This window comes from Salvelinus fontinalis, chromosome 2, assembly GCF_029448725.1.
Source record: "Salvelinus fontinalis isolate EN_2023a chromosome 2, ASM2944872v1, whole genome shotgun sequence".
NCBI classification, from domain to species: Eukaryota; Metazoa; Chordata; class Actinopteri; order Salmoniformes; family Salmonidae; genus Salvelinus; species Salvelinus fontinalis.
The window spans coordinates 93,139,587-93,211,675 of NC_074666.1; the positions used below are offsets into that span (position 1 = coordinate 93,139,587).

General features: G+C 46.4%; 1 protein-coding gene across 1 annotated transcript; it reads left to right on the plus strand.

Moving 5' to 3' along the window:
• Positions 1–24,619: 24,619 nt before the first annotated feature.
• Positions 24,620–54,492, plus strand: LOC129831952 (meteorin-like protein). Its single transcript, XM_055895605.1, has 4 exons — positions 24,620–25,013; positions 33,262–33,674; positions 52,951–53,010; positions 53,537–54,492. Exons 1-4 carry the CDS (start codon positions 24,718–24,720, stop codon positions 53,854–53,856), a joined length of 1,089 nt encoding a protein of 362 aa, XP_055751580.1. The 5' UTR covers positions 24,620–24,717; the 3' UTR covers positions 53,857–54,492.
• Positions 54,493–72,089: the final 17,597 nt, after the last annotated feature.

Here is a 72,089-nt window from a genome sequence, read left to right on the forward strand (position 1 = left end):
GCTGCAGTAACTATATGTAGTACTAATCACTGTAAAGCTGCAGTATCTCTGTAGTACTAATCACTGTAAAGCTGCAGTAACTCTGTAGTACTAATCCCTGTAAAGCTGCAGTAACTCTGTAGTACTAATCCCTGTAAAGCTGCAGTAACTCTGTAGTACTAATCCCTGTAAAGCTGCAGTAACTCTGTAGTACTAATCCCTGTAAAGCTGCAGTAACTCTGTAGTACTAATCCCTGTAAAGCTGCAGTAACTCTGTAGTACGAATCACTGTAAAGCTGCAGTAACTCTATGTAGTACTAATTACTGTAAAGTTGTACTAACTCTATGTGTAGTACTAATCACTGTAAAGCTGCAGTAACTCTGTATTACTAATCACTGTAAAGCTGTATTAACTATGTAGTACTAATCACTGTAAAGCTGTATTAACTCTATGTAGTACTAATCACTGTAAAGCTGCAGTAACCCTGTAGTACTAATCACTGTAAAGCTGTATTAACTCTGTAGTACGAATCACTGTAAAGCTGTATTAACTCTATGTAGTACTAATCACTGTAAAGCTGAAGTAACTCTATGTAGTACTAATCACTGTAAAGCTGAAGTAACTCTATGTAGTACTAATCACTGTAAAGCTGCCTTAACTCTATGTAGTACTAATCCCTGTAAAGCTGTATTAACTCTATGTAGTACTAATCACTGTAAAGCTGCAGTAACTCTGTAGTACTAATCACTGTAAAGTTGTACTAACTCTGTGTGTAGTACTAATCACTGTAAAGCTGCAGTAACTCTGTAGTACTAATCACTGTAAAGCTGTAGTAACTCTGTAGTACTAATCACTGTAAAGCTGCAGTAACTCTGTATTACTAATCACTGTAAAGCTGTAGTAACTCTGTAGTACTAATCACTGTAAAGCTGCAGTAACTCTGTATTACTAATCACTGTAAAGCTGTAGTAACTCTGTAGTACTAATCACTGTAACGCTGTATTAACTCTATGTAATACTAATCACTGTAAAGCTGTATTAACTCTATGTAGCACTAATCACTGTAAAGCTGCAGTAACTATATGTAGTACTAATCACTGTAAAGCTGCAGTAACTCTGTAGTACTAATCACTGTAAAGCTGTAGTAACTCTGTAGTACTAATCACTGTAAAGCTGCAGTAACTCTGTATTACTAATCACTGTTAAACTGTAGTAACTCTGTAGTACTAATCACTGTAAAGCTGCAGTAACTCTGTAGTACTAATCACTGTAAAGCTGCAGTAACTCTGTAGTACTAATCCCTGTAAAGCTGTAGTAACTCTGTAGTACTAATCTCTGTAAAGCTGTATTAACTCTATGTAATACTAATCACTGTAAAGCTGCAGTAACCACGTAGTACGAATCACTGTAAAGCTGCAGTAACTCTATGTAGTACTAATCACTGTAAAACTGTATTAACTCTATGTTGTACTAATCACTGTAAAGCTGCAGTAACTCTATGTAGTACTAATCCCTGTAAAGCTGTAGTAACTCTGTAGGACTAATCACTGTAAAGCTGCAGTAACTCTATGTCAATCAAGTTTATTTTATATAGCCCTTTGTACATCAGCTAATATCTCGAAGTGCTGTACAGAAACCTAGCCTAAAACCCCAAAACAGCAAGCAATGCAGGTGTAGAAGCTCAGTGGCTAGGAAAAACTCCCTAGAAAGGCCAAAACCTAGGAAGAAACCTAGAGAGGAGCCAGGCTATGAGGGGTGGCCAGTCCTCTTCTGGCTGTGCCGGGTGGAGATTATAACAGAACATGGCCAAGATGTTCAAAATGTTCATAAATGACAAGCATGGTCAATAATAAATCAGGAATAAATGTCAGTTGGCTTTTCATAGCCGATCATTAAGAGTTGAAAACAGCAGGTCTGGGACAGGTAGGGGTTGCATAACTGCAGGCAGAACAGTTGAAACTGGAACAGCAGCAAGACCAGGTGGACTGGGGACAGCAAGGAGTCATCATGCCCGGTAGTCCTGACGTATGGTCCTAGGGCTCAGGTCCTCCGAGAGAGAGAAAGAAAGAGAGAAGGAGAGAATTAGAGAGAGCATACTTAAATTCACACAGGACACTGGATAAGACAGGAGAAGTACTCCAGATATAACCAACTGGCCCTAGCCCCCCGACACATAACCTACTGCAGCATAAATACTGGAGGCTGAGACAGGAGCGGTCAGGAGACACTGTGGCCCCATCCGATGATACCCCCGGACAGGGCCAAACAGGAAGGATATAACCCCACCCACTTTGCCAAAGCACAGCCCCCGCACCACTAGAGGGATATCTTCAGCCACCAACTTACAATCCTGAGACAAGGCCGAGTATAGCCCACAAAGATCTCCACCACAGCACAAACCAAGGGGGGGCGCCAACCCAGACAGGAAGATCACGTCAGTAACTCAACCCACTCAAGTGACGCACCCCTCCTAGGGACGGCATGAAAGAGCACCAGTAAGCCAGTGACTCAGCCCCTGTAATATATTTAGAGGTAGAGAATCCCAGTGGAGGGGAACCGGCCAGGCAGAGACAGCAAGGGCGGTTCGTTGCTCCAGAGCCTTTCCATTCACCTTCACACTCCTGGGCCAGACTACACTCAATCATATGACCTACTGAAGAGATAAGTCTTCAGTAAAGACTTAAAGGTTGAGACCGAGTCTGAGTCTCTCACGTGGGTAGGCAGACCATTCCATAAAAATGGAGATCTATAGGAGAAAGCCCTGCCTCCAGCTGTTTGCTTAGAAATTCTAGGGACAATTAGGAGGCCTGCGTCTTGTGACCGTAGCGTACGTGTAGGTATGTACGGCAGGACCAACTCGGAAAGATAGGTAGGAGCAAGCCCATGTAACGCTTTATAGGTTAACAGTAAAACCTTGAAATCAGCCCTTGCCTTAACAGGAAGCCAGTGTAGGGAAGCTAGCACTGGAGTAATATGATCAAATTTCTTGGTTCTAGTCAGGATTCTAGCAGCCGTATTTAGCACTAACTGAAGTTTTTTTAGTGCTTTATCCGGGTAGCCGGAAAGTAGAGCATTGCAGTAGTCTAGCTTAGAAGTAACAAATACATGGATTAATTTTTCTGCATCATTTTTGGACAGAACATTTCTGATTTTTGCAATGTTACGTAGATGGAAAAAAGCTGTCCTTGAAACAGTCTTGATATGTTTGTCAAAAGAGAGATCGGGGTCAAGAGTAACGCCGAGGTCCTTCACAGTTTTATTTGAGACGACTTTACAACCATCAAGATTAATTGTCAGATTTAACAGAAGATCTCTTTGTTTCTTGGGACCTAGAACAAGCATCTCTGTTTTGTCCGAGTTTAAAAGTAGAACGTTTTCAGCCATCCACTTCCTTATGTCTGAAACACAGGCTTCTAGCGAGGGCAATTTTGGGGCTTCACCATGTTTCATTGAAATGTACAGCTGTGTGTCATCCGCATAGCAGTGAAAGTTAACATTATGTTTTCGAATAACATCCCCAAGAGGTAAAATATATAGTGAAAACAATAGTGGTCCTAAAACGGAACTTTGAGGAACACCGAAATGTACAGTTGATTTGTCAGAGGACAAACCATTCACAGAGACAAACTGATATCTTTCCGACAGATAAGATCTAAACCAGGCCAGAACTTGTCCATGTAGACCAATTTGGGTTTCCAGTCTCCAAAAGAATGTGGTGATCGATGGTGTGGTGATGTGGTGATCGGTGTGGTAAATGTGGTGATCGATTAGTATGTAATACTAATCCCTGTAAAGCTGCAGTAACTCTGTAGTACTAATCACTGTAAAGCTGCAGTAACTCTGTAGTACTAATCCCTGTAAAGCTGCAGTAACTCTGTAGGACTAATCACTGTAAAGCTGTAGTAACTCTATGTAGTACTAATCACTGTAAAGCTACAGTATCTCTATGTAATACTAATCACTGTAAAGCTGCAGTAACTCTGTAGTACTAATCACTGTAAAGCTGCAGTAACACTGTGTAGTACTAATCACTGTAAAGCTGTATTAACTCTATGTAGTACTAATCCCTGTAAATCTGCAGTAACTCTGCAGTACTAATCACTGTAAAGCTGCAGTAACTCTGTAGTACTAATCACTGTAAAGCTGCAGTAACTCTGTAGGACTAATCACTGTAAAGCTGCAGTAACTCTGTAGTACTCATCACTGTAAAGCTGCAGTAACTCTGTAGTACTAATCACTGTAAAGCTGCAGTAACTCTGCAGTACTAATCACTGTAAAGCTGCAGTAACTCTGTAGTACTCATCACTGTAAAGCTGCAGTAACTCTGCAGTACTAATCACTGTAAAGCTGCAGTAACTCTGTAGTACTCATCACTGTAAAGCTGCAGTAACTTGCCAATGCACCATGAGTGGTGGTTGAATGACTGTACCCTAACTCTGCTAGCCTCAGTCCTCCCCGCCAGTCCTAAACCCTCTCATACTGACATCTGAAGGCAGATCACAGAAGCCCAGTTGAATTCCCTTTTATTGCTTTGCTTTCTCTAAGCCTAAGTCTCCACCTGCTAGGGTGAGTGGCCTGTCAGAAAGACTCTGACCCAAAACCTCCTGGGAGTCTTAGAGCTGTAGATCCTGTAGATGTATACGGGCCGCTGGGGGGTGGGGGGGGGGTGTGTGTGTGTGTGTGTGTGTGTGTGTGTGTGTGTGTCTGTGTGTGTCTGTGTCTGTGTCTGTGTCTGTGTCTGTGTGTGTGTGTGTGTGTGTGTGTGTGTGTGAGTGTCTGTGAGTGTCTGTGAGTGTCTGTGAGTGTCTGTGAGTGTGTGTGTGTGTGTGTGTGTGTGTGTGTGTGTGTGTGTGTGTGTGTGTGTGTGTGTGTGTGTGTGTGTGTGTGTGTGTGTGTGTGTGTGTGTGTGTGTGTGAGTGAGTGTTTGTGTGTGTGTGTGTGTGTGAGAGAGATCAGGCCCGGGCGAGGCAGGGCTGCAGGGTCAGCTTGAAGGCATTAAGGCCTGATGCAGTATGGATGTCTGCTAGTCACTCTTCTAGTGAGGCCTCCACAACCTCTGACCTCCAACCGACACGCATCTACAGTACGTACATGATACAGTACATACATCACAAACACACACATACAACACACACACACACACACACACACACACACACACACACACACACACACACACACACACACACACACACACACACACACACACACACACACACACACACACACACACTGTCACGTTCCTGACCTGTTTTTCCTTTTTCTTGTGTTTATTTAGTTGGTCAGGGCGTGAGTTGGGGTGGGTTGTCGAGGTGTTATTTTCTTGTTGGGTTGTTTGTGTTCGGCCGGGTATGATTCTCAATCAGAGACAGCTGTCAATCGTTGTCCCTGATTGAGAATCATACTTAGGCAGCCTGTGTTTCATGTGGTGGCTGTGGGTGGTTGTATCGCGTGTCTGCATTCGTGCCACACGGGACTGTTTGTCGATTGTTTCATGGTGTTCTTTTGTTTCGTGTTCAGTTTCGATTCAATAAATAATCATGGACACTAATCACTCCGCATATTGGTCTGATCCTTCTCGCCTCTCCTCCTCGTCTGAGGAGAAGGATTACGACGATCGTTACACACACACACACACACTGGCAAACGGACAGCATTTAAACACATTCAGTACACAGATTTCAACATGGCTGGAACAAGACGATAGCTTTGTCTCGTCAGGATTGCATGGACTTCTGAGAATTTCAGAGGGATTTAACAGCTGCTGCATTCTCCAAATATGTCACTTTCCCCCTCACATATTGTCTCACTGCTGGGCTGAGTGGATGCCTTACTGCCTCAGATATAAACCATAGAGCAAGGCCCACTGCTGGGCTGAGTACCAGTCTCTTTAGCTAACATTCCACTCCTTGCCACTCCTTGTCATTGTCCAGTGTTTGGGTTTGTGTTTGTGTTTGTGTTTGTGTTTGTGTTTGTGTCTGTGTCTGTGTCTGTGTCTGTGTGTGTGTGTGTGTGTGTGTGTGTGTGTGTGTGTGTGTGTGTGTGCGTGCGTGCGTGCGTGCGTGCGTGCGTGCGTGCGTACGTGCGTGCGTGCGTGCGTGCGTGCGTGTCTGTGTCTGTGTCTGTGTGTCTGTGTGTGTGTCTGTGTGTGTGCCGGAATGTACTGTATGCTAGTTACCGGTGGTTAGAATTCCATCTGAGCAACGTCATAACTTTGACATGTTGTCATGACTGAGCAGTACAAGGTGTCAGGAGGGATATAATACCATACCTTTCATTAGAGATGCCTGGCACTTACACACATACCCTTTTTACATGATCCTGGCCAACTGAGTTTATAGAGCATCTCAGATCAGGAATGCTGATCTAGGATCAGGTCCCCCAGTCCAGTCAACACAATGGAAAAGGCACAACTGATCTAAAAGGCAAAACATTAAGATAATAATATTAATAATAACAATCAGGTAAAAGGCTAATAAAAGTGACCACTCCAACTCAGAGACGCTTGGTACAGTGAATATGGCCCCTGGCCCGTAATGTGCTGGCCCAGATGATATCTTTCACATTGGCTTTTTCTGCACAGAACCAGCAACTAGAGTGGATGCATTAGCAGGTCGGCTCGGCTTGGCTCAGGTCAGCACTGTATCGGCTCGGCTCAGGTCAGCATCGGCTCGGCTCGGCTCGGCTCGGCTCGGCTCAGCTCAGCTCAGGTCAGCACTGTATCGGCTCGGCTCAGGTCAGCATCGGCTCGGCTCGGCTCGGCTCGGCTCGGCTCAGCTCAGGTCAGCACTGTATCGGCTCGGCTCAGGTCAGCATCGGCTCGGCTCGGCTCAGGTCAGCATCGGCTCGGCTCGGCTCGGCTCAGCTCAGCACTGTATCGGCTCGGCTCAGGTCAGCATCGGCTCGGCTCGGCTCAGCTCAGGTCAGCATCGGCTCGGCTCAAGTCAGCACTGTATCGGCTCGGCTCGGCTCGGCTCAGCTCAGCATCGGCTCGGCTCAGGTCAGCACTGTATCGGCTCGGCTCGGCTCAGGTCAGCACTGTATCGGCTCGGCTCGGCTCAGGTCAGCATCGGCTCGGCTCGGCTCGGCTCAGGTCAGCACTGTATCGGCTCGGCTCGGCTCAGCTCAGGTCAGCACAGCATCGGCTCGGCTCGGCTCAGCTCAGTAGTGTGAAAGGGTATTACACTGAACAAAAATGTAAACACAACCTGCAACAATTTCAAAGACTTTACTGAGTTACAGTTCATATGAGGAAATCCGTCAATTCAAAGAAATTCATTGGGCCCTAATCTATGGATTTCACATGACTGGGAATACAGACATGCATCTGTTGGTCACAGATACCTTAAAAAAAAAAGTAGGGGCGTGGATCAGAAAACCAGTCAGTATCTGGTGTGACCACCATTTGCCTCATACAGTGCCACCACACATGGCGGCGGCATATGGTAGAGAAATGAACATTCAATTATCTGGTAAAAGCTCTGGTGGACATTCCTGCAGGCAGCATGCCAAATGCACACTCCCTCAAAACGTAAGACATTTGTGCACATTTTAGAGTGACCTTTTATTATCCCAAGCACAAGGTGCACCTGTGTAATTGATCATGCTATTTAATCACCTTCTTGATATGCCACACCTGTCAGGCGGATGGGTTATCTTGGCAAAGGAAAAATGCTCACTAACAGGGATGTTAACAAATTTGTGCAAAAAATGTAAGAGAAATACACATTTTTTGCGTATGGAAAATGTCTGGCATATTTTATTTCAGCTCATGAAACATGGGACCAACACTTCACATGTTGTGCTTATATTTTTGTTCAGTGTAGAGAGACAGACTGACCGTGTTCTTGTTTATCTAGAGGAATGTGATAAATGGTGGTAGCTGCATTCTGGCCAGCTGTTTCTTACAGACGGACTGACAGGCTGTGAGGTCATGGAGGAGAGCTGAGGTTGTTGACAGGTGGCTTCCCTGTCTGCCTGTCTGCCTGCCTGTCTGCCTGTCTGTCTGTCTGTCTGTCTGCCTGCCTGCCTGCCTGCCTGCCTCCCTGTCTGCCTCCCTGTCTGTCTGTTTGTCTGCCCTCCTCCCTCCCTCCCTGTCTGTCTGCATGCCTGCCTGCCTGCCTGTCTGCCTGTTTGTCTGCCCTCCTCCCTCCCTCCCTGTCTGTCTGCCTGCCTGTCTGCCTGCCTGCCTGTCTGTCTGCCCTCCTCCCTCCCTCCCTGTCTGTCTGCCTGCCTGTCTGCCTGCCTGCCTGTCTGTCTGCCCTCCTCCCTCCCTCCCTGCCTGTCTGTCTGTTTGTCTGCCCTCCTCCCTCCCTCCCTCCTGCATCCCTCCATCCCTCCCTGTGATATCAGTCTTGCTCTATCTTATGATTGCATTCCAGAACACACACACATGCACGTACACACGAAAGCACACACAAACTATCTTCTATCTTCTGAGTGCCACATACCACAGAGTTATTGACATGCTTGAGGATTCCAGTCTATCTGTCAGAGATAAGACTTAATGAAACTATGGACTTACTCTGGAGATAAAGCAGACTGTTATGTGTTACAGGAGTTAGCCTACAGCAATACACCTGTTGTTGTTCATCAACCTGGGGGGTGAGAGTAGAATAGAATAGAGTAGAGTACAATATAGTACAGTAGAGTAGAGCAGAATAGAGTAGGGTACAGTAGAGTAGGGTACAGTAGAGTAGAGTAGAATAGAGCAGAGTACAATATATTATAGTAGAGTAGAGCAGAATAGAGTAGGGTACAGTAGAGTACAGTAGAATAGAGTAGAGTAGAGTAGGGTACAGTAGAGTAGAGTAGAATAGAGTAGAGTAGAGTACAATATAATACAGTAGAGTAGAGCAGAATAGAGTAGGGTACAGTAGAGTACAGTAGAATAGAGTAGAGTAGAGTAGGGTACAGTAGAGTACAGTAGAATAGAGTAGAGTAGAGTAGGGTACAGTAGAGTAAAGTAGAATAGAGTAGAGTAGAGTAGGGTACAGTAGAGTAGAGTAGCATAGAGTAGAGTAGAGTAGAATAGAGTAGAGTACAGTACAGTAGAGTAGAGTAGAATAAATTAGAGTACAGTACAGTACAGTAGAGTAGAGTAGAATAAATTAGAGCACAGTACAGTATAGTAGACTATAATAGAGTAGAGTACAGTAGAGTACAGTAGAGTATGGTAGAGTATAGTAGAGTAGAGTACATTAGAGTAGAGTAGAGTCCAGTTCAGTAGAGTAGAGTAGAGTATGGTAGAGTATAGTAGAGTAGAGTACATTAGAGTAGAGTATAATAGAGTAGAGTAGAGTCCAGTACAGTAGAGTAGAGTGCGGTAGAGTACAGTAGAGTATGGTACAGTAGATTAGATTAGAGTGGAATATAGTAGAGTGGGGTACAGTAGAGTAGAGTAGAGTAGAGTAGAATACATTAGAGTACAGTACAGTAGAGTAGAGTAGAGTAGAATAGAGTAGAGTGCAGTACAGTACAATACAGTAGAGTAGAATAGAGTAGAGTAGGGTACAGTAGAGTACAGTATAGTACAGTAGAGTACAGTAGAGTACAGTAGAGTAGATCAGAGTAGAGTACCGTAGATTAGAGCAGAACAGAGTAGAGTAGGGTACAGTAGAGTACAGTAGATTAGAGTACATTAGAGCAGAATAGAGTAGAGTACAGTAGTGTAGAGTACAGTATAGTACAGTAGAATAGAGTACAGTAGAGTACAGTAGAATAGAGTACAGTAGAGTACAGTAGAGTACAGTAGAGTAGAGTACAATAGAGTAGAATAAAGCAGAGTACAGTAGAGTGCAGTAGAGTAGAGTACAGTAGTGTAGAGTAGAGTACAGTAGAGTGCAGTAGAGTAGAGTACAGTAGTGTAGAGTAGAGTAGAGTAGAGTACAGTAGAGTAGAGTAGAGTACAATAGAGTACAGTAGAATAGAGTACAGTAGAGTACAGTAGAATAGAGTACAGTAGAATAGAGTACAGTAGAGTACAGTAGAATAGAGTACAGTAGATTACAGTAGAATAGAGTACAGTAGAATATAGTACAGTAGAGTAGAGTACAGTAGAGTACAGTAGAGTACAGTAGAGTACAGTAGAATAGAGTACAGTAGAGTACAGTAGAGTAGAGTACAATAGAGTAGAATAAAGTAGAGTAGAATACAATAGAGTAGAATAGAGTAGAGTACAGTAGAGTGCAGTAGAGTAGAGTAGAGTAGAGTAGAGTAGAGTAGAGTACAGTAGAGTACAGTAGAGTAGAGTAGAGTAGAGTAGAGTAGAGTACAGTAGAGTACAGTAGAGTAGAGTAGAGTAGAGTAGAGTACAGTAGTGTAGAGTACAGTAGTGTAGAGTAGAGTAGAGTACAGTAGAGTAGAGTAGAGTAGAGTAGAGTAGAGTAGAGTAGAGTAGAGTAGAGTAGAGTACAGTAGAGTACAGTAGAGTAGAGTAGAGTACAGTAGAGTACAGTAGTGTAGAGTACAGTAGTGTAGAGTAGAGTAGAGTACAGTAGTGTAGAGTAGAGTACAGTAGTGTAGAGTACAGTAGAGTACAGTAGAGTAGAGTACAGTAGAGTAGAGTACAGTAGAGTAGAGTAGAGTACAGTAGAGTACAGTAGAGTAGAGTAGAGTAGAGTAGAGTAGAGTAGAGTACAGTAGAGTAGAGTACAGTAGAGTAGAGTAGAGTACAGTAGAGTAGAGTAGAGTAGAGTAGAGTAGAGTACAGTACAGTAAAACAGGATATTGTGTATATACAGTGTATAGTGTATCTGTTCTTTGTGGTCCTGGGGGGTTTAGAAGAGAGAAGATGTAGAAAGTACAGGAAGATTCAACTCATAGAATGACATGCAAAAAAAATCTCATCTCACTACCAGTCCTGATCTGGGTAAGGGGTATGGATACTTGTTGAAGGCACTGTATATCTGCTGAGAGCCCTATTGATTAATAGGGCTCGGATCCCGCTAGCGGGATCAAAATCGACAACACCCGGTGAAGCTGGAGGGCGCCAAATTCAAATGACAAAATTGTAATATTAAACAGTCATGAACATACAAGTGTCTTACATCATTTAAAAGCTTAACTTGTAGCCCTTCCCTAGCAGTTGAAAATCCAATAACTCCATAATGGAATCATAACTCAGTCCATTACCGGTAGCAAAACTGTTTTCCCCTTATAAACACAAAAATTGCACGTGTGCGCACACGCAGAATCAGCCAAAACAAACAGTTTGTAACCCTATTTAGTTGGTTTGTTACGCATGTATTATTTTAGGCCAATTCTGGCCTTTGAGGCTACCATCCTCTCACCGATGGACAGGTTCTGGGCGGGCTGAAAATAGGTCTTGCAGGCCTCAGCCACACTGTGGTAGAGAGGTTTTATTTTGCAGAGCCTATCAAACCTTGCCGTGCCTCGCTTCTTCTCGTTGTCCTCATCAACTTCCGGGTCACTGATATGAAGCGCCCGTGAGATAGTCAGAAACCTTTTGCATGACATGACCATGGAGGGGAAAGGCAGTTGATAGAGGGGATCAGTTTTCCAGTAGTCTTTCAGGGTTTTCAGCTTCACAAGACCCATGTAAATGACCATTGACAGGAAACAAAAAAGATCTGACATGGAAATGGGCTTCCATGTGTCTTTCTTGCCTGCCTGCTTCTTAGCACCATACTTATTAGTGTTCAACACCAGGGAATCAACAAATGACAGCTGAAAAACTTGAATGGGGCTGTACTTCGAGGTCATGTCCAGCTGAGGTCCGTGTGGGCTTTTTGGTCTGAATGTTGGAGGAAGTGGCTCGACATCCTCCTCCAGCACAGAGAGCCAACGACCCTCCTCCTCTCTGTCTGCAGGTTTATCTCTTCCCCACCTCCGCTTCTTGGTCGCTGACGTCACACCTCTAGATGGCGGGGTGGGGGGAGGTGTGGAGCCGGCGACAGCAGGGGTCCGGCTGGATGAACCAGCTTCAGTGGGGGATGGGCACCTTGGCAGTGGGGGATGGGCACCTTGGCAGTGGGGGATGGGCACCTTGGCAGTGGGTGATGGGCACCATAGCAGTGGGTGATGGGCACCTTGGCAGTGGGTGATGGGCACCTTGGCAGTGGGTGATGGGCACCTTGGCAGTGGGGGATGGGCACCTTAGCAGTGGGGGATGGGCACCTTGGCAGTGGGGGATGGGCATCTTGGCAGTGGGGGATGGGCACCTTGGCAGTGGGGGATGGGCACCTTGGCAGTGGGGGATGGGCACCTTAGCAGTGGGTGATGGGCACCATGGCAGTGGGGGATGGGCACCTTGGCAGTGGGGGATGGGCACCTTAGCAGTGGGGGATGGGCACCTTGGCAGTGGGGGATGGGCATCTTGGCAGTGGGGGATGGGCACCTTGGCAGTGGGGGATGGGCACCTTAGCAGTGGGTGATGGGCACCTTGGCAGTGGGGGATGGGCACCTTGGCAGTGGGGGATGGGCACCTTGGCAGTGGGGGATGGGCACCTTGGCAGTGGGGGATGGGCACCATGTCAGTGGGGGATGGGCACCTTGGCAGTGGGGGATGGGCACCTTGGCAGTGGGGGATGGGCACCTTGGCAGTGGGGGATGGGAACCTTGGCAGTGGGTGATGGGCACCTTGGGAGTGGGGGATGGGCACCTTGGCAGTGGGGGATGGGCACCTTGGCAGTGGGGGATGGGCACCTTGGCAGTGGGGGATGGGCACCTTGGCAGTGGGTGATGGGCACCTTGGGAGTGGGGGATGGGCACCTTGGGAGTGGGGGATGGGCACCTTGGCAGTGGGGGATGGGCACCTTGGCAGTGGGGGCGCCCAGTCAGAGTCGCTGTGAAATAAAGACAGACACAGATTATATATAGAGGTGGGAACCCAATCACTATGGTGAGCTGTTGTTCCATTCTACCCATTCCATGTTTAGATCAAATAATGTAAAACATATCTAATACATACATACAGACATACCTACCTACCTACCTACCTACCTACCTACCTACCTACCTACCTACCTACCTACCTTCCTACCTACCTACCTACCTACCTACCTACCTACCTACCTACCTACCTACCTACCTACCTTCCTACCTACCTACCTACCTACCTACCTACCTACCCACCCACCCACCCACCCACCCACACACACACACACACACACACACACACACACACACACACAGACACAGACACAGACACACACACACACACACACACACACACAGACACGCCTGTTTTCTCATTTCACCACATACAGTGAACGGTCCGGGAGAAACCAGAAAAGCTACTTCTTCTCATAACTTTGAGGTGTTTGAGGATAGGCGATGACAGAACACACACACACACACACACACACACACACACACAAACACACACACACACACACACACACACACACACACACACACACACACACACACACACACAAACACACACACACACACACACACACACACACACACACACACACACACACACACACACACACACACACACACACACACACACACACACTCACACACATAGTCACATCCTGCCAGCAGTGCAATCCCGTTTACTGGTGCTTTCTCAGCTTGGGGCTGACTGTGGGCACAGTGACTCCCTCACAGAGTCACAGCAGGAGACAGACACATCGTTAAGGACAACAACAGCTACTCTGAAATAACAACCTCCCCCTCTCTCTCTCTGTCCCTCTCTCTGTCCCCCTCTCTCTCTCTGTCCTCCTCTCTCTCTCTGTCCCTCTCTCTCTCTCTGTCCTCCTCTCTCTCTCTGTCCCTCTCTCTCTGGCCCCCCCTCTCTCTCTGTCCCCCTCTCTCTCTCTGTCCCCCTCTCTCTCTCTGTCCCCATCTCTCTCTCTCTGTCCCTCTCTCTCTGGCCCCCCCTCTCTCTCTGTCCCCCTCTCTCTCTCTGTCCCCCTCTTCTCTGTCCCCCTCTTCTCTGTCCCCCTCTTCTCTGTCCCCCTCTCTCTCTGTCCCCCTGTCCCTCTCTCTCTCTGTCCTCCTCTCTCTCTCTGTCCTCCTCTCTCTCTCTGGCCCCCCCTCTCTCTCTGTCCCCCTCTCTCTCTCTGTCCCCCTCTCTCTCTCTGTCCCCCTCTCTCTCTCTGTCCCTCTCTCTCTGCCCCCCCCTCTCTCTCTGTCCCCCTCTCTCTCTCTGTCCCCCTCTTCTCTGTCCCCCTCTCTCTCTGTCCCCCTGTCCCTCTCTCTCTCTGTCCTCCTCTCTCTCTCTGTCCCCCTCTCTCTCTCTGTCCCCCTCTCCCGCTTTCTTTTTTTAGTCCCCCCCCTCTCTCTCTCTCTCCCCCCTCTCTATCTGTCCCCCTCTCTGTCCCCCTGTCTCTCTCTCTCTCTCTCTCTCTCTCTCTCTCTCTTTCCACACTCTCGCTCTGTCTTTCCTCTCTTTTCTCTTTCCCTCTCTCTCACACCTCCCCCAAACTGATCTGTTCCCCCTCTCCCCCTCCCTCTCACTACTCACAGTTAGTCAGAACTACATTGTCTTCCCCCCTGTCCTGTCCAGGCTACATCATATTTACCAAAACATGTATCCCTCATCACTTCTCAATAGGAAGTCTGTGCTGCTCTGACACGTTTCAGTCTACAACCACCAACAGGTAGTCATTAACTAGTTCTCTTTCTGTGCGTACTTATTCTTCTTGGTTTTTGTTTTTCCCTCTCTCTTGCCCAATTCTCCTACTTCCCCTCTCTCCTGCACCTTCCCCCTCTCTCCCCTCCTTCCTTCCTTCTCTCTCCTCTCCTTCCCCTGTCTCCCCCTCCTTCCCTCCCCCTCCTTCTCCCTCTCTCCCTCTCCTTCTCCCTCTCCTTCCCTCTCTCCTCCTCTCTCCCCCTCCTTCTCTCTCTCCCCTTCTTCCCACTTCTTCCCTCTCTCTCCTCCTCTCTCCCCCTCATTCCCTCTCACTCTCTCTCCTTCTCTCTCTCTCCCCTCCTTCCCCCTCACCCCCTCTCCTTCTCCCTGTTAGATATATGTGACAGGTGAGGGTTAGGAGAAAACCTGCCTTTCAGCTGCAGTATGTCAGTCAGTCAAAGGGGAAAAAAACAAACACAGGGAACTGACTGGAGAAAACACAACTGGAATAACAAGACAAGAGGAGGACGGGCCCACTTTAAAACAACTAACTACTGTCCCACTTTAAACCAACTAACTACTGTCCACCAACTAACTACTGTCCCACTTTAAACCAACTAACTACTGTCCCACTTTAAAACAACTAACTACTGCCCCACTTTAAACCAACTAACTACTGTCCCACTTTAAACCAACTAACTACTGTCCCACTTTAAACCAACTAACTACTGTCCCACTTTAAAACAACTAACTACTGTCCCACTTTAAACCAACTAACTACGGTCCCACTTTAAACCAACTAACTAATGTCCCACTTTAAACCAAATAACTACTGTCCCACTTTAAACCAACTAACTACTGTCCCACTTTAAAACAACTAACTACTGTCCCACTTTAAAACAACTAACTACTGCCCACCAACTAACTACTGCCCCACTTTAAACCAACTAACTACTGTCCCACTTTAAAACAACTAACTACTGTCCCACTTTAAAACAACTAACTACTGTCCACCAACTAACTACTGCCCCACTTTAAACCAACTAACTACTGTCCCACTTTAAAACAACTAACTACTGCCCCACTTTAAACCAACTAACTACTGCCCACTTTAAAACAACTAACTACTGCCCACCAACTAACTACTGTTCCACTTTAAAACAACTAACTACTTCCCCCGCTTTAAACCAACTAACTACTGTCCCACTTTAAAACAACTAACTACTGTCCCACTTTAAAACAACTAACTACTGTCCCACTTTAAACCAACTAACTAATGTCCCACTTTAAACCAGCTAACTACTGTCCCACTTTAAAACAACTAACTACTGTCCACCAACTAACTACTGTCCCACTTTAAACCAACTAACTACTGTCCCACTTTAAAACAACTAACTACTGCCCCACTTTAAACCAACTAACTACTGTCCCACTTTAAACCAACTAACTACTGTCCCACTTTAAACCAACTAACTACTGTCCCACTTTAAAACAACTAACTACTGTCCCACTTTAAACCAACTAACTACGGTCCCACTTTAAACCAACTAACTAATGTCCCACTTTAAACCAACTAACTACTGTCCCACTTTAAACCAACTAACTACTGTCCCACTTTAAAACAACTAACTACTGTCCCACTTTAAAACAACTAACTACTGCCCACCAACTAACTACTGCCCCACTTTAAACCAACTAACTACTGTCCCACTTTAAAACAACTAACTACTGTCCCACTTTAAAACAACTAACTACTGTCCACCAACTAACTACTGCCCCACTTTAAACCAACTAACTACTGTCCCACTTTAAAACAACTAACTACTGCCCCACTTTAAACCAACTAACTACTGCCCACTTTAAAACAACTAACTACTGCCCACCAACTAACTACTGTTCCACTTTAAAACAACTAACTACTGTCCCACTTTAAACCAACTAACTACTGTCCCACTTTAAAACAACTAACTACTGTCCCACTTTAAAACAACTAACTACTGTCCCACTTTAAACCAACTAACTAATGTCCCACTTTAAACCAGCTAACTACTGTCCCACTTTAAAACAACTAACTACTGTCCACCAACTAACTACTGTCCCACTTTAAACCAACTAACTACTGCCCCACTTTAAACCAACTAACTACTGTCCCACATTAAACCAACTAACTACCGTCCCACTTTAAACCAACTAACTACTGCCCCACTTTAAACCAACTAACTACTGTCCCACTTTAAAACAACTAACTACTGTCCCACTTTAAACCAACTAACTACTGTCCCACTTTAAACCAACTAACTACTGCCCCACTTTAAACCAACTAACTACTGTCCCACTTTAAACCAACTAACTAATGTCCCACTTTAAACCAACTAACTACTGTCCCACTTTAAAACAACTAACTACTGTCCACCAACTAACTACTGTCCCACTTTAAACCAACTAACTACTGCCCCACTTTAAACCAACTAACTACTGCCCACCAACTAACTACTGCCCCACTTTAAAACAACTAACTACTGCCCCACTGTAAACCAACTAACTACTGCCCCACTTTAAAACAACTAACTACTGTCCCACTTTAAAACAACTAACTACTGCCCCACTTTAAAACAACTAACTACTGTCCCACTTTAAACCAACTAACTACTGTCCCACTTTAAACCAACTAACTACTGTCCACCAACTAACTACTGTCCCACTTTAAACCAACTAACTACGGTCCCACTTTAAAACAACTAACTACTGTCCCACTTTAAACCAACTAACTACTGTCCCACTTTAAACCAACTAACTACTGCCCACCAACTAACTACTGCCCCACTTTAAAACAACTAACTACTGTCCCACTTTAAAACAACTAACTACTGCCCCACCTTAAAACAACTAACTACTGTCCCAATTTAAAACAACTAACTACTGTCCCACTTTAAACCAACTAACTACTGCCCCACTTTAAAACAACTAACTACTGTCCCACTTTAAACCAACTAACTACTGTCCCACTTTAAACCAACTAACTACTGTCCACCAACTAACTACTGTCCCACTTTAAACCAACTAACTACGGTCCCACTTTAAAACAACTAACTACTGTCCCACTTTAAAACAACTAACTACTGTCCCACTTTAAACCAACTAACTACTGCCCCACTTTAAACCAACTAACTACTGCCCACCAACTAACTACTGCCCCACTTTAAAACAACTAACTACTGCCCACCAACTAACTACTGCCCACCAACTAACTACTGCCCACCAACTAACTACTGCCCCACTTTAAAACAACTAACTACTGCCCACCAACTAACTACTGCCCCACTTTAAAACAACTAACTACTGCCCACCAACTAACTACTGCCCACCAACTAACTACTGCCCACCAACTAACTACTGCCCCACTTTAAAACAACTAACTACTGCCCACCAACTAACTACTGCCCCACTTTAAAACAACTAACTACTGCCCACCAACTAACTACTGCCCACCAACTAACTACTGCCCACCAACTAACTACTGCCCACCAACTAACTACTGCCCACCAACTAACTACTGCCCACCAACTAACTACTGCCCCACTTTAAAACAACTAACTACTGCCCACCAACTAACTACTGCCCCACTTTAAAACAACTAACTACTGCCCACCAACTAACTACTGCCCCACTTTAAACCAACTAACTACTGCCCACCAACTAACTACTGCCCCACTTTAAAACAACTAACTACTGTCCCACTTTAAAACAACTAACTACTGTCCCACTTTAAAACAACTAACTACTGCCCCACTTTAAACCAACTAACTACTGCCCCACTTTAAACCAACTAACTACTGTCCCACTTTAAAACAACTAACTACTGCCCCACTTTAAACCAACTAACTACTGTCCCACTTTAAAACAACTAACTACTGTCCCACTTTAAACCAACTAACTACTGTCCCACTTTAAAACAACTAACTACTGTCCACCAACTAACTACTGTCCCACTTTAAACCAACTAACTACTGCCCCACTTTAAACCAACTAACTACTGCCCACCAACTAACTACTGCCCCACTTTAAAACAACTAACTACTGCCCCACTGTAAACCAACTAACTACTGCCCCACTTTAAAACAACTAACTACTGTCCCACTTTAAAACAACTAACTACTGCCCCACTTTAAAACAACTAACTACTGTCCCACTTTAAACCAACTAACTACTGTCCCACTTTAAACCAACTAACTACTGTCCACCAACTAACTACTGTCCCACTTTAAACCAACTAACTACGGTCCCACTTTAAAACAACTAACTACTGTCCCACTTTAAACCAACTAACTACTGTCCCACTTTAAACCAACTAACTACTGCCCACCAACTAACTACTGCCCCACTTTAAAACAACTAACTACTGTCCCACTTTAAAACAACTAACTACTGCCCCACTTTAAAACAACTAACTACTGTCCCACTTTAAAACAACTAACTACTGTCCCACTTTAAACCAACTAACTACTGCCCCACTTTAAAACAACTAACTACTGTCCCACTTTAAACCAACTAACTACTGTCCCACTTTAAACCAACTAACTACTGTCCACCAACTAACTACTGTCCCACTTTAAACCAACTAACTACGGTCCCACTTTAAAACAACTAACTACTGTCCCACTTTAAAACAACTAACTACTGTCCCACTTTAAACCAACTAACTACAGCCCCACTTTAAACCAACTAACTACTGCCCCACTTTAAACCAACTAACTACTGCCCCACTTTAAACCAACTAACTACTGTCCCACTTTAAAACAACTAACTACTGCCCCACTTTAAACCAACTAACTACTGTCCCACTTTAAAACAACTAACTACTGTCCCACTTTAAACCAACTAACTACTGTCCCACTTTAAACCAACTAACTACTGTCCCACTTTAAACCAACTAACTACTGTCCCACTTTAAAACAACTAACTACGGTCCCACTTTAAACCAACTAACTACTGCCCCACTTTAAACCAACTAACTACTGCCCCACTGTAAACCAACTAACTACTGCCCCACTTTAAAACAACTAACTACTGTCCCACTTTAAAACAACTAACTACTGCCCCACTTTAAAACAACTAACGACTGTCCCACTTTAAAACAACTAACTACTGTCCCACTTTAAACCAACTAACTACTGTCCCACTTTAAACCAACTAACTACTGCCCCACTTTAAAACAACTAACTACTGCCCACCAACTAACTACTGTCCCACTTTAAACCAACTAACTACTGTCCCACTTTAAAACAACTAACTACTGTCCCACTTTAAACCAACTAACTACTGTCCCACTTTAAAACAACTAACTACTGTCCCACTTTAAAACAACTAACTACTGCCCACCAACTAACTACTGTCCCACTTTAAACCAACTAACTACTGTCCCACTTTAAAACAACTAACTACTGTCCCACTTTAAACCAACTAACTACTGTCCCACTTTAAACCAACTAACTACTGCCCACCAACTAACTACTGCCCCACTTTAAACAAACTAACTAATGTCCCACTTCAAAACAACTAACTACTGTCCCACTTTAAAACAACTAACTACTGTCCCACTTTAAACAAACTAACTAATATCCCACTTCAAAACAACTAACTACTGTCCCACTTTAATGTCTTGAATGTCATATTATGTCTATATACAGTGTTGTAATGATGTGCAAATGGTTAAAGTACAAAAGGGAAAATAAATCAACATAATATAGGTTGTATTTACAATGGTGTTTGTTCTTCACTGGTTTCTTGTGTCAACAGCTCACAAATGTTGCTGCTGTGATGTTTCACCCAATATATATGGGAATTTATTCAAATGTGATTTGTTTTCAAATTATTTGTGGATCTGTGTAATCTGAGGGAAATATGTGTCTCTAATATGGTCATACATTTGGCAGGAGGTTAGGAAGTACAGCTCAGTTTCCACCTCATTTTGTGGTCCGTGTGCACATAGCCTGTCTTCTCTTGAGAGCCAGGTCTGCCTTCAGCAGCCTTTCTCAATAGCAAATCTATGCTCACTGAGTCTGTATATAGTCAAAGCTTTCCTTAAGTTTGGGTCGGTCACAGTGGTCAGGTATTTTCTCACTGTGTACTCTCTGTCTAGGGCCAAATAGCATTCTAGTTTGCTCAGTTTTTTTGTTTTATTCTTTTCGATGTGTCAAGTAATTATCTTTTTGTTTTCTCATGATTTGGTTGGGTCTAATTATGTTGCTGTCCAGCTTGCTTAGAGGGCTCTTCTTCAGGTTCATCTCTCTGTAGGTGATGGCTTTGTTATGGAAGGTTTTGGAATCACTTCCTATTAGGTTGTTGTAGAATTTAACAGCTCTTTTCTGGATTTTGTTAATTAGCAGGCATCGGCCTAATTCTGCTCTGCATGCATTATTTGGTGTTTTACATTGTACACAGGGGACGTTTTTACAGAATTCAATATGCAGAGTCTCAATTTAGTGTTTGTCCCATTTTGTGAATTCTTGGTTGGGGAGCAGACCCCAGACCTCACAACCATAAAGGGCAATGTGTTCTATAACTGATTTAAGTGTTTTTAACCAGATCCTAATTGGTATGTCAAATTTTATGTTCCCTTTTGATGGCGTAGAAGACCCTTCTTGTCTCTCAGCTCGTTCACAGCTTTGTGGAAGTTACCTGTGGCGCTGATGTTTAGGCCGAGGTATGAATAGTTTTTCATGTGCTCTAGGGCAACTTTGTCTAGATGGAATTTGTATTTGTGGTCCTGGCAACTGGAACTTTTTTGGAACACCATTATTTTTGTCTGTAATAAGATTAACCGTCAGGGCCCAGGTCTGACAGAATCTGTGCAGAAGATCTAGGTGCTGCTGTAGGCTCTCCTTGGTTCCTTGGTTGGGGACAGAAGCACCAGATCGTCTGCAAACAGTAGACATTTGACTTCAGATGGTAGTAGGGTGAGGCCGGGTGCTGCAGACTGTTCTAGTGCCCTCGCCAAGTCATTGATATATACAGTTGAAGTCGGAAGTTTACATACACCTTAGCCAAGGCCATTTAAACTCAGTTTTTCACAATTTCTGACATTTAATCCTAGTCAAATCCTAGATCAGTTAGGATACCCACTTCATTTTAAGAATGTGAAATGTCAGAATAATAGTTGAGAGAATGATTTATTTCAGCTTTTATTTCTTTCATCACATTCCCAGTGGGTCAGAAGTTTACATACACACAATTAGTATTTGGTAGCATTGCCTTTATATTGTTTAACTTGGGTCAAACGTTTCAGGTAGCCTTCAACAAGCTTCCAATAATAAGTTGGGTGAATTTTGGCCCATTCCTCCTGACAGAGCTGGTGTAACTGAATCAGGTTTGTAGGCCTCCTGGCTCGCACACACTTTTTCAGTTCTGCCCACAAATTTTCTATACGATTGAGGTCAGGGCTTTGTAATGGCCACTCCAATACCTGGACTTTGTTGTCCTTAAGCCATTTTGCCACAACTTTGGAAGTATGCTTGGGGTCATTGTTTATTTGGAAGACCCATTTGCGACCAAGCTTTAACTTCCTGAGTGATGTCTTGAGATGTTGCTTCAATATATCCACATAATTTTCCTGCCACATGATGCCATCTATTTTGTGAAGTGTACTAGTCCCTCCTGCAGCAAAGCACCCCCACAACATGATGCTTCAATGGTCATTATGGCCAAACAGGTATATTTTTGTTTCATCAGACCAGAGGACATTTCTCCAAAAAGTACGATCTTTGTGCCCATGTGCAATTGCAAACCGTAGTCTGGCTTTTTTATGGCGGTTTTGGAGCAGTGGCTTCTTCCTTGCTGAGTGGCCTTTCAGGTTATGTCGATATAGTACTCCTTTTACTGTGGATATAGATACTTTTGTACCTGTTTCCTCCAGCATCTTCACAAGGTCCTTTGCTGTTGTTCTGGGATTGATTTTCACTTTTCACACCAAGGTACGTTCATCTCTAGGAGACAGAACGTGTCTCCTTCCTGAGCGGCATGATGGCTGCGTGGTCCCATGGTGTTTATACTTGCGTACTATTGTTTATACAGATGAACGTGGTACCTTCAGGTGTTTGGAAATTGCTCCCAAGGATGAACCAGACTTGTGTAGGTCCACAATTTTTTTTCTGAGGTCTTGGCTGATTTCTTTAGATTTTCCCATGATGTCAAGCAAAGAGGAACTGAGTTTTAAGGTAGGCCTTGAAATACATCCAAAGGTACACCTCTAATTGACTCAAAGGATGTCAATTAGCCTATCAGAAGCTTCTAAAGCCATGACATAATTTTCTGGGATTTCCCAAGCTGTTTAAAGGCACAGTCAATTTAGTGTATGTAAACTTCTGACCCACTGGAATTGTGATACAGTGAATTATAAGTGAAATAATCTGTCTGTAAACAATTGTTGGAAAATTACTTGTGTCATGCACAAAGTAGATGTCCTAACCGACTTGCCAAAACTGTAGTTTGTTAACAAGAAATTTGTGGAGTGGTTGAAAAACTAATTTGAATGACTCCAACCTAAGTGTATGTAAACTTCCGACTTCAACTGTACATGTCAGTCTCTCAGTCTTTCTAACCTCGGTTTCACACATTCGTAATAGTTGTTAAAGCTATACAGGTGTCAGTGTGGCTGTGGAGGCAGGTGTCAGTGTGGCTGTGGAGGAAGGTGTCAGTGTGGCTGTGGAGGCAGGTGTCAGTGTGGCTGTGGAGGCAGGTGTCAGTGTGGCTGTGGAGGCAGGTGTCAGTGTGGCTGTGGAGGCAGGTGTCAGTGTGGCTGTGAAGGCAGGTGTCAGTGTGGCTGTGGAGGCAGGTGTCAGTGTGGCTGTGGAGGCAGGTGTCAGTGTGGCTGTGAAGGCAGGTGTCAGTGTGGCTGTGGAGGCAGGTGTCAGTGTGGCTGTGGAGGCAGGTGTCAGTGTGGCTGTGGAGGCAGGTGTCAGTGTGGCTGTGGAGGCAGGTGTCAGTGTGGCTGTGGAGGCAGGTGTCAGTGTGGCTGTGGAGGCAGGTGTCAGTGTGGCTGTGGAGGCAGGTGTCAGTGTGGCTGTGGAGGCAGGTGTCAGTGTGGCTGTGGAGGCAGGTGTCAGTGTGGCTGTGGAGGCAGGTGTCAGTGTGGCTGTGGAGGCAGGTGTCAGTGTGGCTGTGGAGGCAGGTGCCAGTGTGGCTGTGGAGGCAGGTGTCATTGTTGTGGGGTTGACTCCCAGACAGCGTGTCCCAACACGCATCATGGTTACATTACAACAGCTAGGGTCTAGTCAGTATGCCCTGACAACATGCTGCAACAATGTAGCAAGACCAATACAAACACTGTATTAATATAGAGGACACACACACACGCACACACACACACACACACACACACACACACACACACACACACACACACACACACACACACACACACACACACACACACACACACACAACCACACACACACAACCACACACACACACAACCACACACACCACACACACACACACACACACACACACACACACACACACACACACACACACACACACACACACACACACACACACACACACACACACACACACATGTCCAAAGAAATCAGAGATTAAAAGTACCTGTCTCAAACAGCTCTAGTTTCCTGTCTAACGGGTTTCAGATAAAAAATATATATGATTGTGTGTGTGTGTGTGTGTGTGTGCGTGTGTGTGCGTGCGTGTGTGGTTCCGTGGAAAAACACACGTATATCTTGTTTCAAAAGAAAAACTTCCCAGAGGACTATATTTATGACAGCCCATCACATGTACCAGAACAATATGGTTGTACCCACATATGTCATCATAACGAATGACTGACAACAAATATCAAGTGGAATTGGAATGATGAGGGGCACTTTTGGAAAGGAAAAGTTTGAGATAATGGACCACAGATTACTCAGTCAATTTACCCAACCGGTGGGTTATTTCGACTGTAGACTTTGTAATGTATCATTTATCAATTCCTAGTAAGTAGATACTAGCCTCGGTGAGATTTTGTAATTGTAGAAACATACTTCCAAGATCTAGCCGAGAAGGCATTGCGCAGGCGTGCGGATCTGCTTGGAGAAGGGGAGTGACGTGAGAAGACCTCAGAGAAATTCACTCACTGAACTTCCAGTAGAGGAATTCAAGCAGCCGCTGTCCGTTGTAGGTTACGATATGGTGGATGGTTCTAGGTGAAGTAACGCTTTTTTTTCACGGTTCTACTGGCTTTTACGGGAAGAAAACAACATTCGAAGACATTTCAACAGGCGACCAGAACCGATGGGGACGTTATGTCGTTGGAGTTACGCGGGTGGATTTGGTTGTTTTAGTTGAGAAGAAGGAAAGTGTTGCCCTCGGAGCAACAGCGCTGGGATTAAACATGCTGACACCGATTTTAGCATACTTGTTATCGGTTCTCCTGCTGTGTCGGATAGCGTTCTCACAATACTCCAGCGACCAGTGTAGTTGGAAGGGCAGGTGAGAGTTCTTCTTTATAACTTTCATTATTTCATGAACTGCTTGTTCATAATGGTCGAATTGAAAAGGAGCTGTGCAGACGAACTATTTGTAGGCTACCGTTTAGATTTGAATGCTTCGTTTTGTGGAAATTAAAGTTACAGAACGGTGAATGCGTCCGTGTTTTTATCCAAGGCCGACTGGTGAAGAGATTGTTATAATGTAATAAACTAAATGGAGAATGAGTTATCCATTCTCTCCTGAGAGGTGAATTACACAAATGTTTCCCTCTTACTGAGTGATCACCTTGAGTCAGGTCTGTGGAATGCTACTTCTGTCACGGACTCCAAGCGCGGAGATGTATTTGTCTTTATTTCATGTTCACAACATGATTAATGGTTTTGAGAGTATTACTTTAAAACAAAATCTAATTATATTTTAATGCATTCATATTCAACTGAAATTGACCCTTTTTTTTCAACCCGAAGCGTTCTAATAAGGAACACTTTTAGGATCACGTTTAATGTTGATACATTTCAATGATCAAATGGAAATGTATACATTGTTTCATGAATAAACACAGTGAAAGCCTAGCTACCCTGCATCAGTAAAAGTACAGTTTGAGGTCGCTCCTCCCGACGTCTATAACAGGCTACCTTGTATACATTTCTAAATCTCAACTGAGCACACAGGGCCACTTTTCCCTTTCGGTTCTTACTTCCCTTCACTTGTTATAAAATTGTAGTCAGTCTTTCTAGAAGCAACACCATGGCTTAAATAGTGATATAGTAAGAGGCTTTAGTACTTGACTTGGGCACTTTGTTAATGCCTCTAATATTTTACTTATTTTATTTAACCTTTATTTAACTAGGCAAATCAGTTAAGAACAAATTCTTATTTACAATGACGGCCTACCAAAATGCAAAAGGTCTCCTGCGGGGGCTGGGATTAAAAATAAAATAAGAATATAGGACCAAACACACATCACGACAAGCGACACACCTCAACAGTACATAAAGAGAGACCTAAGACAACAACATAGCATGGCAGCAACACATGACATTATGCTCAATGTAGGTATTAAATTACTGCTGGTGATAGGCCGTCATTGTAAATAAGCATTTGTTCTTTAACTGACTTGCCTAGTTAAATAAATAAATACAAATAAATGCTGATGCTATAGAGGTAAAAACATTGTCATCATAAATCATCTATTACAGACAATCAAGAGGGTTAAATCATCTATTACAGACAATCTAGTGGGTTAAATCATCTATTACAGACAATCAAGAGGGTTAAATCATCTATTACAGACAATCTAGAGGGTTAAATCATCTATTACAGACAATCTAGTGGATTAAATCATCTATTACAGACAATCTAGTGGATTAAATCATCTATTACAGACAATCTAGTGGGTTAAATCATCTATTACAGACAATCTAGTGGGTTAAATCATCTATTACAGACAATCTAGTGGGTTAAATCATCTATTACAGACAATCTAGAGGGTTAAAATATATTACAGACAATCTAGTGGGTTAAATCATCTATTACAGACAATCTAGTGGGTTAAATAATCTATTACAGACAATCTAGAGGGTTAAAATATATTACAGACAATCTAGTGGGTTAAATAATCTATTACAGACAATCTAGTGGGTTAAATCATCTATTACAGACAATCTAGTGGGTTAAATCATCTATTACAGACAATCTAGAGGGTTAAATCATCTATTACAGACAATCTAGTGGGTTAAATCATCTATTACAGACAATCTAGTGGGTTAAATCATCTATTACAGACAATCTAGTGGGTTAAATCATCTATTACAGACAATCTAGTGGATTAAATCATCTATTACAGACAATCTAGTGGGTTAAATCATCTATTACAGACAATCTAGTGGATTAAATCATCTATTACAGACAATCTAGAGGGTTAAATCATCTATTACAGACAATCTAGTGGGTTAAATAATCTATTACAGACAATCTAGTGGGTTAAATAATCTATTACAGACAATCTAGAGGGTTAAATCATCTATTACAGACAATCTAGTGGGTTAAATCATCTATTACAGACAATCTAGTGGGTTAAATAATCTATTACAGACTACCTCATTTTGTTTACCTGTCGGCCCCAGCCTGGAACTCAGGTCCTGTACGTACCTAACTGACCAGCTCTGCCCATTCTCCACCATTTACCCGTTGTTGTCTTAGCTCTCCTGATCAACACCTGTGATTGCTTTATGCCTCTCTCTAATGTCAATATGCCTTTTCTACTGCTGTCTTGGCTAGTTCTTATTGTTTTATTTCACTGTAGAGCCCTCAGTCCCGCTCAAAATCCCTTAGATAGCTCTTTCGTCCCACTCCACACACATGCGGAGACCACACCTAGCTTAACTGATGCCTCCAGAGACGAAACCTCTCTCATCGTCACTCAACGCCTAGGTTTACCTCCACTGTACTCACATCCTACCATACCCGTGTCTGTACATTATGCCTTGAATCTATTCTACCACGCCCAGAAATCTGCTCCTTTTATTCTCTGTTCCGAACGCACTAGATGACCAGTTCTTATAGCCTTTAGCTGAACCCTTATCCCACTCCTCCTCTGTTCTTCTGGTGATGTAGAGGTTAACCCAGGCCCTGTAGCCCCCCAGTAATACACCTATTCCCCAGGCGCTATCATTTGTTGACTTCTGTAACCGTAAAAGCCTCCTCCTTTACTGCTTGAGCACACTCCGCCAACCCGGATGTCCTAGCTGTGTCTGAATCCTTGCTTAGGAAGGCCACCAAAAATTCAGAAATGTCCTAACTACAACATTTTCCGCCAAGATAGAACTGCCAAAAGGGGTGGAGTTGCAATCTACTGTAGAGATAGCCTGCCGAGTTCTGTCATGCCATCCAGGTCTGTGCCCAAACAGTTTGAGCTTCTACTTTTAAAAATCCACCTTTACAGAAATAAGTCTCTCACTGTTGCCGCTTGTTATAGACCCCGCTCAGCCCCCAGCTGCGCCCTGGACACCATATGTGAATTAATCACCCGCCATTTATCTTCAGAGTTTGTGCTGTTAGGTGACCTAAACTGGGATATGCTTAACACCCCGGCCGTCCTACAATCTAAACTGCCTGCGTCCATAATGGGTGCAAAATCTGGACCCATACAAATCAGCTGGGCTAGACAATCTGGACCCTCTCTTTCTAAAATTATCTGCTGAAATTGTTGCAACCCCTATTACTAGCCTGTTCAACCTCTCTTTCGTATCGTTTGAGATCCCTAAAGATTGGAATCCTGCCGCTGTCATCCCCCTCTTCAAAGTCGGAGACACCCTAGACCCAAACTGTTACAGACCTATATCTATCCTACCCTGCCTATCTAAAGTCTTCGAAAGCCAAGTCAACAAACAGATCACCGACCATTTTGAATCCCACCGTACCTTCTCCCCTATGCAATCTGGTTTCTGAGCTGGTCATGGGTGCACCTCAGCCACGCACAAGGTCCTAAACGATATCATAACTGCCACCAATAAGAGACATTACTGTGCAGCCGTCTTCATCGACCTGGCCAAGGCTTTCGACTCTGTCAATCACCGTATTCTTATCGGCAGACTCAACAGCCTTGGTTTCTCAAATGACTGCCTCGCCTGGTTCACCAACTACTTCTTAGAAAGAGTTCAGTGTGTCAAATCATAGGGCCTGTTGTCTGGACCTCTGGCAGTCTCTATGGGGGTACCACAGGGTTCAATTCTCGGGCCGACTCTTTTCTCTGTATACATCAATGATGTCGCTCTTGCTGCTGGTGATTCTCTGATCCACCTCTACGCAGACGACACCATTCTGAATACGTCTGGCCCTTCTTTGGACACTGTGTTAACAAACCTCCAGACGAGCTTCAATGCCATACAACTCTCCTTCCGTGGCCTCCAACTGCTCTTAAATGCAAGTAAAACTAAATGTATGCTCTTCAACCGATCGCTGCCCGCCTGTCCAACATCACTACTCTGGACGGTTCGGACTTAGAATATGTGGACAACTACAAATACCTAGGTGTCTGATTAGACTGTAAACTCTCCTTCCAGACTCACATCAAGCATAAATCTTTGCTAGGTAAAGCCCCGCCTTATCTCAGCTCACTGGTCACCATAGCAACACCAACCGTATCATGCGCTCCAGCAGGTATATTTCACTGGTCATCCCCCAAAGCCAACACCTCATTTGGCCGCCTTTCCTTCCAGTTCTCTGCTGCCAATGACTGGAAAGAATTGCAAAAATCACTGAAGCTGGGGACTCATATCTCCCTCACTAACTTTAAGCATCAGCTGTCAGAGAAGCTTACAGATCATTGCACCTGTACATAGCCCATCTGTAAATAGCCCACCCAACTACCTCATCCCGATATTGTTATTTATTGTTATGCTCCTTTTCACTCCAGTATCTCTACTTACACATTCATTTTCTGCACATCTATCACTCCAGTGTTTAATTGCTAAATTGTAATTAGTTTGCCACTATGGCCTATTTATTGCCTTACCTCCCTACTCTTCTACATTTGCACACACTGTATATAGATTTTTATATTGTGTTATTGACTGTACGTTTGTTTGTGTAACTCTGTGTTGTTTGTGTCGCTTTGCTTTATCTTGGCCAGGTCACAGCTGTAAATGAGAAACTTGTTCTCAACTGGCCTACCTGGTGAAATAAATAAATAAAAACCTAGTGGGCGAAATTGGGTGAATATCCAATTGGGTGAAGTGCCATGAAGAGAAAGAGGTTTCCTCTTCTAAGCCAGCCGAGGAGTAGTCTTAATAAGCAGTTACTTTGAGCCTGTACCAATGAATCTGTTGCTCATTACTTCTTCTCTCAGCTAATCTCTTCTAATTACATGCAGACTAGAGACGGTGGAAGAGTTAAACGGAGTTAATTAAAGAGAATGTGGAGAGGAGAGGCTGGTCGGGTTATGATGACCAACATCTACCCCCCTCTGATCCTCACATCAATGGGCCTTATTCATATTTCACCATCTCCTTTTCATTTTCAATTGGGTCGTTCCTACCAAGAACATCAAACCACCAGTCTGTTGCTGTTGGCATGGCACCCATATGGTAATAGAAGTATGCTGCTAGTTTACTGCTTTATAGCTTGTCTTTGCTTTGAACGACAGATTTGGGCCTAGTTTAGGACTTCAGATTATGAATTATATGAACGACAGATTTGGGCCTAGTCTAGGACTTCAGATTATGAATTATATGAGCGACAGATTTGGGCCTAGTCTAGGACTTCAGATTATGAATTATATGAACGACAGATTTGGGCCTAGTCTAGGACTTCAGACTATAAATGATATGAATGACAGATTTGGGCGTAGTCTAGGATTTGAGATTATAAATTATATGAGCGACAGATTTGGGCCTAGTCTAGGACTTCAGATTATAAATTATATGAACGACAGATTTGGGCCTAGTCTAGGATTTCAGATTATAAATGATATGAGCGACAGACTTGGGCCTACTCTAGGACTTCAGATTATAAATTATATGAGCGACAGATTTGGGCCTAGTCTAGGATTTCAGATTATAAATGATATGAACGACAGATTTGGGCCTAGTCTAGGACTTCAGATTATAAATTATATGAACGACAGATTTGGGCCTAGTCTAGGACTTCAGATTATAAATGATATGAACGACAGACTTGGGCCTAGTCTAGGACTTCAGATTATAAATGATATGAACGAAAGATTTGGGCCTAGTCTAGGACTTCAGATTATAAATGATATGAACGAAAGATTTGGGCCTAGTCTAGGACTTCAGATTATTCATTACATTCTGTGTTAGCATCCCGAATGGTTCCCTATTCCCTTAGAGAGCCCTGTGGGCCCTGGTCATGACTAGTGCACTATATAGGGAATAGGGTTATGGGTCCTGGTCATGACTAGTGCACTATATAGGGAATAGGGTTATGGGCCCTGGACTAGTGCACTATATAGGGAATAGGGTTATGGGTCCTGGTCATGACTAGTGCACTATATAGGGAATAGGGTTATGGGCCCTGGACTAGTGCACTATATAGGGAATAGGGTTATGGACCCTGGTCATGACTAGTGCACTATATAGGGAATAGGGTTATGGGTCCTGGTCATGACTAGTGCACTATATAGGGAATAGGGTTATGGGTCCTGGTCATGACTAGTGCACTATATAGGGAATAGGGTTATGGACCCTGGTCATGACTAGTGCACTATATAGGGAATAGGGTTATGGGTCCTGGTCATGACTAGTGCACTATATAGGGTTATGGGCCCTGGTCATGACTAGTGCACTATATAGGGAATAGGGTTATGGGCCCTGGTCATGACTAGTGCACTATATAGGGAATAGGGTTATGTGTCCTGGTCATGACTAGTGCACTATATAGGGAATAGGGTTATGGACCCTGGTCATGACTAGTGCACTATATAGGGAATAGGGTTATGGGTCCTGGTCATGACTAGTGCACTATATAGGGAATAGGGTTATGGGTCCTGGTCATGACTAGTGCACTATATAGGGACTAGGGTTCCATTTTGGATGTAGCCTGTGAGTCTCTCCCTCTCCTCTCCATTCATCCAGTTCTGTCTCTAGACTCCCCCCCCCCCCCCCCCCCCCCCCCCTCCTCTCTCTCTCGACCCTGAGGCAGCCTGCCAGCCAGTCAGTCGTGTGTTGCCAGAGCGCTGAGCCCAGAAGGAACAATGTGCCACAAGACGTGTGTGTTGGGGCGGAGGTCAGTTGAGCCATGTCGAGGCAGGGCGGCTCGTGACTGGTCATGCTGCCGGCCGTGTGCAGCGCACGGAGACGCAGGAGTCTTAACACTTTGTCTAAGGATGTTAAACCACCACCACCAGGCAACACACACACTGAGCCTATTCCCTACATAGTGCACTACTTTAGACCCGGGCCCCTATTCCCTATATAGTCCACTACTTTTGACCAGGGCCCTATTCCCTATATAGTCCACTACTTTTGACCAGGGCCCTATTCCCTATATAGTCCACTACTTTTGACCAGGGCCCTATTCCCTATATAGTCCACTACTTTTGACCAGGGCCCTATTCCCTATATAGTCCACTACTTTTGACCAGGGCCCTATTCCCTATATAGTCCACTACTTTTGACATGGGCCCCTATTCCGTACACAGTGCACTACTTTAGACCAGAGCCTTATATAGGGAATAGGGTTCCATTTGAAGCACAGAGCTGCAGTCTGTAGTCGACCTGTTGAGTATGAGGGGAGGCAGGACATGATCACGTGAAGAGCTTGCAGTCTGTAGTCGACCTGTTGAGTATGAGGGGAGGCAGGACATGATCACGTGAAGAGCTGCAGTCTGTAGTCGACCTGTTGAGTATGAGGGGAGGCAGGACATGATCACGTGAAGAGCTTGCAGTCTGTAGTCGACCTGTTGAGTATGAGGGGAGGCAGGACATGATCACGTGAAGAGCTGCAGTCTGTAGTCGACCTGTTGAGTATGAGGGGAGGCAGGACATGATCACGTGAAGAGCTGCAGTCTGTAGTCGACCTGTTGAGTATGAGGGGAGGCAGGACATGATCACGTGAAGAGCTGCAGTCTGTAGTCGACCTGTTGAGTATGAGGGGAGGCAGGACATGATCACGTGAAGAGCTGCTGTCTGTAGTCGACCTGTTGAGTATGAGGGGAGGCAGGACATGATCACGTGAAGAGCTGCTGTCTGTAGTCGACCTGTTGAGTATGAGGGGAGGCAGGACATGATCACGTGAAGAGCTGCAGTCTGTAGTCGACCTGTTGAGTATGAGGGGAGGCAGGACATGATCACGTGAAGAGCTGCAGTCTGTAGTCGACCTGTTGAGTATGAGGGGAGGCAGGACATGATCACGTGAAGAGCTGCTGTTTCCCTTTGAAGCTGCTCTGGATTTCAGAAAAGGAAAAGGTCACCAGAAGAAAGATGACATGTTCTGTTCTTTTGCCAAGTTATAGACCTATATTGTTTTGTTGCTCGGCCCTTGGCTAGAGAACGACTGATTATATTACGCTCTGTTCTATATTCATACAGACCCTTTCAGACTGTTGTACTGGCAGTCACAGACAGTGGTTCATGGTTGGCATTTCTCACCCCTCCAAAAAACGTTTTTCTTCAGACCAAATATATAATTCTTTCACACCTGTTTGGAGTGTGACCATGTCTCTGTGTATGATGTGTTGTTGACCTCCTCCACTTCCACACTGACCCCCCCCCCCCCCCTTCCCTTCCAGTGGTCTAACCCATGAGGGCCACACCCGTGATGTGGAGCAGGTCTACCTACGTTGTTCCCAGGGTTCCCTCGACTGGCTCTACCCTACCGGGGCCGTCATCGTCAACCTGCGGCCCAACACCCTGTCCCCGGCAGCCGCCCGTCTCTCCGTCTGCATCAAGCCCTCTAGGGACTCCCACGGGGCTAACATCTACCTGGACCGGGTCGGGAAGCTGCGCCTGCTGCTCAGGGAGCAGGACCAGGCCCAGGGGAAGGTGACCTGCTTCAGCATCCAGGAGGGGTCTCTGTTCATAGAGGCCATACCTCACAGAGACATCAGTAAGAGGATCACCTCGTTCCAGTATGAGCTGGTTACAGAGAGGACCGGGGCTGGAGCTGGAGCCTTGACTGGGGTGGAGCCACAAGCACTGTCTGGTAAGATACACTCCTATTGTTGTTGCTTTGGTCATTAAAAGGGAAGTTCAGTATGGCTAAAGCACTGTCTGGTAAGATACAATCCTATTGTTGTTGCTTTGGTCATTAAAGGGGAAGTTCAGTATGGCTAAAGCACTGTCTGGTAAGATACAATCCTATTGTTGTTGTTGCTTTGGTCATTAAAGGGGAAGTTCAGTATGGCTAAAGCAAAGACGGTACATTATTAAGATGAAACTGTTTCTCCAGTACAAATTCCCGTTCACAATGTCATGGCAACGTTGGCTATCGAAGGTCATGCGTAGAAACACATCATCGGGGTCTAACTGTCATCTCCCACAGAACTGGGCCTGTGCAGGCCGTCAAATTCTTGGTATTTTTGTTGTTGTATTTTATTAGGATCCCCATTAGCTGTTGCGAAAGCAGCAGCTACACTTCCTGGGGTCCACACAACACATGAAACATGACATAATGCAGAACATTAATAGACAAGAACAGCTCAAGGACAGAACTACATCAATTATAAATAAATACTAAATGCACACAGCCTACATATCAATACCAACACACACACACACTATCTAGACACTCCTTTGATATAAAGTTGTTTTTGTCAGTTTGTCACTTTCACAACGTTGGAGTAATAACATGTTCAGCTATTTAAGACATCGTCTCCAGTCTTAGTTGTGCCTTTAGATTTAGAGAAACAAAACCACAAAATGAACTTCTCATTGACTTCTCGAAACCCCAAACCTGGTCTGTTTGGTCTGTTTCACAAGTATGCCCGGAAGTCTTGCGATGTTGCTCCTCTGGGTTTAGAAACTCTTTGGCTAAAGTTAACTGAAGTTTGTAGTGGCTGATGACAGACCACTGAACCATGTATGATAGTTTCTCCTGGCCGATAGACTACTTTCAGGGTGAGGAACCAGCTAGCATCAAGGTGTAAAAACCTGAACTTCCCCTTTAATGCTAAAGTTGATGGCAGTGGCTAAATGGACAAATCCTAACAGTGGATCACAGACTCTCTTGGTTGGCCCAGAGACTACGTTCAAGGAAAGGACCCATCTAACTAATGTTGTCATTTTGGTGACCTATCCCTTTAAGTTTTTTTATCAATGACATTAGGCGTGCACCATATCCTGACTATTCCAGGTGAGTTTTCCAGACGGAGGTCAAACAGAGAGACTCAACTGGCCATTCAGCTGACAGTTTGTTAATTGACTGACTAGGAAGTGGTTTTCTTTGTCTTAGTGTCTGTAGTCAGGACGTAGTTCTGTACTGAATGCAGCCATCTTGCTTCTGAAGCTAAGCAGGGTAGGTCCTGGTCAGTCCCTGGATGGGAGACCAGATGCTGCTGGAAGTGGTGTTGGAGGGCCAGTAGGAGGCACTCTTTCCTCTGGTCTAAAAAATATCCCAATGCCCCAGGGCAGTGATTGGGGACACTGCCCTGTGTAGGGTGCTGTCTTTCGGATGGGACGTTAAACGGGTGTCCTGACTCTCTGAGGTCATTAAAGATCCCATGGCACTTGTCGTAAGAGTAGGGGTGTTAACCCCGGTGTCCTGGCTAAATTCCCAATCTGGCCCTCAAACCATCATGGTCACCTAATAATCCCCAGTTTACAATTGGCTCATTCATCCCCCTCCTCTCCCCTGTAACTATTCCCCAGGTCGTTGCTGCAAATGAGAACGTGTTCTCAGTCAACTTACCTGGTAAAATAACGGTAAAATAAAATAAAATAAATAAATCTGCTGGTGAAAACATCTCCGTTTTGTAGATCTGTATTTACAAGAAAAACTATTCCGGATTATTTTTGATATTCAATCTTCAGTTTATTTTTCTTTCCACTGAGGAAAGTCCGAATCTCAGTGTTGTTTTTTGTAATATTACGTTACGCTGACAATTCTATGTTGACATTTGGCAGTTCCCTTCCCACAAGTTAGTCTTATGAAGCCGGGGTATCGTGGGACTGTGAGTTGACTTGAGGGGAGTGTTTCATAGCAAACCACTGCCTTCCATACAGGACCCCGGTCTGTCTGTGTAGAGGGCTACGGTCAAACAGAGAGGGCCTCACTCTAAATACAGAGGCGTGTTTTCATCACGCTGTGTACCTGCCAACCCTGCATGACTCCTGGCTGGGAGGAGGTCCAGACCAGAGAGACTGGTCCTTTCTTCCACACTCAGGAGTCATATGACTTCTATCTACCTCACATCTGTTTCTACTGCTTTATGGGCTCACATGTTCATATCCTGCATAATCAGCTGGCACAACGGGCAGATAGAGACTGATAAACAGTCAGGACCTAATGTAGGGGATCTAACACAGTGGTCTAATGGTTGTAGATAGTGTAGTTGGTCTTAATGTAGGGGATCTAACACAGTGGTCTAATGGTTGTAGATAGTGTAGTTGGCTCAGGTTGGTCTTAATGTAGGGGATCTAACACAGTGGTCTAATGGTTGTAGATAGTGTAGTTGGCCTTAATGTAGGGGATCTAACACAGTGGTCTAATGGTTGTAGATAGTGTAGTTGGTCTTAATGTAGGGGATCTAACACAGTGGTCTAATGGTTGTAGATAGTATAGTTGGTCTTAATGTAGGGGATCTAACACAGTGGTCTAATGGTTGTAGATAGTGTAGTTGGCTCAGGTTGGTCTTAATGTAGGGGATCTAACACAGTGGTCTAATGGTTGTAGATAGTGTAGTTGGCCTTAATGTAGGGGATCTAACACAGTGGTCTAATGGTTGTAGATAGTGTAGTTGGTCTTAATGTAGGGGATCTAACACAGTGGTCTAATGGTTGTAGATAGTATAGTTGGTCTTAATGTAGGGGATCTAACACAGTGGTCTAATGGTTGTAGATAGTGTAGTTGGCTCAGGTTGGTCTTAATGTAGGGGATCTAACACAGTGGTCTAATGGTTGTAGATAGTGTAGTTGGCTCAGGTTGGTCTTAATGTAGGGGATCTAACACAGTGGTCTAATGGTTGTAGATAGTGTAGTTGGTCTTAATGTAGGGGATCTAACACAGTGGTCTAATGGTTGTAGATAGTATAGTTGGTCTTAATGTAGGGGATCTAACACAGTGGTCTAATGGTTGTAGATAGTGTAGTTGGCTCAGGTTGGTCTTAATGTAGCTGGATCTAACACAGTGGTCTAATGGTTGTAGATAGTGTAGTTGGCCTTAATGTAGGGGATCTAACACAGTGGTCTAATGGTTGTAGATAGTGTAGTTGGCTCAGGTTGGTCTTAATGTAGGGGATCTAACACAGTGGTCTAATGGTTGTAGATAGTGTAGTTGACTCAGGTTGGCCTTAATGTAGGGGATCTAACACAGTGGTCTAATGGTTGTAGATAGTGTAGTTGGCGCAGGTTGGTCTTAATGTAGGGGATCTAACACAGTGGTCTAATGGTTGTAGATAGTGTAGTTGGCTCAGGTTGGTCTTAATGTAGGGGATCTAACACAGTGGTCTAATGGTTGTAGATAGTGTAGTTGGTCTTAATGTAGGGGATCTAACACAGTGGTCTAATGGTTGTAGATAGTGTAGTTGGCCTTAATGTAGGGGATCTAACACAGTGGTCTAATGGTTGTAGATAGTGTAGTTGGTCTTAATGTAGGGGATCTAACACAGTGGTCTAATGGTTGTAGATAGTATAGTTGGTCTTAATGTAGGGGATCTAACACAGTGGTCTAATGGTTGTAGATAGTGTAGTTGGCTCAGGTTGGTCTTAATGTAGGGGATCTAACACAGTGGTCTAATGGTTGTAGATAGTATAGTTGGTCTTAATGTAGGGGATCTAACACAGTGGTCTAATGGTTGTAGATAGTGTAGTTGGCTCAGGTTGGTCTTAATGTAGGGGATCTAACACAGTGGTCTAATGGTTGTAGATAGTGTAGTTGGCCTTAATGTAGGGGATCTAACACAGTGGTCTAATGGTTGTAGATAGTGTAGTTGGCTCAGGTTGGTCTTAATGTAGGGGATCTAACACAGTGGTCTAATGGTTGTAGATAGTGTAGTTGACTCAGGTTGGCCTTAATGTAGGGGATCTAACACAGTGGTCTAATGGTTGTAGATAGTGTAGTTGGCGCAGGTTGGTCTTAATGTAGGGGATCTAACACAGTGGTCTAATGGTTGTAGATAGTGTAGTTGGCTCAGGTTGGTCTTAATGTAGGGGATCTAACACAGTGGTCTAATGGTTGTAGATAGTGTAGTTGGTCTTAATGTAGGGGATCTAACACAGTGGTCTAATGGTTGTAGATAGTGTAGTTGGCTCAGGTTGGCCTTAATGTAGGGGATCTAACACAGTGGTCTAATGGTTGTAGATAGTGTAGTTGGCTCAGGTTGGTCTTAATGTAGGGGATCTAACACAGTGGTCTAATGGTTGTAGATAGTATAGTTGGCCTTAATGTAGGGGATCTAACACAGTGGTCTAATGGTTGTAGATAGTGTAGTTGGCCTTAATGTAGGGGATCTAACACAGTGGTCTAATGGTTGTAGATAGTGTAGTTGGCTCAGGTTGGCCTTAATGTCGTGCTTCCTGGTCCAGGTTCTAATATAGTAGTCTAATGCTCAGGGTTGTTATGACCGGCTTGGCTTCCTGCGCTCTGTGCTTCTGTGGTATGAGCTTGTGGTGTGATGTGGCGACAGGTCCCTAGCCCAGGGGGAGAGGGAGGGAGGAGCCCGGGGTCTTGTCGTCGACTCGGCAGCAGGGTCTAGAGGGCTTGTTGATCTGACTGCACTTGTTTGGCTCTGTTTTCTCTCGCTCTCTCTCTGGTCTCCTTCTCTCACTCTCTCTCTCTCTCTGGTCTCCTTCTCTCACTCTCACTCTCTCTGGTCTCCTTCTCTCGCTCTCTCTCTGGTCTCCTTCTCTCACTCTCTCTCTGGTCTCCTTCTCTCACTCTCTCTCTGGTCTCCTTCTCTCACTCTCTCTCTCTGGTCTCCTTCTCTCACTCTCGCGCTCTCTGGTATCCTTCTCTCACTCTCACTCTCTCTGGTCTCCTTCTCTCGCTCTCTCTCTGGTCTCCTTCTCTCACTCTCTCTCTGGTCTCCTTCTCTCTCTCCCTCTCTCTCTGGTCTCCTCTCTCTCTCTGGCTGTTTTTCTCCACTTCTTTCCAGTTGTCTCAGTCAGACCTGCTCTGCTGGGATTGAGTTGCTCTCTCCATCTCTCTGGAATGTTTCTCACACCAGATGTTGAGAGAAGGAACTTTATTCCTCACGCTTTCTCCCTTTTCTCTGCCTCCTCTCTTTCACTGCTTTCTCCCTTTTCTCTGCCTCCTCTCTTTCACTGCTTTCTCCCTTTTCTCTGCCTCCTCTCTTTCACTGCTTTCTCCCTTCTCTCTGCCTCCTCTCTTTCACTGCTTTCTCCCTTCTCTCTGCCTCCTCTCTTTCACTGCTTTCTCCCTTCTCTCTGCCTCCTCTCTTTCACTGCTTTCTCCCTTTTCTCTGCCTCCTCTCTTTCACTGCTTTCTCCCTTCTCTCTGCCTCCTCTCTTTCACTGCTTTCTCCCTTTTCTCTGCCTCCTCTCTTTCACTGCTTTCTCCCTTCTCTCTGCCTCCTCTCTTTCACTGCTTTCTCCCTTTTCTCTGCCTCCTCTCTTTCACTGCTTTCTCCCTTTTCTCTGCCTCCTCTCTTTCACTGCTTTCTCCCTTTTCTCTGCCTCCTCTCTTTCACTGCCTACTCTCTCTCTATATAGCTTTCATACATCTGTATTTCTCCCACTGTCTACTCTTGTCTTTCATTCCTCTTCCCTTCATCTATCTCCCCTCTCTTCCACCGTCCTTCTGTAGTGGTTGTGATCAGAGAGGGGTGGTATTGCTGAGCTGCCCTCCATTAGAGGGACCAGATGTTGCAGCTGGGGACACCATCTCCCCCTCTCCTTCCCTCCATCCCCTCTCTGTGAAGTGGTTGTGATGGGAGCAGTACAGCGTGTGTTTGGCTGGGTTCAGAAAGCTGACTCCGACTCAGATCATGCCAGGCCATTCCTGTGGCAACGTTTCATGTCTGACATCTGAGCCCCGACCAGAGAGAGAGAGAAGGATACCAGAGAGAGAGGAGACCAGAGAGAGAGGAGACCAGAGAGAGAGAGAGGCCAGAGAGAGACCAGAGAGAGAGAGAGACCAGAGAGAGACCAGAGAGAGGGAGATCAGAGAGAGAGAGACCAGAGAGAGAGAGAGGCCAGAGAGAGACCAGAGAGAGAGAGAGAGACCAGAGAGAGACCAGAGACCAGAGAGAGACCAGAGAGAGAGAGAGGAGACCAGAGAGAGAGAGAGACCAGAGAGAGACCAGAGAGAGAGAGGAGACCAGAGAGAGAGAGACCAGAGAGAGACCAGAGAGAGAGAGAGAGAGACCAGAGAGAGAGAGAGACCAGAGAGAGAGAGAGACCAGAGAGAGAGAGAGACCAGAGAGAGACCAGAGAGAGGGAGACCAGAGAGAGAGAGACCAGAGAGAGAGACCAGCGAGAGAGAGAGAACAGAGAGAGAGAGACAAGAGAGAGAGAGAGACCAGCGAGAGACCAGAGAGAGAGAGAGAGAGACCAGCGAGAGAGAGAGAACAGAGAGAGAGAACCAGAGAGAGAGAGAGACCAGAGAGAGACCAGAGAGAGAGAGAGACCAGAGAGAGAGAGAGACCAGAGAGAGAGAGAGACCAGAGAGAGAGAGAGACCAGAGACCAGAGAGAGACCAGAGACCAGAGAGAGACCAAAGAGAGAGAGACCAAAGAGAGAGAGACCAAAGAGAGAGAGACCAAAGAGAGAGAGACCAAAGAGAGAGAGACCAGAGAGAGAGAGACCAGAGAGAGAGAGAGAGACCAGAGAGAGACCTGAGAGAGAGAGAGACTAGAGAGAGAGACCTGAGAGAGAGAGAGAGAGACCTGAGAGAGAGAGAGAGAGAGAGACCAGAGAGAGAGAGACCAGAGAGAGAGAGAGAGACCAGAGAGAGAGAGAGAGACCAGAGAGAGAGAGAGAGAGACCAGAGAGAGAGAGAGACTAGAGAGAGAGAGAGACTAGAGAGAGAGAGAGACTAGAGAGAGAGAGAGAGCACCTAGCTGCAACAACTGGAGCTGCCTTGCAAATGGCAACCTATCCCCTAAGGGTGAAAAGTAATGCAGTATAAAGGGAATAGGGTGCGATTTGGGATAGATCCTAGAAGTTCTCTGATGCTATGGTGGTGCACCACATCCTAGAGGTTCTCTGATACTATGGTGGCAGCACCACATCCTAGAGGTTCTCTGATACTATGGTGGTACACCACATCCTAGAGGTTCTCTGATGCTATGGTGGTGCACCACATCCTAGAGGTTCTCTGATACTATGGTGGTGCACCACATCCTAGAGGTTCTCTGATACTATGGTGGTACACCACATCCTAGAGGTTCTCTGATACTATGGTGGTACACCACATCCTAGAGGTTCTCTGATACTATGGTGGTACACCACATCCTAGAGGTTCTCTGATACTATGGTGGTACACCACATCCTAGAGGTTCTCTGATACTATGGTGGTACACCACATCCTAGAGGTTCTCTGATACTATGGTGGTGCACCACATCCTAGAGGTTCTCTGATGCTATGGTGGTACACCACATCCTAGAGGTTCTCTGATACTATGGTGGTACACCACATCCTAGAGGTTCTCTGATACTATGGTGGTACACCACATCCTAGAGGTTCTCTGATACTATGGTGGTGCACCACATCCTAGAGGTTCTCTGATGCTATGGTGGTACACCACATCCTAGAGGTTCTCTGATACTATGGTGGAGCACCACATCCTAGAGGTTCTCTGATACTATGGTGGTACACCACATCCTAGAGGTTCTCTGATACTATGGTGGTACACCACATCCTAGAGGTTCTCTGATACTATGGTGGTGCACCACATCCTAGAGGTTCTCTGATACTATGGTGGTACACCACATCCTAGAGGTTCTCTGATACTATGGTGGTACACCACATCCTAGAGGTTCTCTGATACTATGGTGGCAGCACCACATCCTAGAGGTTCTCTGATACTATGGTGGTACACCACATCCTAGAGGTTCTCTGATACTATGGTGGTACACCACATCCTAGAGGTTCTCTGATACTATGGTGGTACACCACATCCTAGAGGTTCTCTGATACTATGGTGGTACACCACATCCTAGAGGTTCTCTGATACTATGGTGGCAGCACCACATCCTAGAGGTTCTCTGATACTATGGTGGTACACCACATCCTAGAGGTTCTCTGATGCTATGGTGGCAGCACCACATCCTAGAGGTTCTCTGATACTATGGTGATACATCACATCCTAGAGGTTCTCTGATACTATGGTGGTACACCACATCCTAGAGGTTCTCTGATACTATGGTGGTGCACCACATCCTAAAGGTTCTCTGATATTATGGTGGTACACCACATCCTAGAGGTTCTCTGATACTATGGTGATACATCACATCCTAGAGGTTCTCTGATGCTATGGTGGTACACCACATCCTAGAGGTTCTCTGATACTATGGTGGTGCACCACATCCTAGAGGTTCTCTGATATTATGGTGGTACACCACATCCTAGAGGTTCTCTGATACTATGGTGATACATCACATCCTAGAGGTTCTCTGATACTATGGTGGTGCACCACATCCTAGAGGTTCTCTGATACTATGGTGGTACACCACATCCTAGAGGTTCTCTGATGCTATGGTGGCAGCACCACATCCTAGAGGTTCTCTGATACTATGGTGGTACACCACATCCTAGAGGTTCTCTGATACTATGGTGGTACACCACATCCTAGAGGTTCTCTGATACTATGGTGGCACCACATCCTAGAGGTTCTCTGATGCTATGGTGGTGCACCACATCCTAGAGGTTCTCTGATACTATGGTGGTACACCACATCCTAGAGGTTCTCTGATGCTATGGTGGCACCACATCCTAGAGGTTCTCTGATACTATGGTGGTACACCACATCCTAGAGGTTCTCTGATACTATGGTGGTACACCACATCCTAGAGGTTCTCTGATACTATGGTGGTACACCACATCCTAGAGGTTCTCTGATACTATGGTGGCAGCACCACATCCTAGAGGTTCTCTGATACTATGGTGGTACACCACATCCTAGAGGTTCTCTGATACTATGGTGGTACACCACATCCTAGAGGTTCTCTGATACTATGGTGGTACACCACATCCTAGAGGTTCTCTGATACTATGGTGGTGCACCACATCCTAGAGGTTCTCTGATACTATGGTGGTACACCACATCCTAGAGGTTCTCTGATACTATGGTGGTACACCACATCCTAGAGGTTCTCTGATACTATGGTGGCAGCACATCCTAGAGGTTCTCTGATACTATGGTGGTACACCACATCCTAGAGGTTCTCTGATACTATGGTGGTACACCACATCCTAGAGGTTCTCTGATACTATGGTGGTACACCACATCCTAGAGGTTCTCTGATGCTATGGTGGCAGCACCACATCCTAGAGGTTCTCTGATACTATGGTGGTACACCACATCCTAGAGGTTCTCTGATACTATGGTGGTGCACCACATCCTAGAGGTTCTCTGATGCTATGGTGGCACCACATCCTAGAGGTTCTCTGATGCTATGGTGGTACACCACATCCTAGAGGTTCTCTGATACTATGGTGGTACACCACATCCTAGAGGTTCTCTGATACTATGGTGGTGCACCACATCCTAGAGGTTCTCTGATACTATGGTGGTACACCACATCCTAGAGGTTCTCTGATACTATGGTGGTACACCACATCCTAGAGGTTCTCTGATACTATGGTGGCACCACATCCTAGAGGTTCTCTGATACTATGGTGGTACACCACATCCTAGAGGTTCTCTGATACTATGGTGGTACACCACATCCTAGAGGTTCTCTGATACTATGGTGGTACACCACATCCTAGAGGTTCTCTGATACTATGGTGGTACACCACATCCTAGAGGTTCTCTGATACTATGGTGGCAGCACCACATCCTAGAGGTTCTCTGATACTATGGTGGCAGCACCACATCCTAGAGGTTCTCTGATACTATGGTGGTACACCACATCCTAGAGGTTCTCTGATACTATGGTGGTACACCACATCCTAGAGGTTCTCTGATACTATGGTGGTACACCACATCCTAGAGGTTCTCTGATACTATGGTGGTACACCACATCCTAGAGGTTCTCTGATACTATGGTGGTACACCACATCCTAGAGGTTCTCTGATACTATGGTGGTACACCACATCTTAGAGGTTCTCTGATACTATGGTGGCACCACATCCTAGAGGTTCTCTGATACTATGGTGGTACACCACATCCTAGAGGTTCTCTGATACTATGGTGGTACACCACATCCTAGAGGTTCTCTGATACTATGGTGGTACACCACATCCTAGAGGTTCTCTGATACTATGGTGGCACCACATCCTAGAGGTTCTCTGATACTATGGTGGTACACCACATCCTAGAGGTTCTCTGATACTATGGTGGTACACCACATCCTAGAGGTTCTCTGATACTATGGTGGTGCACCACATCCTAGAGGTTCTCTGATACTATGGTGGTACACCACATCCTAGAGGTTCTCTGATACTATGGTGGTACACCACATCCTAGAGGTTCTCTGATACTATGGTGGTGCACCACATCCTAGAGGTTCTCTGATACTATGGTGGTACACCACATCCTAGAGGTTCTCTGATACTATGGTGGTACACCACATCCTAGAGGTTCTCTGATACTATGGTGGCACCACATCCTAGAGGTTCTCTGATACTATGGTGGTACACCACATCCTAGAGGTTCTCTGATACTATGGTGGTACACCACATCCTAGAGGTTCTCTGATACTATGGTGGCACCACATCCTAGAGGTTCTCTGATACTATGGTGGCACCACATCCTAGAGGTTCTCTGATACTATGGTGGAGCACCACATCCTAGAGATTCTCTGATACTATGGTGGTACACCACATCCTAGAGGTTCTCTGATACTATGGTGGAGCACCACATCCTAGAGGTTCTCTGATACTATGGTGGCACCACATCCTAGAGGTTCTCTGATACTATGGTGGAGCACCACATCCTAGAGGTTCTCTGATACTATGGTGGTGCACCACATCCTAGAGGTTCTCTGATACTATGGTGGCAGCACATCCTAGAGGTTCTCTGATACTATGGTGGTACACCACATCCTAGAGGTTCTCTGATACTATGGTGGTACACCACATCCTAGAGGTTCTCTGATACTATGGTGGTATACCACATCCTAGAGGTTCTCTGATACTATGGTGGCAGCACATCCTAGAGGTTCTCTGATACTATGGTGGTACACCACATCCTAGAGGTTCTCTGATGCTATGGTGGTACACCACATCCTAGAGGTTCTCTGATACTATGGTGGTACACCACATCCTAGAGGTTCTCTGATACTATGGTGGTGCACCACATCCTAGAGGTTCTCTGATGCTCTGGTGGAGCTCACATCCTAGAGGTTCTCTGATACTATGGTGGTACACCACATCCTAGAGGTTCTCTGATACTATGGTGGCACCACATCCTAGAGGTTCTCTGATACTATGGTGGTGCACCACATCCTAGAGGTTCTCTGATACTATGGTGGTACACCACATCCTAGAGGTTCTCTGATACTATGGTGGTACACCACATCCTAGAGGTTCTCTGATACTATGGTGGTACACCACATCCTAGAGGTTCTCTGATACTATGGTGGCAGCACCACATCCTAGAGGTTCTCTGATACTATGGTGGTTCACCACATCCTAGAGGTTCTCTGATGCTATGGTGGTACACCACATCCTAGAGGTTCTCTGATGCTATGGTGGTGCACCACATCCTAGAGGTTCTCTGATACTATGGTGGTACACCACATCCTAGAGGTTCTCTGATACTATGGTGGTACACCACATCCTAGAGGTTCTCTGATACTATGGTGGTACACCACATCCTAGAGGTTCTCTGATACTATGGTGGTACACCACATCCTAGAGGTTCTCTGATACTATGGTGGTACACCACATCCTAGAGGTTCTCTGATACTATGGTGGTACACCACATCCTAGAGGTTCTCTGATACTATGGTGGTACACCACATCCTAGAGGTTCTCTGATACTATGGTGGTACACCACATCCTAGAGGTTCTCTGATACTATGGTGGCACCACATCCTAGAGGTTCTCTGATGCTATGGTGGCACCACATCCTAGAGGTTCTCTGATATTATGGTGGCACCACATCCTAGAGGTTCTCTGATACTATGGTGGTACACCACATCCTAGAGGTTCTCTGATGCTATGGTGGCACCACATCCTAGAGGTTCTCTGATGCTATGGTGGTACACCACATCCTAGAGGTTCTCTGATGTTATGGTGGTACACCACATCCTAGAGGTTCTCTGATACTATGGTGGTACACCACATCCTAGAGGTTCTCTGATACTATGGTGGTACACCACATCCTAGAGGTTCTCTGATACTATGGTGGTGCACCACATCCTAGAGGTTCTCTGATACTATGGTGGTACACCACATCCTAGAGGTTCTCTGATGCTATGGTGGCAGCACCACATCCTAGAGGTTCTCTGATACTATGGTGGTACACCACATCCTAGAGGTTCTCTGATACTATGGTGGTACACCACATCCTAGAGGTTCTCTGATACTATGGTGGTACACCACATCCTAGAGGTTCTCTGATACTATGGCAGCACCACATCCTAGAGGTTCTCTGATACTATGGTGGTACACCACATCCTAGAGGTTCTCTGATACTATGGCAGCACCACATCCTAGAGGTTCTCTGATACTATGGTGGTTCACCACATCCTAGAGGGTCTCTGATACTATGGTGGTACACCACATCCTAGAGGTTCTCTGATACTATGGTGGTGCACCACATCCTAGAGGTTCTCTGATACTATGGTGGTACACCACATCCTAGAGGTTCTCTGATACTATGGTGGTACACCACATCCTAGAGGTTCTCTGATACTATGGTGGTACACCACATCCTAGAGGTTCTCTGATACTATGGTGGTACACCACATCCTAGAGGTTCTCTGATACTATGGTGGTACACCACATCCTAGAGGTTCTCTGATACTATGGCAGCACCACATCCTAGATGTTCTCTGATACTATGGTGGTACTTCACATCCTAGAGGTTCTCTGATACTATGGTGGTACACCACATCCTAGAGGTTCTCTGATACTATGGTGGTGCACCACATCCTAGAGGTTCTCTGATACTATGATGGTACACCACATCCTAGAGGTTCTCTGATACTATGGTGGTACACCACATCCTAGAGGTTCTCTGATACTATGGTGGTACACCACATCCTAGAGGTTCTCTGATACTATGGTGGCAGCACATCCTAGAGGTTCTCTGATACTATGGTGGTACACCACATCCTAGAGGTTCTCTGATACTATGGTGGTACACCACATCCTAGAGGTTCTCTGATACTATGGTGGTGCACCACATCCTAGAGGTTCTCTGATACTATGGTGGTACACCACATCCTAGAGGTTCTCTGATACTATGGTGGTACACCACATCCTAGAGGTTCTCTGATACTATGGTGGTACACCACATCCTAGAGGTTCTCTGATACTATGGTGGTACACCACATCCTAGAGGTTCTCTGATACTATGGTGGTGCACCACATCCTAGAGGTTCTCTGATACTATGGTGGAGCACCACATCCTAGAGGTTCTCTGATACTATGGTGGCACCACATCCTAGAGGTTCTCTGATACTATGGTGGTACACCACATCCTAGAGGTTCTCTGATACTATGGTGGTACACCACATCCTAGAGGTTCTCTGATACTATGGTGGTACACCACATCCTAGAGGTTCTCTGATACTATGGTGGCACCACATCCTAGAGGTTCTCTGATACTATGGTGGAGCACCACATCCTAGAGGTTCTCTGATACTATGGTGGTGCACCACATCCTAGAGGTTCTCTGATATTATGGTGGTACACCACATCCTAGAGGTTCTCTGATACTATGGTGGTACACCACATCCTAGAGGTTCTCTGATGCTCTGGTGGTACACCACATCCTAGAGGTTCTCTGATACTATGGTGGTACACCACATCCTAGAGGTTCTCTGATACTATGGTGGTACACCACATCCTAGAGGTTCTCTGATACTATGGTGGTACACCACATCCTAGAGGTTCTCTGATACTATGGTGGCACCACATCCTAGAGGTTCTCTGATACTATGGTGGTACACCACATCCTAGAGGTTCTCTGATACTATGGTGGTACACCACATCCTAGAGGTTCTCTGATACTATGGTGGTACACCACATCCTAGAGGTTCTCTGATACTATGGTGGCAGCCTCCAGCCTCTCATTAGAGGCCCTGCTTCCTACTCGTTGCTCTGGACGAGGGGGGTGAGGTCGGTCATTCAGGCAGTCGGCTACTCTGATGTCACCCTCCTCTCCAGCTGTTCCTAAGCCCCTGAGCCTGTGGCTGGGTAACCTCTGACCCCTCCTCAACCCCCCCTCAACCCCTCCTCACCCTCCCCTCAACTCCTCTTCAACTCACCCTCCCCTCACCCCCTCCTCAGTGACCTCAATCTGGACTTCAGACAAACCTGTCTAAAACATAATCTCGCTGTCTGGAAACATGCCTGAGGGTCATGGCCTGGTCTGTAAGTGGTTTGTGTACAGGTCAGAGGTGGCAGGCCAGCGCAGGGCTGTAGAGAAGAGGCTCTCGTCTCAGTAACACCAAGGTCTACTTTATATCCGGCTTGTAAGTACTTTAAAGACTGCTAATCATTAGTTTATATCCAGTATGTTAAGGGTTGTATAAAGTGTTACCGTGGTTATATCTGAATGTAAAGGGTTACAGGGTCTGTAACCATGTTTACATGAGGTCAAAACCAGGTCTGTAACCATGTTTACATGGGGTCAAAACCAGGTCTGTAACCATGTTTACATGAGGTCAAAACCAGGTCTGTAACCATGTTTACATGAGGTCAAAACCAGGTCTGTAACCATGTTTACATGAGGTCAAAACCAGGTCTGTAACCATGTTTACATGAGGTCACCATCGTAAACGTCTGTTCCCAGTGGACCTTGTATAAAGACACCATGTGCAGCCAGTCAGCCAGCCAGCCAGCCAGCCAGCCAGCCAGCCAGACCAGGTCAGCTTAGCCTTGTCTTTCCTCATCCTGGGCATCTGGTTGTCATTGGTTTTGGAGTGTCAGGCAGGGTGTGTTGGGGGTGGTTTCTGTAGCCTGTGAGAGGTGCCTCCTGGGGCAGCCACCTCCCCCTCACACCTGTCCTCCCCTCACTTCCCCCATCCTCCCTCCCCATCCTCCCCCTCACACCATGTCCTTCCACTCACACCCTGTCCTTCCACTCACACCCTGTCCTCCCCCTCACCTCTCCCGTCCTCCCCCTCACCTCTCCTGTCCTCCCCCTCACCTCCCCCTCACCTCTCCCGTCCTCCCCCTCACCTCTCCTGTCCTCCCCCTCACACCCCGTCCTCCCCCTCACCTCTCCTGTCCTCCCCCTCACCTCTCCCGTCCTCCCCCTCACACCCCTTCCTCCCCCTACCCCATACATCCCCTCCCAGCACCAGGCCTGTTTAATGAGTAGCCCCTGTCCTGTACCTCAGGCTGACAGACAGTCAGACAGTGAGGACCTGGTCCTCTCTGTTTGGTGTAAAGTCATAGTCCATGACAGGAGACTCCCGTCCTGTTGGCCTGCCTGTTCTGCCTGGGCTGCTGGGTAAATAAGCAACCATCTGGGAGAGCTGAAATGAATTACAGCACGTGCCTCCCTGCGGGCCACAGCCCACTTCCTGTGCGTGTGCGGCACGTGTCTTCAATGACCTGCTGTGTGACTGTTGAAGTAGTTGGAAGTTAAGTGCTAGAATTGATGGCTAGTTTTTGATAGGGTTGTATGACATCACATAATGAAGGCCTCACTTTGATCCCTGGTAGAACTGTCTGTCTTTTATCCTGCAGCTCATCTCTTCTTCTCTCTCTCTTCTCTGTCTGTCTTTTGTCCTGGAGCTCATCTCTTCTCTCTCTCTCTCTTCTCTGTCTGTCTTTTGTCCTGGAGCTCATCTCTTCTTCTCTCTCTCTTCTCTGTCTGTCTTTTGTCCTGGAGCTCATCTCTTCTCTCTCTCTCTCTTCTCTGTCTGTCTTTTGTCCTGGAGCTCATCTCTTCTCTCTCTCTCTCTTCTCTGTCTGTCTTTTATCCTGCAGCTCATCTCTTCTTCTCTCTCTCTTCTCTGTCTGTCTTTTGTCCTGGAGCTCATCTCTTCTCTCTCTCTCTCTTCTCTGTCTGTCTTTTGTCCTGGAGCTCATCTCTCTCTCTCTCTCTCTTCTCTGTCTGTCTTTTGTCCTGGAGCTCATCTCTCTCTCTCTCTCTCTTCTCTGTCTGTCTTTTGTCCTGGAGCTCATCTCTCTCTCTCTCTCTCTTCTCTGTCTGTCTTTTGTTCTGCAGCTCATCTCTTCTCTCTCTCTCTCTTCTCTGTCTGTCTTTTGTCCTGCAACTCATCTCTTCTCTCTCTCTCTCTCTCTTCTCTGTCTGTCTTTTGTTCTGCAGCTCATCTCTTCTTCTCTCTCTCTCTTCTCTGTCTGTCTTTTGTCCTGCAGCTCATCTCTTCTTCTCTCTCTCTTCTCTGTCTGTCTTTTGTTCTGCAGCTCATCTCTTCTTCTCTCTCTCTTCTCTGTCTGTCTTTTGTCCTGCAGCTCATCTCTTCTTCTCTCTCTCTCTCTTCTCTGTCTGTCTTTTGTTCTGCAGCTCATCTCTTCTTCTCTCTCTCTTCTCTGTCTGTCTTTTGTCCTGGAGCTCATCTCTTCTCTCTCTCTCTCTTCTCTGTCTGTCTTTTGTCCTGGAGCTCATCTCTCTCTCTCTCTCTCTTCTCTGTCTGTCTTTTGTCCTGGAGCTCATCTCTCTCTCTCTCTCTCTTCTCTGTCTGTCTTTTGTCCTGGAGCTCATCTCTCTCTCTCTCTCTCTTCTCTGTCTGTCTTTTGTTCTGCAGCTCATCTCTTCTCTCTCTCTCTCTTCTCTGTCTGTCTTTTGTCCTGCAGCTCATCTCTTCTCTCTCTCTCTCTTCTCTGTCTGTGTTTTGTCCTGCAGTTCATCTCTTCTCTCTCTCTTCTGTCTGTCTTTTGTCCTGCAGCTCATCTCTTCTCTCTCTCTCTCTTCTCTGTCTGTGTTTTGTCCTGCAGTTCATCTCTTCTCTCTCTCTTCTGTCTGTCTTTTGTTCTGCAGCTCATCTCTTCTCTCTCTCTCTCTTCTGTCTGTCTTTTGTTCTGCAGCTCATCTCTTCTCTCTCTCTTCTCTGTCTGTCTTTTGTCCTGCAACTCATCTCTTCTCTCTCTCTCTCTCTTCTCTGTCTGTCTTTTGTCCTGCAACTCATCTCTTCTCTCTCTCTCTCTCTCTTCTCTGTCTGTCTTTTGTCCTGCAGCTCATCTCTTCTCTCTCTCTCTCTTCTCTGTCTGTGTTTTGTCCTGCAGTTCATCTCTTCTCTCTCTCTTCTGTCTGTCTTTTGTTCTGCAGCTCATCTCTTCTCTCTCTCTCTCTTCTCTGTCTGTCTTTTGTTCTGCAACTCATCTCTTCTCTCTCTCTCTCTTCTCTGTCTGTCTTTTGTTCTGCAACTCATCTCTTCTCTCTCTCTCTCTTCTCTGTCTGTCTTTTGTCCTGCAACTCATCTCTTCTCTCTCTCTCTCTCTCTTCTCTGTCTGTCTTTTGTTCTGCAGCTCATCTCTTCTTCTCTCTCTCTTCTCTGTCTTTTGTTCTGCAGCTCATCTCTTCTTCTCTCTCTCTCTTCTCTGTCTGTCTTTTGTCCTGCAGCTCATCTCTTCTTCTCTCTCTCTTCTCTGTCTGTCTTTTGTTCTGCAGCTCATCTCTTCTTCTCTCTCTCTTCTCTGTCTGTCTTTTGTCCTGCAGCTCATCTCTTCTCTCTCTCTCTCTTCTCTGTCTGTGTTTTGTCCTGCAGTTCATCTCTTCTCTCTCTCTTCTGTCTGTCTTTTGTTCTGCAGCTCATCTCTTCTCTCTCTCTCTCTTCTCTGTCTGTGTTTTGTCCTGCAGTTCATCTCTTCTCTCTCTCTTCTCTGTCTGTCTTTTGTCCTGCAGCTCATCTCTTCTCTCTCTCTCTCTTCTCTGTCTGTCTTTTGTCCTGCAGCTCATCTCTTCTCTCTCTCTTCTCTGTCTGTCTTTTGTCCTGGAGCTCATCTCTTCTTCTCTCTCTCTTCTCTGTCTGTGTTTTGTCCTGCAGTTCATCTCTTCTCTCTCTCTTCTGTCTGTCTTTTGTCCTGGAGCTCATCTCTCTCTCTCTCTCTCTTCTCTGTCTGTCTTTTGTCCTGCAGCTCATCTCTTCTCTCTCTCTCTCTTCTGTCTGTCTTTTGTTCTGCAGCTCATCTCTTCTCTCTCTCTTCTCTGTCTGTCTTTTGTCCTGCAACTCATCTCTTCTCTCTCTCTCTCTCTCTTCTCTGTCTGTCTTTTGTCCTGCAACTCATCTCTTCCCTCTCTCTCTCTCTCTTCTCTGTCTGTCTTTTGTCCTGCAGCTCATCTCTTCTCTCTCTCTCTCTTCTCTGTCTGTGTTTTGTCCTGCAGTTCATCTCTTCTCTCTCTCTTCTGTCTGTCTTTTGTTCTGCAGCTCATCTCTTCTCTCTCTCTCTCTTCTCTGTCTGTCTTTTGTTCTGCAGCTCATCTCTTCTCTCTCTCTCTCTTCTCTGTCTGTCTTTTGTTCTGCAACTCATCTCTTCTCTCTCTCTCTCTTCTCTGTCTGTCTTTTGTTCTGCAACTCATCTCTTCTCTCTCTCTCTCTTCTCTGTCTGTCTTTTGTCCTGCAACTCATCTCTTCTCTCTCTCTCTCTCTCTTCTCTGTCTGTCTTTTGTTCTGCAGCTCATCTCTTCTTCTCTCTCTCTTCTCTGTCTGTCTTTTGTCCTGCAGCTCATCTCTTCTCTCTCTCTCTCTCTCTTCTCTGTCTGTCTTTTGTTCTGCAGCTCATCTCTTCTTCTCTCTCTCTTCTCTGTCTTTTGTTCTGCAGCTCATCTCTTCTTCTCTCTCTCTCTTCTCTGTCTGTCTTTTGTCCTGCAGCTCATCTCTTCTTCTCTCTCTCTTCTCTGTCTGTCTTTTGTTCTGCAGCTCATCTCTTCTTCTCTCTCTCTCTCTTCTCTGTCTGTCTTTTGTCCTGCAGCTCATCTCTTCTTCTCTCTCTCTTCTCTGTCTGTCTTTTGTCCCGGGACTCATCCTTCGGTCTCCTCTCTGTCCACAGCTCCCTGTCAGCCCTGCAGTGATGCTGAGGTGCTGTTAGCGGTCTGCACCAGCGACTTTGGTAAGAACTATTTACAAACCCTTTATGCATCCTTTTATGTATACTCATTAAAGGTACAATAGGTTAAAATGACTCTGCCGTTTCCTGGTCGCTAACTGATCTACTGCTTATTACACTTGCTTTCAATGAGAATGACAGATCTATAACTCATATTTCTATGTGCATTTGGTTGGATCGCACACAAAGTTACAAACTGGACCTTTAAATGTTACTCTTGTGGTTATGGCACAGTTTGTATTGTACTGTAGTATTTGTTATACTGTATCAGTATACTGTACTGTAGTATTTGTTATGCTGTATCAGTATACTGTACTGTAGTATTTGTTATACTGTATCAGTATACTGTAGTATTTTTTATACTGTATCAGTATACTGTAGTATTTGTTATGCTGTATCAGTATACTGTACTGTAGTATTTGTTATGCTGTATCAGTATACTGTACTGTAGTATTTGTTATGCTGAATCAGTATACTGTACTGTAGTACTCTAACATATATTAACACTCTCCTCTCCTCCTCTCTGCAGTGGGGAGGGGCACCATCCAGGGGGTGGAGCAGGAGGCGGAGCAGTTGTCGGTCACCGTGGCGATAAGCCGCCTGTACAGACAGAAGACTCAGGTGTTTGTGTCAGGGGGAGTGAGATTGAGGAGGTGGACAGGCAGGGTGAGGATGCCCAGGCAGTGTTGGGTGAGGCCCGGCCCGGGGAAGGGAGACTTCCTGTTCACGGGGAGCGTACGGTTCGGGGAGGCCTGGATGGGGTGTGCCCCGAGATACAAGGACTTCCTCAGACTGTACCAGGAGGCAGAGCAGAGTGGGACTAACCCCTGTCAGGTGGACTCAGACTGAGGGTCCGGGAGCTACCTGGCCACACCCACAACAACAGGCCTCTTCCTGAATGGACAGCAGACTCAGGTCTGAGCTGAATGTGGACACTAACTGAGAGGGGTGCAGACAGACACACTGACACACAGATGGACAGACAGACTGGCCCAGACACACAGGCACCTTCTGATCCTACTGTATTCCTGCTCTGGTGCTCCTGAATGTTGCCAAGCAGCATTGCAACTGTTGGACTAATTTCTCAAAGCCAACATTGTTGTTGTTGTTGTTCCGGAATGTTCTAAACCTGTTCCATTGACGTTCCATTGGAATGTTCTCAGACTTCCATTCTCTGAGACGTACATCAACTGTCAGGTGATGTGAGGTTTGTAATGTAGCAGACCTTCTCTGGAACTGATGTGTTTAAAATGTGAACCATGAACATTTCTGAAACGGAGGATCCAACTGCTTTGTGAAAAGCTTCATGTACAGTTTTGAAGATGTTTCTTATGAAAGAAATGTATACATTAAAAGCCTGCTTTTTATTTGTGATTTATTTTGTTTTTATGAAAATGTAGAAGTGCAATTTACAGTCGTTATTATGTCCTCAGGCTGTTGAATTATAAACCCCCTTTTTGTGATTAAAAGTTTTATTCCTTGGAACATCGCGTTGTGTTTTGGTGTGTGTGTGTGCGCAGGTTTTTTGTATGTGTGTGTGAAGTGAATACATATATATATTTAAACAAACCAAATCACCAAGGACAAAACCAACCTAAAACGCCCAGACAGACAGACTTCAGTGTTCATGGCCATTTCCTATTGAAGACATTGTTCCTGTTATGAATGTTTAGTCTCCTCACCTTGCAGGGCGGTGCAGAGTTTACATGTCTGCTCACAATGAAGGTCAGTGTGTTGACATGAGTAGAGGTTAAACCAGTAAACACTAGTAGACCCTGATCACATTAGGGGCTGGATTCAATCTGTTTCGCTGAAGTTCAGCGTTGCAGTGTGATTCAAATTGAAACGCAATGTTCCCGAGTTAGCGGAGACATTCACGCTGAACGCTGCTTATGTCGTCTCAGTAGGAAATTAACTTCACCCACTAAACGTCTAAGACTTTGGGGATCATTTACATATTTGATTTGCAATTGTAAGACCACTAGGTATCCCCCCAAAAATAATTTGAATGTTTTTTGGGACAAAATATTTAATTTGGCCTTTACTACTATAGCCCATAGAAACATATTGAATAACACATTCATAAATGTCAAACCAGACAGTCAAAAAATAAATCAGAAGGAAAATAAATCAGAAGGAATACGATTTAAGTGTCTGTGCTGTATCTAGGAAAGCTCAGGAAATATTTATAAAAATTGTTTTGACACAGTTAAAGCTTTCTGGGTGACTTGGAACAAATGCACGTAGAAATGTAGTTATAGATCTGTCGTTGTCGTTGAAAGCAAGTCTAAGAAGCTGTAGGTATGTTCTATGTGTGCTATTGCAGTGCTTTCTGTTCTTAGGTTTCATTTTTGCATCTTTTGCTTTCGGTTTTGTACACTAGCTGAAAATACAATATTTTTGGTTATGGAAAATCTATTTCACAGCAGTTTGGATGGTACAAGAGCATCCTGTCGGGCTGTATCACCTCCTGGTACGGCAACTTCTCCGCCTACAACCGTAAGGCTCTCCAGAGGGTAGTGAGCTCTGCCCAACGCATCACCGGGGGCAAACTACCTGCCCTCCAGGACACTTACACCACCCGATGTCACAGGAAGGCCATAAAGATCATCAAGGACAACAACCACCCGAGCCACTGCCTGTTCACCCCGCTATCATCCAGAAGGCGAGGTCAGTACAGGTGCATCAAAGCTGGGACCGAGAGACTGAAAAACAGCTTCTATCTCAAGGTCATCAGACTGTTAAACAGCCATCACTAACATTGAGTGGCTGCTGCCAACATACTGACTCAAATCTCTAGCCTGTTTAATAATTAAAAATTGGATGTAATAAATGTATCACTAGTCACTTTAAACAATGCCACTTTATATAATGTTTACATACCCTACATTACTCATCTCATATGTATATACTGTACTCTATACCATCTACTGCATCTTGCCAATGCCGCACGGCCATCGCTCATCCATGGCTGGCTGTCTGTCTGACTGTCTGACTGATAGCCAGCCAGTCAGACAGCCAGACAGCCAGTCAGACAGACAGACAGCTAGCCAGTCAGACAGCCAGTCAGTGTTGGGGGTGGTGTATCAGGCAGGGTGTGTTTGGAGTGGTGTGTCAGGCAGGGTGTGTTGAGGGTGGTGTTGGGGGTGGTGTGTCAGGCAGGGTGTGTTGGGGGTGGTGTGTCAGGCAGGGTGTGTTGGGGGTGGTGTGTCAGGCAGGGTGTGTTGGGGGTGGTGTGTCAGGCAGGGTGTGTTGGGGGTGGTGTGTCAGGCAGGGTGTGTTGGGGGTGGTGTATCAGGCAGGGTGTGTTGGGGGTGGTGTGTCAGGCAGGGTGTGTTGGGGGTGGTGTATCAGGCAGGGTGTGTTGGGGGTGGTGTATCAGGCAGGGTGGTGTTGGGGGTGATGTGTCAGTCAGGGTGTGTTGGGGGTGGTGTGTCAGGCAGGGTGTGTTGGGGGTGGTGTGTCAGGCAGGGTGTGTTAGGGTGGTCTGACAGGCAGGGTGTGTTGAGGGTGGTGAGTCAGGCAGGGTGTGTTGAGGGTGGTGTGTTAGGGGTGGTGTGGCAGGCAGGGTGTGTTGGGGGTGGTGTGTTAGGGGTGGTGTGGCAGGCAGGGTGTGTTGGGGGTGGTTTCTGTAGCCTCTGAGAAGTACCTCCTGAGGCAGCCACCTCTTCCATCCTCCCCCTCACACCTCGTCCACCCCCTCACCTCTCCCGTCCTCCCCCTCACACCCCTTCCTCCCCCTCACCTCTCCCGTCCACCCCCTCATCTCTCCCGTCCTCCCCCTCACACCCCGTCCTCCCCCTCACCTCTCCCGTCCTCCCCCTCACACCCCGTCCTCCCCCTCACCTCTCCCGTCCTCCCCCTCACCTCTCCCGTCCTCCCCCTCACACCCCGTCCTCCCCCTCACCTCTCCCGTCCTCCCCCTCACCTCTCCCGTCCTCCCACTCACCTCTCCCGTCCACCCCCTCACCTCTCCCGTCCTCCCCCTCACCTCTCCCGTCCACCCCCTCACCTCTCCCGTCCTCCCCCTCACACCCCGTCCTCCCCCTCACCTCTCCCGTCCTCCCCCTCACCTCTCCCGTCCTCCCCCTCACACCCCGTCCTCCCCGTCACCTCTCCCGTCCTCCCCCTCACACCCCGTCCTCCCCCTCACCTCTCCCGTCCTCCCCCTCACCTCTCCCGTCCTCCCCCTCACACCCCGTCCTCCCCCTCACCTCTCCCGTCCACCCCCTCACCTCTCCCGTCCTTCCCCTCACACCCCTTCCTCCCCCTCACCTCTCCCGTCCTCCCCCTCACCTCTCCCGTCCTCCCCCTCACACCCCGTCCTCCCCCTCACCTCTCCCGTCCTCCCCCTCACCTCTCCCGTCCTCCCCCTCACCTCTCCCGTCCTCCCCCTCACACCCTGTCCTTCCACTCACACCCCGTCCTCCCCCTCACCTCTCCCGTCCTCCCCCTCACCTCTCCCGTCCTCCCCCTCACACCCCTTCCTCCCCCTACCCCATACATCCCCTCTCAGCACCAGGCCTGTTTAATGAGTAGCCCCTGTCCTGTACCTCAGGCTGACAGACAGTCAGACAGTGAGGACCTGGTCCTCTCTGTTTGGTGTAATGTCATAGTCCATGACAGGAGACTCCCGTCCTACTGCCTCCCTGTCGGCCTGCTTGGGCTGCCTGTTATACTTCTGTTCTGCCTGCCTGCTGGGGCTGCTGGGTAAATAAACAACCATCTGGGAAACATGAAGTTAATTACAGCACATGCCTCCCTGCGGGCCACAGCCCACTTCCTGTATGTGTCGAGCACGTGCCTGGTGCCAATGACTGGCCTTGTGTGTGTCTGTTATTGAGGTAGTTGAAGCTGTAAAGTGATAGAGAAAGTGGTAGAGGTGATAGCAAGTCTGTGACAGTAACTGTTGTATGACATAAAAGAGGCATCCATTTAGTCTCTTGCTGGACATGGTATACTACAGCTGTCTGCCTTTCTTTTGGCCTGTGGCTCATCCCTTCTTCTCTCTCCATAGAGGGGTGCAGACAGACAGACAGACAGACAGACAGACAGACAGACAGACAGACAGACAGACAGACAGACAGACAGACAGACACACAGGCACACAGACACACAGACACACAGGCACCTTCTGATCCTACTGTCTTCCTGCTCTGGTGCTCCTGAATGTTGCCAAGCAGCATTGCGACTGTTGGACTAATTTCTCAAAGCCAACATTGTTGTTGTGGAATGTTCTAAACCTGTTCCATTGACGTTCCATTTGAATGTTCTAAGACTGTTCTAGAATGTTCCAAGACTGTTCCATTGACGTTCCATTGGAATGTTCTCAGACTTCCATTCTCTGAGACGTACATCAACTGTCAGGTGATGTGAGGTTTGTAATGTAGCAGACCTTCTCTGGAACTGATGTGTTTAAAATGTGAACCATGAACATTTCTGAAACGGAGGATCCAACTGCTTTGTGAAAAGCTTCATGTACAGTTTTGAAGATGTTTCTTATGAAAGAAATGTATATATATTTAAAGCCTGCTTCTTTATTTTAATAAAAATATAGAAGTATAAATTGCAGTCTGTATTATGTCCTCAGGCTGTTGAATTATAAAAACGTTATTTATTTTTCTCCAATGACTAAAAGGTTTTATTCCCTGGACCATCGTGTTTGTCTTGTATGTGTGTGTCTCAGTGTGTGAAGTGAATATATATATATTTAAACAAACCAAATCATCAAGGACAAAACCAACCTAAAACGTCCACAGACAGACTTCAGTGTTCATGGCCATTTCCTATTGAAGACATTGTTCCTGTTAGGAATGTTTAGTCTCCTCACCTTGCAGGGCGGTGCAGAGTTCAACTTCTATTCACAAGGAAAGTCAGTGTGTTTGCATCACTAAGGTTCAGCGTTACAGCGTGATTTACATTTAAACGTTAGCGGAACCTGAATTCACCGTGATGGCTGCCTGTCGGCTCGGTAATTTACTACTTTTACATTTCTATCACGCCATCTGTAACGCTTCAGTGATACGGTTTGAATTGAGCCACTAGATCTTCTAACTTACAGGTTATTTAGCTCCAGTCGTCTGGTTTGAACAGATGCCCCGTACCCCTCCCATATGAAACATTATCCCTCATTCCAGGGTTCCCTCAGACTGTGGCTGCTGGGAGACACTGGTCACTCTGAGGGAGATTAATATCACTGGTTAGAATGAGAGAGAGAAACAGAGAGAGAGAGCAATGGAGAGAGAGTAAGATAGAGAGAGAAACGGAGAGAGAGAAACAGAGAGATAGAGAGAGACAGAGAGAAGCAGAGAGAGAAATGGAGAGAGAGAAACAGAGAGATAGAGAGAGAGACAGATAGAAGCAGAGAGAGAAACGGAGAGAGAGAAACAGAGAGATAGAGAGAGAGACAGAGAGAAGCAGAGAGAGAGAAACGGAGAGAAAAAGATACACACGAGAGAGAGAGAGAGAGAGAGAGAGAGATGGAGAGTTGGGAGTGTTCTTCCTCTCCTCTGGTTCCTGTGGTGTTGGGGGTGACAGTATTCCTCTCCTCTGGTTCCTGTGGTGTTGGGGGTGACAGTATTCCTCTCCTCTGGTTCCTGTGGTGTTGGGGGTAACAGTATTCCTCTCCTCTGGTTCCTGTGGTGTTGGGGGTGACAGTATTCCTCTCCTCTGGTTCCTGTGGTGTTGGGGGTAACAGTATTCCTCTCCTCTGGTTCCTGTGGTGTTGGGGGTGACAGTATTCCTCTCCCCTGGTTCCTGTGGTGTTGGGGGTGGTGGTGTGTCTCTCCCCTGGTTCCTGTGGTGTTGGGGGTGACAGTATTCCTCTCCTCTGGTTCCTGTGGTGTTGGGGGTGACAGTATTCCTCTCCTCTGGTTCCTGTGGTGTTGGGGGTGACAGTATTCCTCTCCTCTGGTTCCTGTGGTGTTGGGGGTGACAGTATTCCTCTCCTCTGGTTCCTGTGGTGTTGGGGGTGACAGTATTCCTCTCCTCTGGTTCCTGTGGTGTTGGGGGTGACAGTATTCCTCTCCCCTGGTTCCTGTGGTGTTGGGGGTGACAGTATTCCTCTCCCCTGGTTCCTGTGGTGTTGGGGGTGACAGTATTCCTCTCCCCTGGTTCCTGTGGTGTTGGGGGTGGTGGTGTGTCTCTCCCCTGGTTCCTGTGGTGTTGGGGGTGGTGGTGTGTCTCTCCCCTGGTTCCTGTGGTGTTGGGGTGACAGTATTCCTCTCCTCTGGTTCCTGTGGTGTTGGGGGTGGTGGTGTGTCTCTCCCCTGGTTCCTGTGGTGTTGGGGGTGGTGGTGTGTCTCTCCCCTGGTTCCTGTGGTGTTGGGGGTGGTGGTGTGTCAAGGTCAACGTGAAAGGCCTCTTTGTTTCAGCGTAGAGCCCCAGTATGAGGACAGAGGAGAAGAGACTGACTGCACTGAATACGCTTCTGTGAATGACTGGCCACTGGACAAGAGCACAGGAATCTGGAAATGGAGTTATAGCTTTGATTGGCATGTAAAATTAATCCGGTGTTCCCAGAGGACTCATTTTTCCATTTTCTTTTCCCCTCAAATTAAATACGAAGAGAGAGTCAAATGCTATTTATCTCTGAACTGCCCACCACACTAGTTGCTGCTGCTAATTCTACCCTGATAGCTGTGTCTGTTAAGACAACATTCAGAGGCTGCTAATTCTACCCTGATAGCTGTTTCTGTTAAGACAACATTCAGAGGCTGCTAATTCTACCCTGATAGCTGTGTCTGTTAAGACAACATTCAGAGGATGCTAATTCTACCCTGATAGCTGAGTCTGTTAAGACAACATTCAGAGGCTGCTAATTCTACCCTGATAGCTGAGTCTGTTAAGACAACATTCAGTGGATGCTAATGCTATCCTGATAGCTGAGTCTGTTAAGACAACATTCAGAGGATGCTAATGCTACCCTGATAGCTGTGTCTGTTAAGACAACATTCAGAGGATGCTAATGCTACCCTGATAGCTGTGTCTGTTAAGACAACATTCAGAGGATGCTAATGCTACCCTGATAGCTGTGTCTGCTAAGACAACATCCAGAGGATGCTAATGCTACCCTGATAGCTGTGTCTGCTAAGACAACATCCAGAGGATGCTAATTCTACCCTGATAGCTGTGTCTGTTAAGACAACATTCAGAGGATGCTAATGCTACCCTGATAGCTGTGTCTGTTAAGACAACATTCAGAGGCAGTCTTTCTGTCTCTCCTTTTCTCTCAAGACGGAAATGTACCTCGAATGTCTTTCAATAAGTTGACCCAAATAGACAATTGCTATTCCAGACAGCGCTGTGTGCTCAGTTGAATGTGTGAATTCCAGCTGAAAGCCAGAGGCCCCAGAATCACTCACTGGGAAATGCAAACAGAGTTCCTATGGTTACACTGCTGTGCTGCAAACCTTCTCTCTCCCTCTCCCTGCCTCTCTCTCTCTCTCTGTCTCCCCTTCTCTCCCCTTTCAACTGTCTTCGTCTCCGTCTCTCTAACTCTCTTTCTCTCTTACACTCTCTCTGCCTCCCTTGTGCTATCACTCTCTCTCCCCCACTCACTCTCTCCCCCTCGCTGTCTCTCTTTCTTTGTCTCTCCATCGTCATCTCTCTCTCTCTGACTCTCCTTGTGCCCCTGAGAGGGGAAGAGCAGGAACAGAGGAAGAGGAGGCAGGAGAGCTAACGGTTGGCTCTTTGCCGTTGACAATGTATTCTCCTGCACAGCTGTCTGTCCTGTCAGGCTCCTCAGGCCACCTTTCTTTTTGAGTGTGTCTGTGTATCACAGAGGGGTGAGCAGAGCAGCTGCTGGGTCCAGACGTATTCAGTCCTCAGAGTTTTACTTGGCTTCTGAAGAGTGACGTCATTTCCTCCATAATGACCAGCTCACCTCAGCATAATGTTTAAATAGAACTTTGGGTCTCTCTCTCTCTCTGTCTTTCTCCTCTCTCTCTGTCTTTCTCTTTCTCTCTCTGCCTCTCTCTCTCTCTCTCTCTCTCTCTCTCTCTCTCTCTCTCTCTCTCTCTCTCTCTCTCTCTCTCTCTTTCTCCTCTCCTCTCTCTCTCTCTGTCTTTCTCCTCTCCTCTCTCTCTCTGTCTTTCTCTTTCTCTCTCTGTCTCTGTCTCTGTCTCTCAATTCAATTCAATTCAATTCAATTCAAGGGGCTTTATTGGCATGGGAAACATGTGTTAACATTGCCAAAGCAAGTGAGGTAGATAATATACAAAAGTAAAATAAACAATAAAAATGAACAGTAAACATTACACATACAGAAGTTTCAAAACAATAAAGACATTACAAATGTCATATTATATATATGCAGTGTTGTAACAATGTACAAATGGTTAAAGCACACAAGTTAAAATAAATAAACATAAATATGGGTTGTATTTACAATGGTGTTTGTTCTTCACTGGTTGCCCTTTTCTGGTGGCAACAGGTCACAAATCTTGCTGCTGTGATGGCACACTGTGGAATTTCACCCAGTAGATATGGGAGTTTATCAAAATTGGATTTGTTTTCGAATTCTTTGTGGATCTGTGTAATCTGAGGGAAATATGTCTCTCTAATATGGTCATACATTGGGCAGGAGGTTAGGAAGTGCAGCTCAGTTTCCACCTCATTTTGTGGGCAGTGAGCACATAGCCTGTCTTCTCTTGAGAGCCATGTCTGCCTACGGCGGCCTTTCTCAATAGCAAGGCTATGCTCACTGAGTCTGTACATAGTCAAAGCTTTCCTTAAGTTTGGGTCAGTCACAGTGGTTAGGTATTCTGCCACTGTATACTCTCTGTTTAGGGCCAAATAGCATTCTAGTTTGCTCTGTTTTTTTGTTAAATCTTTCCAATGTGTCAAGTAATTATCTTTTTGTTTTCTCATGATTTGGTTGGGTCTAATTGTGCTGTTGTCCTGGGGCTCTGTGGGGTGTGTTTGTGTTTGTGAACAGAGCCCTAGGACCAGCTTGCTTAGGGGACTCTTCTCAAGGTTCATCTCTCTGTAGGTGATGGCTTTGTTATGGAAGGTTTGGGAATCGCTTCCTTTTAGGTGGTTGTAGAATTTAACGGCTCTTTTCTGGATTTTGATAATTAGTGGGTATCGGCCTAATTCTGCTCTGCATGCATTATTTGGTGTTCTACGTTGTACACGGAGGATATTTTTGCTGAATTCTGCATGCAGAGTCTCAATTTGGTGTTTGTCCCATTTTGTGAAATCTTGGTTGGTGAGCGGACCCCAGACCTCACAACCATAAAGGGCAATGGGCTCTATGACTGATTCAAGTATTTTTAGCCAGATCCTAATTGGTATGTTGAAATTTATGTTCCTTTTGATGGCATAGAATGCCCTTCTTGCCTTGTCTCTCAGATCGTTCACAGCTCTGTGGAAGCTACCTGTGGTGCTGATGTTTAGGCCGAGGTATGTATAGTTTTTTGTGTGCTCTAGGGCAACGGTGTCTAGATGGAATTTGTGGTCCTGGCGACTGGACCTTTTTTGGAACACCATTATTTTGGTCTTACTGAGATTTACTGTCAGGGCCCAGGTCTGACAGAATCTGTGCAGAAGATCTAGGTGCTGCTGTAGGCCCTCCTTGGTTGGTGACAGAAGCACCAGATCATCAGCAAACAGTAGACATTTGACTTCGGATTCTAGTAGGGTGAGACCGGGTGCTGCAGACTGTTCTAGTGCCCGCGCCAATTCGTTGATATATATGTTGAAGAGGGTGGGGCTTAAGCTGCATCCCTGTCTCACCCCACGACCCTGTGTGAAGAAATGTGTGTGTTTTTTGCCAATTTTAACCGCACACTTGTCTCTCTCTCTCTCTGTCTTTCTCCTCTCTCTGTCTTTCTCCTCTCTCTCTCTCTCTCTCTGTTAGGTAGGCTACTGTAAATCTCCTTAATTTGGTACAGTTTTTTTACAGTATCTTTTGAACAGCACTGTATTTTCCATACATTGTCGTACAACGCTTTGGCTGTCGGCTGAAGAATGAGTCAATACTATTACAATTCATAGCTGAATAAGTACTGTAGGGTTTACAGTAATCTAACTCCCTCACAGCAGCTGGACCTCACTGTGTGACCCGCGTAGACCCTGGTGACAATACAGTTCAGATCACAGTGAATGAATACAGAGGCTCTCTCTCTCTTACATAGGCTTCTCTGTGCTACGCTGCCCATCTGATCTGATCCAGCTAGAAGCCGGGTCGGGGCTGTCTCGTGGGCTGCCCATCTGATCTGATCCAGCTAGAAGCCGGGTCGGGGCTGTCTCGTGGGCTGCTCATCTGATCTGATCCAGCCAGAAGCCGGGTCGGGGCTGTCTCTTGGGCTGCCCATCTGATCTGATCCAGCTAGAAGCCGGGTCGGGGCTGTCTCGTGGCCTGCCCATCTGATCTGATCCAGCTAGAAGCCTGGTCGGGGCTGTCTCGTGGGCTGCCCATCTGATCTGATCCAGCCAGAAGCCGGGTCGGGGCTGTCTCGTGGGCTGCCCATCTGATCTGATCCAGCTAGAAGCCGGGTCGGGGCTGTCTCGTGGGCTGCCCATCTGATCTGATCCAGCTAGAAGCCGGGTCGGGGCTGTCTCGTGGGCTGCCCATCTGATCTGATCCAGCTAGAAGCCGGGTCGGGGCTGTCTCGTGGGCTGCCCATCTGATCTGATCCAGCCAGAAACCCGGGCTTTGCTGTCTAGTGGGCTGCCCATCTGATCTGATCCAGCCAGAAGCCGGGTCGGGGCTGTCTCTTGGGCTGCCCATCTGATCTGATCCAGCTAGAAGCCGGGTCGGGGCTGTCTCGTGGGCTGCCCATCTGATCTGATCCAGCTAGAAGCCTGGTCGGGGCTGTCTCGTGGGCTGCCCATCTGATCTGATCCAGCCAGAAGCCGGGTCGGGGCTGTCTCGTGGGCTGCCCATCTGATCTGATCCAGCTAGAAGCCGGGTCGGGGCTGTCTCGTGGGCTGCCCATCTGATCTGATCCAGCTAGAAGCCGGGTCGGGGCTGTCTCGTGGGCTGCCCATCTGATCTGATCCAGCTAGAAGCCGGGTCGGGGCTGTCTCGTGGGCTGCCCATCTGATCTGATCCAGCCAGAAACCCGGGCTTTGCTGTCTAGTGGGCTGCCCATCTGATCTGATCCAGCCAGAAGCCGGGGCTGGGCTGTCTCTTGGGCTACCCATATGATCTGATCCAGCCAGAAGCCGGGTCGGGGCTGTCTCTTGGGCTACCCATATGATCTGATCCAGCCAGAAGCCGGGTCGGGGCTGTCTCGTGGGCTGCTCATCTGATCTGATCCAGCCAGAAGCCGGGGCTGGGCTGTCTCGTGGGCGGAACAAGAGAAAGAAAAAAAGACAAGCTGTTGGAAGGTGCAGGGGCAGCGAACTGCACAGTCACTTGGCAGCTAGAAGAAGGGCCAACTGAGAGAGAAAGAGTGAAAGAGCAAGAGGTCCCCTGGAGAGAGAGAGAGAGAGAGAGAGAGAAGAGAGAGGGAAGACTTGAAGAGAGAAAACGAGTGAGTCTTCAGTGTAATGGAGACATTTCTGCCTCTTTAGGGAAGTAGAGGAATCTGAGGAATGTGTCGACTTCACACACGCGTGCACCGCTTCTCCCCGACCCCCTTTCAGCCTCTCAGCCCCCCTCCCAGCCCTGATTAGTGTGAATCAATGGAGTTGTGTGTTGTGGTGTCTGTTCTGCACGTGGCCCCCTGCCCCCAGCACAGAGACACAGCCCCCCCACACACTGAACTGAGCCACAGCAGCAGGCCCCGTGCCCCCAGCACAGAGACACAGCCACCCCCCACACTGAACTGAGCCACAGCAGCAGGCCCCCTGCCCCCAGCACAGAGACACAGCCACCCCCCCCCCCCCCCCCCCCACACTGAACTGAGCCACAGCAGTAGGGCCCCCTGCCCCCAGCACAGAGGCACAGCCCCCCCCCCCCTCCCCCACTGAACTGAGCCACAGCAGCAGGCCCCCTGCCCCCAGCACAGAGACACAGCCCCCCCCCCCCCCCCCCCACACTGAACTGAGCCACAGCAGTAGGGCCCCCTACCTCCAGCACAGAGACACAGCCCCCCCCCCCCACTGAACTGAGCCACAGCAGTAGGGCCCCCTGCCCCCAGCACAGAGACACAGCCACCCCCCACACTGAACTGAGCCACAGCAGCAGGACCCCTGCCCCCAGCACAGAGACACAGCCACCCCCCACACTGAACTGAGCCACAGCAGCAGGCCCCCTGCCCCCAGCACAGAGACACAGCCCCCCCCCCCCCCCCCCCCACACACACACACTGAACTGAGCCACAGCAGCAGGGCCCCTGCCCCCAGCACAGAGACACAGCCACCCCCCACACTGAACTGAGCCACAGCAGCAGGGCCTGCTTAGGGCTGCACAGTCAAACCTTCTATTAGTTCTGACAGCACACTGCTGTCTCCCTCACGTCTAAACATTACCTCCGTTACAACTTTACATTCACCTTGACAGTCAAACCCACATCAGTCCTGCAGCACAGCCAGCGGGTTGATTTGGGATTTAAACCTCTGCTTCAATATTGGTATTTCTTTTTTCACACTAAATTAGGAGACGTTGAGTTGTTCTCTAATCCAGTACTAGACAGCTGATTGTAGGAAACGTACAACTCTGCTACCTCTTGACATCGGAGGTTCACAGAACTCTGTCTGGCTTGATTTCCCTGTTGTTGTTTTTATATGTGTGATGTTTATTTCAGCATGTTTTATTGGTATTCACCATCAATAGACACCGATGTCCTTCTACAACAGGATACAAGGGAGAGAGAGAGACCCAGAGAGTAGAGAGGCCGAAACTCACCAAAGACCAACCAGGCGTGTGTGATGTATTTTAGAATGCATTGTTTTGAATTGTAATGACCCAACTGAAACAGGGTTGTCTACTTTGATGCCTCGCTCAGTTAGAACGTGTCTTTATTTTAGCATTTTATTGCTGCTGCTCTAGTCACACAAAACAATATAAATGCCATTATTAACTTTGGGGGGGGGGGGGGGGGGGGGGGGGGATCATTTGAATTGTCAGAATTTATCATATATGCTAATTTAGACCAATTCATCCACTTATGGAAACACAACACCAGAGAGAGTCAGAGAGAGAGTCAGAGAGAGAGTCAGAGAGAGAGTCAGAGAGAGAGTCAGAGAGTCCAAGTGAGTCAGAGAGAGAGTCAGAGAGAGAGTCAGAGAGAGCGTCGGAGAGAGAGTCGGAGAGAGTCAGGGAGAGAATCAGAGAGCGAGTCGGAGAGAGTCAGGGAGAGAATCAGAGAGCGAGTCAGAGAGAGCCAGAGTCACAGACCCAGAGAGAGAGAGAGTCAGAGAGCCAGAGAGAGAGAGAGTCAGAGAGCCAGAGTGAGATTCAGAGAGCCAGAGAGAGAGAGAGTCAGAGATTTAGAGAGCCAGAGAGAGAGAGTCAGAGAGCCAGAGAGAGATTCAGAGAGCCAGAGAGAGAGAGAGTCAGAGATTTAGAGAGCCAGAGAGAGAGTCAGAGAGCCAGAGAGAGATTCAGAGAGCCAGAGTCAGGGAGAGTCAGAGTCGGAGAGAGTCAGAGAGTCAGAGTGAGTCAGAGAGAGATTCAGAGAGCCAGAGAGAGATTCAGAGAGCCAGAGAGAGAGAGAGTCAGAGAGCCAGAGAGAGAGAGAGTCAGAGAGCCAGAGAGAGATTTAGAGAGCCAGAGAGAGAGAGAGTCAGAGAGCCAGAGAGAGATTCAGAGAGCCAGAGAGAGAGAGTCAGAGAGAGATTTAGAGAGCCAGAGAGAGAGAGAGTCAGAGAGCCAGAGAGAGATTCAGAGAGCCAGAGAGAGATTCAGAGAGCCAGAGAGAGAGAGAGTCAGAGAGCCAGAGAGAGAGAGAGTCAGAGAGCCAGAGAGAGATTTAGAGAGCCAGAGAGAGAGAGAGTCAGAGAGCCAGAGAGAGATTCAGAGAGCCAGAGAGAGAGAGTCAGAGAGAGATTTAGAGAGCCAGAGAGAGAGAGAGTCAGAGAGCCAGAGAGAGATTCAGAGAGCCAGAGAGAGAGAGAGTCAGAGAGCCAGAGAGAGATTCAGAGAGCCAGAGAGAGAGAGAGTCAGAGAGCCAGAGAGAGATTCAGAGAGCCAGAGAGAGAGTCAGAGAGCCAAGGCGCCTCTCTAATCCCCAAGGGGACTGTGTGTCTAGACAGACGAAATACCTTGTAGCCTCCTCCTCCGTCACACCCCGCCTCACCCACACCTCTACCCTCACTTCACCCTCCACTGTAGGGTCAGAGGTACAAAGGGCCTGGGGCCCTAGGTGTGTGTGTGTCACAGGGTCATAGACGTACAGGAGGATTAGGACCCTGTGTGTCGTGTCGTGTCTGTGTGTGTGTGTGTGTGTGTGTCACAGGGTCATAGACGTACAGGAGGATTAGGACCCTGGGTGAGTTGTGTCACAGCACTAGTCAGGGGATTGTAACGCCGCTCTGCTCCATGTTTCAACTGTGGAACGGGGCAGTGTGTGTGAAGCCCCTCGTGATCTCAGGGAATCAGCCCTCATAAGATCATTATTACTCAGGTTTTACTCTGGCTGACAGGTACCGTGTGTGTGTGTGTGTGTGTGTGTGTGTGTGTGTGTGTGTGTGTGTGTGTGTGTGTGTGTGTGTGTGTGTGTGTGTGTGTGTGTGTGTGTGTGTGTGTGTGTGTGTGTGTGTGTGTGTGTGTGTGTGTGTGTGTGTGTTAGGTACCGTTGGGATTCCGCTGCAGTCAAAACACTGGAACGGCCAAATTACACTAAAACCAAAGACTTCAAAGGGTGACACGCACATTTGCCGGTAATACTTCAAAGAAATGTTCCCAGAAGTTATGCTAAGTTCTCCCTTTAAAAAATAGATATGTTTCTTCAGTCTGTTGACATCCTTTGAACTTAATGTTCTATTACCATTGAGCTCTGATTATAGGCTACGGCTACCAGTAATATCTCAATCAACCAACTGTCATCCAACTGTTGTGGTTGGCTTCCTTGACATTACCAATGGCTCCTGTCCTGTGACTGTCTGTCTATGAAAAGGGATGTGGTTTTGTGGTTATACGAGGTTGGCCCCCGTCTCCCCCTCCCCTTCCCCTCTCTCCATCTCCTCTCTCCCTCCCCATCCCCTCTCTCCATCTCCCCTACCCCCTCTCTTCCTCCCCCCATCTCTCTTCCCCCACCCCCCCTCTTCATCCCCATCTTCCCATCTCCCTCCCCCTCTCTTCATCCCCTAACCCCTCTCCTCCTCCCCCTCCCACTCTCCCTTTCTTCCTCCCCCACTCCCCTTTCTCTCTTTCCTCCTTCATATATTTAACTTAAAACAACATTCACAACCACCAAAAACAATAACTGTAGCGACCCTTCATGAGGAATGCTTTTCCAACAGTCTTGAAAGAGTTTCCACATATGTTCACACATATGACACTTTTCTTGGTTACTACATGATTCCATATGTGCTATTTCATAGTGCTGATGTCTTCACTATTATTCTACAATGTAGAAAATAGTAAAAATAAAGAAAAAGGTTTTAATGAGTAGCTGTGTCCAAACTTTTGACCCGTACTGTATCTCCATCTGGCTGTTGGGGGGGTCACCTTGTTTTATAACATAGCTACACCTATAGGCTTTTATGTTTTTCTCTAGTGCTTAAAGGCACAATATTTTTTTAGGAGGGGGGGGCTCATTAAATGTCTTTAATGTATGGCTCAGATAGCATCAGGTTCAGGTAGCATCAGGCTCAGGTAGCATCAGGTTCAGGTAGCATCAGGCTCAGGTAGCATCAGGTTCAGGTAGCATCAGGGTCAGGTAGCATCAGGCTCAGGTAGCATCAGGCTCAGGTAGCATCAGGCTCAGGTAGAATCATGCTCAGGTAGAATCAGGCTCAGGTAGCATCAGGCTCAGGTAGCATCAGGTTCAGGTAGAATCAGGTTCAGGTAGCATCAGGCTCAGGTAGCATCAGGTTCAGGTAGCATCAGGCTCAGGTAGCATCAGGCTCAGGTAGCATCAGGCTCAGGTAGCATCTGGTTAGAATGGTCATGTTGATCAAAGCTCCAATCAAATCCAGACATATTAATATGCTTTAGAATGACACTTCTGGTTTGGACGGGAAATACCGGGTTACCTGGGAGAAAAGTGATTATTCTCGAGATGGTATATTTGTAAAATTACCGGGAAAATATTTAACCCTTGTCTATAGCTTATTGTTTAGATGTTTAGGATGGCTGGTGATCCATGATGTGCAGGTAAAATCACAGTGACACTGGACTAGTCCACAGGGGGAAGAACAAATATTTGATACACTGCCGATTCTGCAGGTTTTCCTACTTACAAAGCATGTAGAGGTCTGTAATTTTTATCATAGGTACACTTCAACTGTGAGAGACGGAATCTAAAACAGAAATCCAGAAAATCACATTGTATGATTTTTAAGTACTTAATTTGCATTTTATTGCATGACATAAGTATTTGATCATCTATCAAGCAGTAAGAATTCCGTCTCTCACAGACCTGTTAGTTTTTCTTTAAGAAGCCCTCCTGTTCTCCACTCATTACCTGTATTAACTGCACCTGTTTGAACTCGTTACCTGTATAAAAGACACCTGTCCACACACTCAATCAAACAGACTCCAACCTCTCCACAATGGCCAAGACCAGAGAGCTGTGTAAGGACATCAGGGATAAAATTGTAGACCTGCACAAGGCTGGGATGGGCTACAGGACAATAGGCAAGCAGCTTGGTGAGAAGGCAACAACTGTTGGCGCAATTATTAGAAAATGGAAGAAGTTCAAGATGACGGTCAATCACCCTCGGTCTGGGGCTCCACGCAAGATCTCACCTCGTGGGGCATCAATGATCATGAGGAAGGTGAGTTATCAACCCAGAACTACACGGCAGGACCTGGTCAATGACCTGAAGAGAGCTAGGACCACAGTCTCAAAGAAAACCATTAGTAACACACCACGCCATCATGGATTAAAATCCTGCAGCGCACGCAAGGTCCCCCTGCTCAAGCCAGCGCATGTCCAGGCCCGTCTGAAGTTTGCCAATGACCATCTGGATGATCCAGAGGAGGAATGGGAGAAGGTCATGTGGTCTGATGAGACAAAAATAGAGCTTTTTGGTCTAAACCCCACTCGCCGTGTTTGGAGGAAGAAGAAGGATGAGTACAACCCCAAGAACACCATCCCAACCGTGAAGCATGGAGGTGGAAACATCATTCTTTGGGGATGCTTTACTGCGAAGGGGACAGGACGACTGCACCGTATTGAGGGGAGGATGGATGGGGCCATGTATCGCGAGATCTTGGCCAACAACCTCCTTCCCTCAGTAAGAGCATTGAAGATGCTCTTTGGAGCGGTTTGGAGCGGTTTGGAGCGAGCGGTCGCACTTGCATTCGCTCTGCAGGTAGTATAACTTTTCATTACATTTCATTACATTTCATTATAGTACAACGGTTTAATTTGTCTAACCTTAGCAATTTCTTCTTAGCTAGCTACTTAGCCGTCTGTGTATAAAAGATAATCGCGTAATTATCGTATTCCGTCGTCTATCGTAGTCCACACTGCTATCTGCCCAGCAGCTAGCAAACGTCCACCGTCTACCGAATAGTAGTATAACTTTTCATTACATTTCATTATAGTACAACGGTCTGATTTTCATTTCATTACAGTACAACGGTTTGATTTGTTTGATCTTAGCTAGCTACATAGCCGTCTTTGCATCAAACATAATTGTGTAGTTATTGTGGTTCGCCAGCCAGCTATTTTCGCCCTAACGTAACGCAACGTAGCCAACACTGCTAGCTAGCCAGCTTGCCACCGAATAGCAGCATTGTAGAAACGAGTGCATTACAACGGAACGACTTGATCAGTGTAGTGTTGGCTGACTACACAGTTGTCTTTGCTATCTTTGATTTGTATTTGTTCGATCTTAGCTAGCTACTTAGCTGGCTACATAGCCGTCTTTGTATCGGTGATAATTGTGTAGTTATCAAGGTTCGCTGAGGTTCGCTAGCCAGGTATTCTCGCCCTAACGTAACGCAACGTAACGTAGTCAACCCTGCTAGCTAGCCAGCTAGCCACAGATTAGCAGCACTGTAGAAACGATTACAT

Excerpts from the sequence above, each read along its gene's own strand:
- LOC129831952 (XM_055895605.1), top strand. The coding sequence starts at position 24,718 with ATGGTTCTAGGTGAAGTAACGCTTTTTTTTCACGGTTCTACTGGCTTT. Across the intron at positions 25,014-33,261 it reads CAGTGTAGTTGGAAGGGCAG|TGGTCTAACCCATGAGGGCC; the intron begins GTGAGAGTTCTT and ends CTTCCCTTCCAG. Across the intron at positions 33,675-52,950 it reads GGAGCCACAAGCACTGTCTG|CTCCCTGTCAGCCCTGCAGT; the intron begins GTAAGATACACT and ends CTCTGTCCACAG.